Genomic DNA, 72089 nt, shown 5'->3' on the forward strand with positions numbered 1-72089 from the left:
CAATAGTTAAATATTACACAGAAATAAAAATGTTTGTTTAAAAAACCTCTTGTTTACAAGTTCGTTTTAATATGAACTCAGTCCTTGAGGTCAGCTGATCTGAGCCAGCTCAGCCGGAGCCATTTCAGCAGATCCTGAGGTACAGGGGGGTTTTTCGATTCCTTGGGTTTTGATTTCGCGACCCGGAAGCACCCGGCAACCCTTGCCAGAGCGGCTGATGTGGCATGGGTGTTACCATGGTGATGGCGATCACACCCCCGCCCCTTGCCTTGAAAAAGCCTCAGAGAGGGCAGCAACGCGTCACTGTGAACCAGGTGCTGCGAGGGGCAAACAGCTTATGAAGCGGGTGAGTACCACCCACACTGTGCTGCAGCATCGGGTGAGGTAGCTTGTGCAACAGGGCACAGAGATTGTCACTCCTTGATTGTTAGACATTCTCACCTATTGCCAGTGTCCCAGACCACTGCCAACCACAGTCTCCTCCAGAAAGAGAGCTTATCACAAAAAGACTGTGGCAACTCAGACAGAAGTCCTGCCCTGAACTGTGGCTTTCAGATCTTCGGCTGCAGGGAGTGCCAGAGTCTGCTGCTGCCAGGGGAGGGAGGCCAGCACTCCACCTGTGTGAGGTGTGAGCAGGTGCAAGATCTGCTCAGCATGGTCGTGAAACTTAAGGAGATCGAGACACTGAGGTCCATCAGGGAGTGTGAAAAGGAGATCAACTGGTAGAGTAACTCCCTGGCATGCTATTCAGAAAGGTCCCAGCGAGATACCCCCCCAAAAGGTGATGGACATCTCACCCTGTCAGGCAGAGGGGGAAGACCCGAGACAGCCCCTGCCCTGTCACTGTCGGGCAGAGGTAGGGGACCAAAAGATGACGATGGTTGGAAGCGAGTTCCAGTTCAGCGTCATGGGCAACTCCCCTCCCTACCTGCTTTACTTCCGCAGGTGCCCCTCTGTAACAAGTTTGAAGCTCTGGAGCTTGAAGAAGAGGTAGGTGAGGATGTGGTGTAAGGTCCGCCTACAAGGTCACATAGAAAGAGGCAGTTGACTCCACACCTCAAGACCGCCTCAGATAAGAAAGAAAAAAGGGTAATTGTAGTAGACGATTCCCTTCTGAGAGGGACAGAGGGCCCAATATGCAGAGTTGACCCTCATCATAGGGCAGTTTATAGTCTACCCGGAGCCCGGATCAGGGATATCACCAGGGCACTCCCCAAACTGGTGCACCCGACAGACTACTACCCGCTGCTGGCCTTCCAGACAGATGGGGAGGAAGCTGCATCCCGTAGTCTGAAGGGAATGGAGAAAGATTTCAGGGCATTGGGACGGATGGTGAAAGAGTCTGGGACACAAGTGATTTTCTTTTCCCTCCTTCCTTTTTCGGGTGATGATGTGGAATGGAATAGAAAAATTCAGTCCATAAACGATTGGCTACAAGGCTGATGCTACAGGCAGGGCTTTGGATTCTTTGATAACGGCTGGTTTTATAAGACACCAGTCGGAACAGTGATACATGGGAAAGGTTTATCTCGCAGGGGCAAAAGGATGCTGGGACAGGAATTAGCAGGGCTCATTTGGAGAGCTTTAAACTACATTCAAAGGTGGATGAGGTTGTAGCTGGGCTTGCACCAGTGGGCCAGCACTCTAGAGTTGATGAAGACCAGGAGGCCTCCCATCCCCCTAGGGTGAAATCGGTGTGCTCAGCTCGCTCCCTGAAATGCCTGTACACCAACGTGCACAGCATGGGGAATAAGCAGGAGGAGTTAGAAACCTGTGTTCGGTCGGGAGATTATGATCTGGTGGCAATTACAGAGACATGGTGGGACAGCTCACATGACTGGAATCTGGTCATGGATGGCTGTCCTTTTCAGGAAAGACAGGCCAGCCAGGCATGGTGGTGGAGTTGCTCTTTACGTGAGCGAGTGTCACGGTCCATTCTATGATGGACTCATGATGGTTCTTTTACCTCAATCTCAGAGCAAAAAATTAAGGCAGCTAAAATGCCAAGGGGTTATAATTCAATTAAGCAGTGTTACTTTATTAATTTGCCCGTAAAGCAGCACGTGATAGAGAGTAAGAAAAAAAAAAAAGGGAAAAGAAACAGGGAAAAGTAAAAGTAAAGATGAGAAATGAGGTTGCGTTTATCACCAGCCCAGTTCCAGAAGTGTCCCTCTGGTCTCCGGTCCCGTGGAGTCCTGTCAGTCCTCCATCATGGTTCGGGATCCTCTGGTGGGAAGATCTTCAACGGTGTCCATTCAGGAGTCATCTCTTATGCTTCTTTACCCCCTCTTGCTCCCATTGTTTGAGGCCAGTCTCTGCCTTGATTTCACAATCCAGGCTCATACTGAGCAGGCTCGAAAGATTCACGCTTTCTTTTGCCAACCCTTACGTGTCCAGCATTCAGGGGTCTTTTTCTGGTCCATTGGGTGACCTCAGGACCCTTGGCGAGCTTCTGGGCATGCTCCTTTTCATTGGCCATTGTTTGAGGGAGCAGGTGAGGGACATGTGTAACTGAGGCTGCAGGTGAGAACACATCTTCTGGACGGCAGCTATTGTCCCTGGGTTGAAGAGACCCTCATAACAATAGCTTTCAGGAGGCTGGGGCTGGTTTGGCTTGAAGCAGCAGGCAAAGTCCACACAGCAGCCATTGTTAGTTACAGCCCCCCACCCCAAATCGGAGAAACAGTGCAACACAATGCTTGTCCTCAGGCTTCTCTCCAAGTCATTGTCCATGTGTTCTTTCTTTCAGGTCTTCAGTTCTCTAAGTTCTTGATGGCGATGTTCAGGCAAATACTGCTACATCTTCAGACCGACTCTCACAGAGAGCAACTACAGTATACTGAGTACTGTCCAGGGGCTGATGAGGAGCAAGTTGAGAGTCTATGGGTGAGAATGAAGGGGCAGAATGGCAGGGGTGATACTGTTGTGGGTGTCTATGACAGGCCACCAGATCAGGGTGAGAAAGTTGATGAGGCCTCTATAGGCAGCTGAGAGCAGCCTCACAATCACAGGCCCTGGTTGTGGTGGGGGATTTTAACTATCCTGATGTTTGCTGGAAGGACTACTCAGTCAGCCAGCCACAGTCCAGGAGGTTCTTCCAGTGCCTTGACGATAATTTCCTGATGCCAATGGTGGATGAGCCAACTAGAAGAGGAGCGCTGCTGGATCTCATCCTCACTAACAAGGAGGGGCTGGTTGAAGCGGTAAAGGTTGAGGGCTGCCTTGGTTGCAGCGACCATGAGATGGTGGAGTTCAGGATCTTGTGCGGCAGGAACAGAGTACCAAGCAGAGTCACAACCCTGGACTTGAGTAGGGCCAACTTTGGCCTTTAGAAGCAATTGCTGGGGGAAATCCCATGGGCAAGGCTCCATGAAGGTCAAGAGGCCCAAGATAGTTGGTTAGCATTCAAGGACTGCTTCTTCCAAGCTCTAGATCAGAGCATCCCAGCACGTAGGAAGTCAAGGAAGGGAGCCAGGAGACCTGCGTGGTTAAACAGGGAGCTGCTGGGTAAGCTCAAGTGGAAGAGGAGAGTTTATGGATCATGGAAGCAGGGGCTGGCCACTTGGGGAGAATATAAGGCTGTTGTCAGAGAATGTAGGGAGGCAACTAGGAAAGCTAAGGCCTCCTCAGAATTAAACCTGGCGAGAAGGGTCAAGGACAACAGGAAGAGCTTTTTCCAATACGTGGCAGATAAAACTAACACCAGAGGCAATGTAGGCCCACTGATGAACAAGGTGGGTGCCTTGGTGACAGAAGATACAGAGAAGGCAGAGTTACTGAATGCCTTCTTTGTCTACACTTACGGAGACTGTTCTGAGGATCCCTGTACCCCTGAGGCCACAGAGGAAGGCAGGACAATGGAGGAGTCTGCCTTGCTTGTTGAGGACTGGGTTAGGGAGCAATTAGGCAATCTGGACATCCATAAATCCATGGGTCTGGATGGGATGCACCCACAGGTGCTGAGGGAGCAGGCTGAAGTCATTGGTAGACCACTCTCCATCATCTTTGCTAAGTCGTGGGAAATGGGAGAGGTACCTGAGGACTGGAGGAAAGTAAATGTCACTCCAGTCTTCCAAAAGGGCAAGAAGGAGCACCCGGGTAACTATAGACCCGTCAGCCTCACCTCCATCCCAGGGAAATGATGGAACGACTTCTCCTTGGTGCCATCTCAAGGCATATCAGGGATAAGAGGGTCATTAGGGGCAGTCAACATGGCTTCACCAAGGGGAAGTTGTAAATGGGTTTCTGTTAGATGGAGATTTGTAGTTGAACCAGCTAGGCTCAAAGGAATTTCAAGGCCAACTCAGAAAGCTGAAAACAGGACCTGCTGTGGGAGAGAAGCAGCTCTACAATAACAAGGCCTCAACGTGACGTAAATCAATGGACCTATCAGCAGTGAGACTCCAGCGCATGGACAGCTCGTGAACATAGATGGTATCCAATTTGTGAATGCATGATTGGACCATGGATGCATGATCAGAGAATAGTTCCATATATAAGGACGCTTGTTTGGCACACCACAATTACAGGCGTGATTAGTTTCTGAAATCCCGAGGCAGTCAGCAGACCGTGTATATCAAGCTATGATAGAGGTGCCTGAAACCAACAAAGCAGCCAAATCATTTACAACTATTAATCAGGGTCCCAATGAGAATTACGTGCAATTTATTGACCATCTTCAAGAGGCCATCAATAAGCAGGTTGAAAACTTAGAAGCTAAGGAAGCACTGGTGTTGAAATTAGCAGTAGAGAATGCTAATGTTTGCTATCAACATGTTATCTGCGAGTTTTACAGTACATATTACGTGCTTCTGTGTATTGCCTCTCTGAAAATCAAGCAGCTTGTCAGGAATGTGAGTTAATTGTTTTACGAGTTGTTTTTAAGCGCACCGTAAAACCTTCTCCCCACTTTTTCCACTCACACTGTAAGCAGCCCTGTGCTTCCCCCCCTCCCTCCCTCTTCTCAAGGATTTTACTTATGAGATGGGGTCAGGAATGACTGTTTTCGATCGTGTTCCTAAGTAATTGGTATTGGGAGGTGTTTTAGAACATCGGAAAGCACTTGGAAATAGGAGGAAAGATGATCTTGTTAAATACTGAAATTAGTGTTGGCTGCTGTATAAGTTAAATGATTGGGAAAAGTGTCCGGAGGATACAACCTTGAAGTATAACACCTTGTTGCAATTAATGTTGTTTTTAAGGTGAGAAGAACAGGACAAAAATAAATCTCTACAAGAGATCATTAAATCATTTCAGACAGTTTTACAGGCGGAACGGTTTGAACTTCAACAAGCTGAGAGAGTTAACCGATAACACACAGGTCAGAAAACTTGTTGAAGTCTGCAAGGTGCTTTCCTTATTAACCTGTTTTCTTTGTGAGTATCTGTTTAGGTATGTTACAGTTTTGGTAGGTCTTTGTTATATGGCACAGTAAGTTCACGGGCTGTTAAATCATGAGAATCCGTTGACTAAAAATGTGCGTTTTGTGATAATACAGAAGACCACGAGTAATTTAGTTCTTTACTGCATGAATGTGATGTGATGGTAAAATTTTTGTGTCTAGTAGCTGTTAATTTTCTTTCTAGCATGCTAGCTTTATTCCAATATCCAGACTTGTGCAACACTGTGATAGGCTGTGTCTCATCTCGATGTGCTGGATTTGGCTCTTTTGTATGCACACCAGATAAAGAATCCTGGTTTGGGGATAACAGTTGTAGCGCACCAGATGAGACACTAATAAAAGCCTTGCCCAGTCCAGCTTGCTGCAGCGATGGGGGGGCAGGTGCCGATCGATCTCCAGCGCACACTGACCTGTTTTGTCAGGGACATCCAGCGGTATCTCCACCTGGCTGAGTAGTAGACCGTTCAAAGGTGCAATGCAAAAATTGAGATATTGTCTTAAATTAGTGTAACTGTGATCCATCTGCATATTTGAACTTGGTGTTTGGTTTTTTATCTCAGCTCAGTATTTTAGTTTGCAGACATATATATATGGTACCAAAAGAATTGGTACCAAAAGAATTGGTACCAAAAGAATTTTATTTGGGGAGATAATTACAAAATGGGAACTGGTTCCACTACTAAAATGCAACCTTGCTCCCCCTTAGGATGCATCCTTACACCTTAGAGTAATTGCTCATATTGTTATCTAATAATTTTGAGACCAGAAAATAATTTAAGTTGTTAAACTTTGATTCGCATTGAATTTATGTGTTTGTTGGAGGTATGGGGACTAAAACTAAATGCTATGATAGATGTGAATTAGGAAGTCTCCCACAGCATCCTTGCTGCTAAACTGAGGGAGTGCGGTCTGGATGATCGGGTAGTGAGGTGAACTGGGAACTGGCTGAAGGAAAGAAGCCAGAGAGTTGTGGTCAGTGGGGCAGAGTCTAGTTGGGGCCTGTATTTAGTGGAGCCTCAAGGATCAGTATTGGGGCTGATATTATTCAATATATTCATCAATGTTTTGGATGAGGGAATAGAGTGACTGTCAGCAAGTTTGCTGATGACACCAAGCTGGGAGGAGTGGGTGACACTGGAAGCTGTGCTGCCATCCAGTGAGACCTGGACAGATTGGAGAGTTGGGCGGGGAGAAATTTAATGAAATATAATGAGGGCATATGTAGAGTCTTGCATCTGGGTAGGAACAACCCCAGGTTCCAGTATAAGTTGGGAAATGACCTGTTGGAAAGCAGTGTAGGCGAAAGGGACCTGGGGGTCCTGGTGGACAGCAGGATGACCATCTTGTGGCCAAGAAGGACAGTGGCATCCTGGGGTTTATTAGAAGGGGTGTGGTGAGTAGGTCCAGAGAGGTTCTCCTTCCCATCTACTCTACCCTGGCGATACCACGTCTGGAATATTGTGTCCAGTTCTGGGCCCCTCAGTTCCAGAAAGACAGGGAACTGCTGGAGAGAGTCCAGGGCAGAGCCACAAATATGATGAAGGGAGTGGAGTATCTCCCATATGAGGAAAGGCTGAGGGAGCTGGGAGTCTTTAGTTTGGAGAAGAGGGGACTGTAAGAGTCGGTCCAAAGAACAGTATTTGCCTGAACAGCGCCATCAGGGACTTGAATTGGACAATGACTTTGAGAGAGGCCTGAGGAGAAGAATTGTGTTGCACAGGTCTCTCTGACCTGGAGGCTACCGGTAAAAATAGCTGCTATGTGGACTTCACCTGCTGCCTCATCTAAACTTGCCTCCACCTCCTAAAAGGAATTGTGTTATACGGGTCTCTCTGACCTGGGGACAATAGCTGCTGTGCAGAAGATGGATTTTCACCTGCTGCTTCAGCCAAACTTGCCCCCACCTTCTCCCTGTTACAAATGCCAACAAAGAAGAGCATGCACAGAGGCTCGCCGAGGGTCTTGAGGTCACCTAACGGACCAGAAAGAGATCCCTGAACACGAGGTGACGCAGTCGCAGACGGGTTCTGGGAAGCGAAACGGGGAGTCTTCGGGCCTGCGCAGTTAAGCCTGGACTGCAAAACAAAGGTGGAGATTGGCCTCAACCCATGGGAGTGAGGGGGGGTGAAGAAGCATAAAAGATGACTCCCGACTGGACATCGTTAAGATCTTCCCACCAAAGGATCCTGGATCATGATGGAGGACCGGCAGGACTCTTCTTATGGGACCTGAGACAATAGGGACGCCTTTGGGACTCGTTTGGGGGTAGCCAACCCTCTTTCCCCTTTTTCTTTTTTTTCTTTCCCTTTTTCTCTACTTTCTCTATCGTGTGCCGCTTTACAGGCAAAATAATAAAGTAACATTCTTTGATTGAATTATAACCCTTGACATTTTGGTTGCCTTAATTTTGCACTTCAAGATCAAGGTAAACAAACCATCACAAGTCCATCACCGAATGGACTGTGACAGAGACTGAGGGGTGACCTCGTTAATGTTTATAAATATGTAAAGGGTGAGTGTCATGAGGATGAAGCCAGGCTCTTCTCGGTGACAACCAATGATAGGACAAGGGGTAATGGGATCAAGCTGGAACACAAGAGGTTCCACTTAAATATGAGAAGAAACTTCTTCTCAGTGAGGGTAACAGATACTGGACCAGGCTGCCCAGGGAAGTTGCGGAGTCTCCTTCTCTGGAGACATTCAAAACCCACCTGGACGCCTTCCTGTGCAACATCATCTAGGTGTTCCTGCTCTGGCGGGGAGATTAGACCAGATGATCTTTTGAGGTCCCTTCCAGTCCCTGACATTCTGTGATTCTGTATGATTCTGTGAATATGTTAGACTTTGATGGCTGAGGAAGAGCCAGGAGAACCCACTGTGTTGACAATCCTCATATTAAGAAATTCCATATAAAGTTGTATACAGAATAACTACAACGTAATTATCACAGACAAGTTGTTTGGTTCTTTTGATTCAGTTAAACAGCGATTATACTAAACCATATATTAACTATCTTAATGGCTTCTCAAAAAACTTAACACTATGGCATAAAAATTTCTGTACATCTCAATATAAATTCATAATAGCCTCTCCTTACTATATCTTCGGTGACAGTACAAAAAGCTTTTATGATTCTGGAAACATGTTAATGCCTTACTTGTCTAAGTCTCCCTATGTAAAATTTCTTGTGACACGAAATACTTTTGGATAAACATGTGCCACAGTATTGCAACATTGGATGCTGATCTGCTAATTAAACCTCTTCAGGATTAATGGACAGGAGAATATTTGTTTCTCAACTTCACATATTGCACAAGAGCACCTAATCTCAAAAATACAAAAAAAAACCCACATCAAGGAAGAATGTGTGGACTTCTGTGTAATATCTCTTCAGAATGCAAGCATTTGTGTCTGACAACAACAACAAATAACTCAAGTTTGGGAAACATCCCCGTGTTGTTGTCACGGAGGCACCCTGAAGGTCCAAAACAAACTTTTATTCTGGTCAAAAAGATGCAGCAAATTAACTGGTAAAGAATGGGGTTTTAGCACTCCAATAACATAAATAGAGGTTCGAATATCAGTTGAGGAAATTATTGAGGTGCAGCAAATAATAATAATGGAGATCCACAGTGTGCATACACGTGGCTCACCAAAAACAATACCAGAGCCAACCCTGACTTTAGGAAACAAATACACGTGCTCATATTTGGGCACGGAATATGCCAATTTTGCCTGAGGAGAAACAATACCTGCAAATCCTGCAAGGAAATATTAAGTAGTTTATCACTCACCCACATGATTTGGTGAGGCAGTCCCAGTCCTGGGAGATTACCTTAGGCAGCGATCCTGCCTAAGGGGAGGGCTCTCGACAACAGCATTTGGCCCGCACTCCAAGAGGATACGCCAAGCACACCCCTCAGCGGGGTCCCATTTATATAGCCGAGTCAGATCTGACTGTGGGCATTCCAGAAGCTTCTCTGCACCCCCACTCTGGCTGTGGGGTACCCTAAAACTTCTCAGCTCCTTGGCGCCTCTACACCCCCTCCTCCTCTCTCTTAACGACCCTGACCAACAGGCTCTGGGGTCATACAAAAGAAGTTTTTAACCCCATTGCAGGAGAGTGGGGGGGGGAATGTGTTGAGGGAGAGGGGGATGTGCCTGCACCTTCCATATTGAAGGAAGGCGGGGGGGGAAGAGGGGGGTGAGCAACTGCCACACTTGTCAACACCGTTTTCATCACAAATCAAAAGCATAGCCCTATACAATAAGGTCTCCACGGAGTCTTTTCTTCTCCAGGCAGAACAACCACAACTCTCAGCCTGTCCTCATAGGAGAGGTGTTCCATCCCTCTGATCATTTTTGTGGCCTCCTCTGGACCCTCTCCAACAAGTCCATGTCTTTCTTGCGCTGGAGGCCCCAGAGCTGGACGCCGTACTCTCTCACAAGAGTAGAGTAGAGGGGGTAAATTACCACCCTTGACCTGCTGGTCACACTTTTTGTACAGCCCAGGATATGATTGGCTTTCTGGGCTGAAATTGCACATTCATAAAATCACAGAATCACTTCAGTTGGAAGAGACCCTCAGGATCGAGTCCAACCATAAACTAACTCTAGCACTAAACCATGTCCATAACAACCTCATCTAAAAGCCTTTTAAACACCTCCAGGGATGGTGATTCAACCACTTCTGTGGGCAGCCTGTTCCAATGCCTGACAACCCTTTCTGGGAAGAAATTTTTCCTAATATCCGATCTAAACCTCCCCTGGCGTAACTTGAGGCCATTTTCTCTTGTCCTATCACTTGCTATTTGGGAGAAGAGACCAACACCCTCCATGCTACAACCTCCTTTCAGGTAGTTGTAGACAGAAATAAGGTCTCCCCTCAGCCTCCTTTTCTTAAGGCTAAACAGCCCCAGTTCCCTCAACTGCTCCTCATAAGACTTGTGCTCCAGCCCCTCACCAGCTTTGTCGCCCTACTCTGAACTCTCTCTAGTACCTCAGTGTCTTTCTTATGATGAAGGGCCCAAAAATGAACACAGTGTTCAAGGTGGGGCCTCACCAGTTCCGAGTACAGTGGCACAATCACTTCTCTAGTCCTGCTGGCCACACTATTTCTGATACAAGCCAGGCCACCTGGGCACACTGCTGGCTCATATTCAGCCAGCTGTCCATCAACACCCCTAGATCCCTTTCTGCCAGGCAGTTTTCCTTCCAATGTTCCCTGAGCCTGTAGTGCTTCCTGGGGTTGTTGTGACCCAAGTACAGGACCCGGCACTTGGCCTTGTTAAACCTCATACAATTGGCCTCAGCCCAACTATCCAGATGGTCCAGATCCCACTGTATGGTTTTCCTACCCTCCAGCAGCTCAACAATCCCACCCAATTTGGTGTTGTCTGAAAACTTACTAAGGGTGCACTCGATCCCTGTAGTGACAGAGCCCCCCCTGGGGGGATGGGGTTGTCGCCAGCCTGGCTGAGAGGTGAAGCCAGAGACAAAAGAGACAAAAGGAACCCTATAAGAAGGTAACAACCAATGAGCAATCACCGACACGTGCGTGCAGACCGCGTGGACAGTGCATGCAGCCTATCACGTTACTGTGTATCTCGTGCCGTAACCAATCACATTGTTGCAAGGCGCGTGGACAAGGCAGCTTTTGGTATAAAGCTATCCCGGTCGGACAATAAAGTTGAACTCTGTGAACATCATATTGGTGTGTCAGGTTCCGTCTCTCGCATGGAAAGCAACAGATCCCCTCATCCAGATCACTGATAAAGAGATTAAACAGAACTGGCCACAATTCTGAGCCCTGGGGAACACCACTCGTCAAATTTTTCATCCACCAGTACCCACAAGTCCTCCACAGGGCTGCTCTCAATCCCTTCATCCCCCAGCCTGTACTGATACTGGAGATTGCCCTGACCCACATGCAGGACCTTGCACTTGGCTTTCTTGAACCTCATGGACCCATTCCTCAAACCTGTCAAGGGCTGTATCAAAAGGAGCATGGCCAGTAGGTCAAGATAGGTGATTCTGTCCCTCCACTCTGCTCTGGTGAGACCCCACGTGGAATACTGACTCCAGCTCTGGAGCCCTCAGTACAGGAAAGACATGGACCTGTTGGAGACGTTCCAGAGGAGACCCACAAAAATTATCCGAATGGTGGAACACCTCTCCTATGAGAAAAGACTGAGAGAATTGGGGTTGTTCAGCCTGAAGAAGAGAAGATTCCGGGGAGACCTTATTGTGGCCTGTACTGGTTTTGTTAAAAACAAGACAAGTTTCTCTTGTAGTGAATTTTCCTTTCAGCTAAAGTCTTCTTAGCAACTGCACTTCTCTAAAGTAGGATACATGTTTTGGTAGACATAGCAATGGAATGCAAGGTCGCTGATAAGGATGCCTGTCCCATAAGTGAGAGGGGCAAGGAGGAGCAAACTGAACAGGTGACTAAAACTGACCAACTAAGTATTCCATCCCATTCATGTGATACTTCATATAAAAGTGGGAGATCATGAGGATCTCATCCCTTTTTCTCTCTTGGACTATGGCCGACATTAAGAGAGGACCTTGCGAGTCATCCCTGTCAACTGAGGCCTAGTGACAGACTGAATCCAGTTCCGGTTTGTTGCAGAGTCCAGCCCAGGACTTCTGGGTGTCTGCTTTGCTGCTGCTGGAGCAGTTCTGAGTTGCTGGGATTTTCAAGATTGGTTTTGTATATTTTGTATTATTTTCTCTATTTTATTAGTAGCATTAGTAAAACATTTTTAACTTTTTTTCCAACAACTGTCTCTCTCTCTTTGTCTTTCTTTGCCCTCCTATCGCCTGTACTTAGTGGGGAGGGGGGGCAGAGGGGGGCTGGGGGGGAGAGAGGGTTAACAAAGCATCTGCCACAGTTTATTGTCATCCTGCAATCAAACCCTGACACGACCTTTCAGTACTTAAAGAGGGCCTATACGAAAGATGAGGACAGATGTTTTTAGCAGGGCCTGTTACGATAGGACAGTGGCTAATGGTTTCAAATGAAAGGAAGGGACATTCAGGCTAGACATGAGGAAGAAATTTTTTACAATGAGGGTGGCAAAATACTGGAACAGGTTGCCTACAGAAGTTGTAGATGCCCCATCCCTGGAAACATTCAAGGCCAGGCTGTACAGGGCTCTGAGCAACCGGGTCTAGTTGAAGATGTCCCTGCTCATTGTAGGGAGGTTGGACTAAATGATCTTTGGAGGCCACTTCCAACACAAACTTTTCTATGATTCTCTCATTCTATTATCCTCGTGGTCCCTCTAACCTGTTATTCTATTCTATTCTATTCTATTCTATTCTATTCTATTCTATTCTATTCTATTCTATTCTGATTCTATTTTCTTTCCAAACACAACATAACAAGAAAATTCAGAGAAGACTCGGCAATCTCCTACTCACTCACCAATAGCATATAGCAACCACTAAACATCACCCAATGATCAAGCAAGCTAAAATATACACCTAGCAGCCACGGTCAAGAGGTGCTAAAAAGCAGGGATGTACGCTTCAACTTGCCTGACTGAATGGCCTGTGGATATTGAAATTATATTAGGAGAAAGGATCATTGAAACTGGCCAGGTTCATGTGCTTTTAGTTAATAACTTCTTCTGTTCTCGCTGTCCAAGACAATACTGAGTTAAATTGACCACTGGTCTTGCCCAGTAGGCCATTTCTTATTCTCTTAAGATAGCTAGCTTATAAATAAACAATTACACTGAAATTCCAGTTTTGAAGTTGGTTGTTTCAACAAACAGTCTCAATATGATAACTCTCACCATTGTAATCATTTATGCAATCATCCCACTACAACATACTTTAAGATATAAATAAATGCTCAGGAAATTGACTGTAAGGATCATTTATACCTACACCTTCATAACTATATGGGTGTCACATCATCAACTCATAACAAAAGACAACAGTTTCTTTTACCTAAATGCTTATACAGCTATGACATACTGATTTATGACCTTATTCCATCAGTTGCACTGGCATAACTTCAGTTTTACCTACTGTAAAAGTTACACTCGTTATCTAGGCTTTTCATGTCCTGGCTGGCCACGGCCAGTTGCCCGACATCCATCCAGCTGCTCTCTCACTCTCTCTCTTCAACAGGACAGAGGGACAAAATAAGATAAAAAATCTCATGGGTCAAGATAAAGAAATGGAGATCACTTAGCAATTACCATCATGGGCAAAACAGACTTGACTTGAGGGAAATAAATTTAATTTATTGCCAATTAAAATAGCTCTGGATAGTGAAAAACCATGACAAATTAAAGCAACACCTCCTCACTCCTAACTCCTCTACCTCAGAGGAGATGGGGAATGGGGGGGTTGGTCTGCGCATAAGTTCCTCTCTGCCACTCCTTCTTCCTCATGCTATTCTCCTGCTACAGCATGGGTCCTCTCCCCTGTGGCTACAATCCTTAAGGATAAACCTGCTCTGGCCTGGGTCCTCCATCTTAAGGCCAGCACTCTTCAATGTATTCATAAATGACTTAGGCGCAGGACTTGAGGGAATACTAAGTAAGTTCGCCAATGACACAAAACTGGGAGGAGTTGTTGACACTCTCAAGGACAGAGAGGCCCTGCAGAGGGATCTGGACAAATTGGAGAAGTGGGCAATCACCAACCACATGAATTTCAACAAGGGCAAATGCCAGATTTTGCACCTGGGACACGGCAACCCTGGCTGTACATGCAGACTGAGGAACAAGAGGCTGGAGAGCAGCTCCGCGGAGAAGGATCTGGGGGTTCTGGTCGATGGCAAGTTGAACATGAACCAGCAGTGTCCCTGGCAGCCAAGAGAGCAACCATGTCCTGGGATGCATCAAGCACAGCATTGCCAGCCAGTCGAGGGAGGTGATTGTCCCGCTCTACTCTGCGCTGGTGCGACCTCACCTGGAGCACTGGGTGCACTTCTGGGCGCCACAGTATAAAAAGGACATAAAGCTACTGGAGAGTGTCCAGAAGAGGCTACAAAGTTGGTGAAGAGTTTAGATGGGAAGCCGTATGAGGGGAGACCTCATTGCGGTCTACAGCTTCCTCAGAAGGGGAGGAGGAAGGGCAGGCACTGATCTCTTCTCTCCGGCGACCAACGATAGGACCTGAGGGAATGGCAGGAAGATGTGCCAAGGGAGGTTTAGGTTGGATATTAGGAAAAGGTTCTTCACCCAGAGGTTGGTGGAGCACTGGAACAGGCTCCCCAGAGAGGTAATCATGGCCCCAAGCCTGGCAGTATTCAAGAAGCAATTGGACAATGCCCTCAAACACATGGTGTGAATGTTGGGGTTGTCCTATGCAGGGACAGGAGTTGGACTCAATGATCCTTGTGGGTCCCTTCCAACTCGGGACATTCTATCATTTGATGATTCTATGACCACACTGATCAGGTGCAGGGCATGGCCAGACAAGTGTACTGTCCCTTTTTATTCCCTTATCCCTCTATTTCCCACACTTATCCCCCCTCAGATCACCTAGATCCCTCTCTTTCCCTGGCTTTGGTTCCTCCCCTAAAGAACCCATAAGTCCTGTGCAGTCCCAAAATGATCTTCCCCTGCCATCTCATAATGTGTCCCATACCCTTAGGCAGCAATCCCTGCTCAGTCAGAAGGTGCTCTAATGTTGACTCATCTTGATGGGTGTCAACCCTGAAAACTGGGGCTGAGAGTCATCTGGGAAAGTTGTGGACAGGTGTGGCGGATGCACTCGACCCTCTCCCAGCCAAACCAGCAGCAGTTTGGTCCAGGCTCCAGAGGAGGTAAAGGCCTGAGCCGCAGCCAGGCCAAGAACTCCTTCCAGGAGACCCACGGGGAAGCAAAAGAGCACACTGAACGCCGGTGGCTTGTGGGCGCAGAGAGTCTTGTGCAGACTTTTCCTACTGTATGCGATTTGACTACGAGTCAACTACTTCATTCTATAAACACGACAGCCTGGATGAGCCCACTGTGAGCTCTCCCTGCTACATAAGTGAGCTGTATGGCAATGGCTTTACTACTCACAGGTCAGTGGATGAGCCCAATTCAAGTTCAATGTTGATCATTTAGCTTAAGTAGATGCACACCAAATGTAATGGATTATTTAGAGATATAAGGTTATATGATTTTTAGTGTACTCTTTGATTCATGTTACTTGGTAGACTAGAATTGCTAAAATTTTAAGCTGTAAGGTCCTGCTTGTATTTACCAAAAGCAACTGCAGACTACACTAAACGCCTGCAAGATAAAGTCCAGCTTGCATTTTGCTGGAAAAAATGGAACTGACAGGGAAAACAATGATCCAAGGTTAACACGGAGACATTACAGATATCTGCAAAGCGGGGCCTATTTTGCACTTTGCTGAGAAGAAAGGATTTATCCAGACAAAACAGTACCTGCAAGGATATGGACCAAAACCAATGTCAACAACTGAACAAAACAGAGGCCCGCGTGGAGTCAGGTAAAAAGGGTCCAATGGGGAGCAAAGGACCTGGTGGTGAAATTTTGCTGTTGGACTGGATCTTGGTGTGAATGGTCTGTAAAGATATAAAAGTTTGTAGTTTTCTATGCGTGGGCAGACCTCTGCACAGGTACCCAGCTTGAGCCAGCCCTTCTGCTTTTCTACTCCATTACATTTTTTATTTTCTGAGAATCCTGTCTCCTGAAAGTCTGCTCTGCATATGGTCATAAGGCCTTGCCTGAAAGTTTGCTGCTGGAGTTCTAAAATACAGACTCCGGAGCAAATGGTTATCAGGGAAAGAGGTATCCTGACAGTTTGCACCGCGGCGGACATAAGCCTCACCTGAAAGTTTGTCTCCGGAGCTCCAAGACACAGACCCATAGAGCGAATGGTTATCAGGGAGGGAAGACGCCTGGAAAGTTTGCTTCGCGAATGGGTACAGGCACCTGGAGAGAAGGTCAGCAGCATTTGGCTTGGCATATTTCCCCCATGCAGTAAATAATAGAGTGAACCTACCACCGAACTCTTTTAAGTCGCACTTCTCTTTAAGAAATCTAGACATTGTTCTGCAGCAAGCAGAACCCTAAATTACATCCCCGCGACAACAGTGTGTCCCTTCCTCTGAGTCCTTCATTTGGGTTCTTGCCTGCCATTGTGCCCCTGTGCTCTTCTGTGCTTGTGGAGATGTGCTTTTGATAGGCTCATGGCTCCTGGGATGGGCCTGGAAGGACCCAAGGCAGGGTACTATTTGGGGTCCCCCACCTGCCTTTGTGGGGGTGCCAATGACCTTTACCACATTCCATTTCTGGTTTTTGTCTCGTCCTTAACTTGGGGTTTTGTTTGTGTCCCATGTATCACAGGGCTTGTCCAGATATTCCCGTACACTCTCTTTGTGCTGTATGAACAGCTCTATGAACATCATTATGGTGTCATTGAAGTAGCTTGTAGTTCACTGGTGGTGTGCATACCAGAGTTGAGATCCATTGATGAAATGCTTCTTAAAGTCTAACTTTTTCTAAGAGCCTGCTGTGCATGAAGTTTAATGTTCCTTACATAGTGAGGCAGAAGTGCATCATGGCTTCTGATTTCAAATCTCATTTCCAAATTCTCTCTTTGTATTAGATTTAATGAATGCAGAGAATCTAAACAGTGAACACCAGGTGAGTGTCTTAGTTCAATTTTGTCTTCTTTTTCAAAATATCTGCACCCAGCACTGCTGGAAAGACAAAGCTGAGTTCTTTTGACAAATCTATCCCTAGTTATGGATGCTAAGTGTTTAGCTGTTGCCTTTATACGTTTTCTTTCAGATTTCTAGCTAGATTTCCTGGGGGTTTTTGAAACTTTTTATTTCTACAACAGAATAATTGTTGGCAGATGATATTAGAAATGGTTGTCATATTCTGTCACTCCTATTTTGCCTCTGTACTCTTAGCATTTGTAGTTCTAGCTATACAGAGAACAACTTTCTCTCCTTTTGTCATATTAAGATTAACGTGTTCTAGCCATTTTCTTTTCTTGTAACTGAATAGAGCACATTGTCATGGGTCTATAATTTTTCAGTGCAAGTTTGTGATTCCTGATCATTATGGATTTCTTCTAGGTTTTTATTTAAGATAGCCTGGTGGAGTAGGGAAAACAAGAAACAAGGAGATAAAAATTTACCAAGTGTTCAAAATCACAGAATCACAGAATGCTAGGGATTGGAAGTGACCTCAAAAGATCATCTAGTCCAATCCCCCTGCCGGAGCAGGAACACCTAGATGAGGCTACACAGGAACGTGTCTAGGCGTGATACAGGGAATTAACAACTAACCAATTAACACTTAAAGAACTAACACTTAAAGACTTAAAGAGCTAACAGAGAGCTAACCCTTTAACCCACATCACTATTGTCCAGCCTTGCTTAGTTTTGTGTAACTTATTGTACGAGAAACAGGAGTTCGCTGACGCCTTGCAAAGATAATAATCCTTGGGTACATCCTTGGGTGAACTAGAGAACAGAAACTTGGGCACAGGACAGGAGATTTGCCAGTTTTAACCAAATCAGCAGTCTGAGTCCCAACCAACTCATCACACTGGACCAAAGGTGACCGTGTACAGAGAAGAGGACCCGGGTTGCAGCTGCAAACCAGGAGGAGCCAGAGGTGGAGGGTATGGAAATGGTCTCCTGAACTCATTGTAATAAGAACCGCCTTCTCGGGGACAGGTTATGAATATGTATAGGCGTTCCTAAAACTTTCATGAATATGGAACACTTTACTGCATTTAACCAAGCTGATAGCTACTGGAAATTTACACACGTATTAGGTGAAATGATTCCCCGTGTGTCCGGCGCCGTGTAAATACATACCTTCTTTACAATCTCAAGGGTTGTAAGGTCATTTCAGCACCTCATTTTGGCGAGCCAGCCAGGAGGAAGTTCTGCTTGGCTACATGAGCAGCTGGGAACGGACGGCTTTGGCACGCCCCGAAGTTTTGTCGGAAAACCTGCGCTCCCAGCTGGTCATTTGTGGGAGCAGACAAAAGACCTCCGGCAAAAGCAGCGGATAAGGTATGTTGTAATAAAATTGCATTTAATTGCATTTGGCGGGGAGCCAGTAAGACGTGGAGGGACGCCCCATGCGTGGCCAGAGTTTCCGCAGTGGTAAAGGTACCTGGGAAGTGAGGGCTGCTGTCCTGAGAGTCGGCCGCTGGCGATCTTGGGAGTAGGTTGAGCAACCCCGAGATTTCTGCGTCTCGAGTTTGGGAGCCAGGATGGACCTTTGCTAATGATGATTTTAGCTAGGTGAAAGGTAATGCAGAAATCTCTCTTTTTGCAGCTGCTGGAAAAGGTAATAGTCAGTGAAATAGGAATAATAGTTGATCTGTAACTGCGTGTTATCTTTTATAAGTGCCCGGGCATTCCATGCATTCCATTCTAAATCGTAAAGTAAATCGTAAGTCGTAAAACCAACCAGCCGTGTGTGTGAGCTGCGTGAGTGTGTGCTAATTACAGTAATTACTGTTTATGGTGGTACGCTTTAGCCTGTGATCTGTATAAAGCAGAAGATGAGCTTAAAACACCTTGATTTAAGTCACGTGGCATGAGTTAAATTACAGTGTGTGCGATGTAAGAGAGTATATGCAAAGAAATATGGTTTTCGCCCACCAAAATCAGGAACATAATAACAAAATGGGAACCGGTTCCGTTAAAATACTAAAATACCATCTTGCTCTTCTTAGGATGAATCCTTACACATTGGAGTAACTTAGTGGGGAAACCTGATAAAAGAAAGTTTGAAACAATATTGTATTCACTTGTGGTTTGAATGTGGGGTTATAGCAATTAGTGGCAATTAATGTTGTTCTGCAGAACTTGGGAAAACAGGATGAAGTACAGTACTGTAAGTTAATTTGTTCTTATTGTTATTTAATAATTTTGAGACCAGGAAAGGATTTAAGTTGTTAAACTCTGATCCGTATGGAATTTATGTGCTAGTCAGAGATATGGAAAAAGAACAAACTAAATGTTATGATGGATGTGAGCTTGGGAGATTGTATTTAAAAGTGGTTTGTAAGTGGCTAGAATATGAACTGAATTGGATCTAGGAAAATAGAAATAATGGACTTATGTTTAATATGCTGTTTTTCTGACATCTGCAAAAGGTAAATGGGACTGAGGAATGTAACTATTGCTGAGCTAATTGGAATTGCATATAAAGTTTATTATGACTGGAATTAAATGGAAAACCAAAAAAGTGAAATATCCCAGGCCTGTGCTGTAACATAAATTTCAGGTCTGTGCCAAGCTGCAAGATAAACTCAACCTCCTCCGTCCGTGTGGCCTTGCCTGTGTCTAAACTGCAGCAAGGAGAGAAAGAAGGAAAAAAATAGAAAAACCGCTGCTTCAAGCGGAGGGGGGGGGGAGGGCAAGCTGTATGCCTCTCAGGGTAGCCTGACACCCGAAATGGTGCAAGCTCCCCTAGAGAAGTTATAGAAACTGAGAGCAACAGAAAGTAGTAATTTGGAAATGTTGTTAGATGAAGCTTGGAGAGTATTCAGTAACAGGGAAAAGGAAGATTGTTAAAAGGATAAGGGAAAGGATAGGAAAGTAGGGAACTAAAGAGGTTGGAAGGCTTTGAAAGCCTTTAGAGAGAGAGATCAATGTATACTGGGAAAATGAATGTCGGGGAAGGTACAGAGGAAGTAGGCAGAGAGAGAAACGGACAGTAGCAAGTTTTGAAAAAGACTGACGGGAACCTGGAATGAACAGAAAGAAGTGGAATTTTTGGTAGATTGCCAATAAGTAACATAGTAGGTAAAGGGAGTCACTGGCTAAAGTGAAAGGGCATATTTTTGTGAACCTTTGAAGTACAAATTGGCTAAACAAGTAGGTATTGATAAATTTCTATATATGCCCAATTCCCCAAAACCTTTTTGGGGAGAAATTTTTTGGAACAAATGGATGCAGTAATCAGATTTGGAAAAGGAGAAATTACTCTGGAGGTAAATGATCGGCAATATATGAAAATAATGGGCTTGCATTTAGCAACTGTTCCCACAGAAGGCAAGATTAATGAAGTGTACAAATATGTATAAGTATATATTTTATTTATTTATATATAGTATATACATATATACTGCTTTATATGTGTGTACATACATTATATATTTATATATATATATATATATATATATATATATATATAAAAAACATTTATGAAGCTGTAGAAATTAATTTCTTATAGCCATGAAAACATAGGTATAAAATGGCAAAAACATTCTTCAGTAAGAGCTAATTGAATGATTAAAGTTTAAATGTGAATAGAAAGTAATTAGACAAAAGTAGAAGTCTGGGTCAGTTCTCTCACTTTACCAGGCTGCAGAACAAGCCAACCCTGACATGTCTGGGGTGGACAGGGGAACTTCCAGAGGGCAGAGAGGTGCCAAAAGGTTGGAGATGCACAGACAAGATGGAACATATTAGAGGACTATGGACCCCTCCAAGGAGGCCCAGAAAAGGGGCCCCCAGTGCAAATCCTGTCACATGCAAAGAAGAGACCAATCCTGTCAGCTGGACTGAGAGTTTCCTGCATCAAGGCCCAGCCCAGCAGGATGACCATGCCATAATACTGGAGCAGACTTAAGGCTTTGCACGGTGCTGCAAGACACAAGCAACACTGTCTACAAAAATGGAAAACCAGAACAAAATGCCAGCTTCAGAAGAACATGTGTGTGAGGACAATAAGGAAAAAACTCCCAAAAGAGACCACGTGAACCAGAAAAACTGGCCAATGGGCCTGTGAACAGCAAACTGGATTTCAAGATCAGTGTCACACAGAGGGGGCAGGTGGTGGTGGGGGAGCTCCCTTTGCCAGTGGTTCTGAGGGATCTTACAGATCCTGTAGGACCATTCTGGGGTGCAGGCTGGTGCTAAATGTTTCCTTGTCCTTGGGCTGATGACCTTATAGATTGTTTCAAAAAGCTCTGAGTGAGGGGAGAAATCAGGAGCATGTTGTGACTTGTCTGTGTACCTGTCTGGGTCTGCAGTGACCAAAGAAAGGGGAACAGACATACAAGTGTGCATGAACCAATGCAGGCACATCACAAGAAGCAAACAGAGGCCATGAATTCAATTGCAAAGAGCAATTTGGGGGATCTCTGAAGTAGCACCTAAGCTCCCAGGCAGAGGTGACACAAGCAGGGACGCAGGTGCTGCAGCAGTTCGGCCCTGGTAGAAGATTACTGGGCCTGCTGAGCTCGCCTGTATTTCAAGGCTCCAAGCAGGCGCAGCCTTGCGCTCTTTCTCACAACAAAGCAGGAATCTCAGGCGCAATGATAAGGTGCCTTAGAGTTTCTCACAGGCCTATGTTATCTAACACAGAGGTTCTACTTGTCAAGCATACAAGGTCAGTAAAACAATTAGTGTGATGTATGTGCTTTTTTCTACACCCCAGCTGCAGTTGCTTCAGTGTATTTACAATTAGCCTCCTCACCATTCTTGCACAATTCCCATACAAAGTGACCATGGTGTTCAAAGGAAAAAAAAAAGGAAAAAGACTGGAGAAGTCTAAATCGCAACCAAGTCCCCTCATATTCCGTTAGTAAAGTTTATCTGCATTTGAGTTAAATTCACTGTCCAGTGTGTGGCGGATGCACTCGACACACCACCCCCCCACCCCCCCCCCCCAGCCAAACCAGGAGCAGTTTGGTCCAGGGTCCAGAGGAGGTAAAGGCCTGAGCCGTAGCCAGACCAAGAACTCCTTTTGGGAAACCCACAAGGAAGCAGAATGACGCACTGAACACCGGTAGCTTGTGGGCACAGAGAGTCTCGTGCATACCTTTCCCACTGAATGAAATTTGACTACGAGTCAACCACTTTATTCCATAAATCTGACAGCCTGAGTGAGCCTACTTTGAACTCTCTCGGCTAAATAAGCTGTCTGTATGGCAATGGTTTTATTACTCACAGGTCAGTGGATGAGCCCAGTTTAAGTTTCATATCAATCATTTAGCTGAAGTAAATGCATACTGAATATAATGAATCATCTAGAAGTATAAAGTTGTGCGATTTTTAATATACTCTCTGCTTCCTGTTACTTAGTAAGCTGGAGTTGCTGAAATCTTAAGCTGTAAAGTTCTGCTCATATTTACCAAAAGCAACTATGAACTACACTGAACACTTGCAAGATAAGGCCTGTTTTGCACTTCGATGAGAAGAAAAGGATTTATTCAGACAAAACAGCACCTACAAGGTTATGGACTATAAACAACATCTACAGCTGAACAAAGCAAAAGCACATATGATATCACTGAAAAGGATCCAATGAGAAGCAAGAAGACCCCAAAGTGAAATATTGCTATTGGACTGAATCATGGTATGAATGGTCTGTAGAGATATAAAAGTCTATGGTTTTCTATGCTCGGGTGGAACCTCTGCACAGGTACCCAACTTGAGCCAGCCCTCGTACTATTCTACTCCTTTTTTTTTTTTCTGAGAATTTTGTTTCCTGAAAGTCTGCTCTGCACATGGTTATCAGACCAGAGCAAACGACTATCAGGGAGGGAACGCCTGAAAGTTTGCTTTCACGAACGGGTACAGGCCTCGCCTGAATGTCTGCCTTCGGAGCTCTAAAATACAGACTCTGGAGCGAGCGGTTATCAGGGAGAGAAAAATCCTGAAAGTTTGCACTGCGATGGATGCAGGCCTTGCCTGAAAGTCTGCCTCCAGAGCTCCAAGACACAGACCCCCAAGCGAACGGTTATCAGGGAGGGAAGACGCCTGATAGTTTGCTTTGTGAATGGGTACAGGCACCTGGAGAGGTAAGCAACATTTGGCTTGACATATTTCCCCCATGCAGTAAATAATAGAGTGAACCTGCCACCGAACTATTTTAAGTCGCGCTTCTCTTTGAGAAACCTAAACATTGTTCTGCAGTAAGCAGAACCCTAAATTACTCCTCCGCGACACAGTGTTTGATTTTATACATGAATGAAGTAGCAAAATGTAGACATTTCTATGCTGCCGCTTCTCTTAAAAGATATTTACTATGCTCCTGGGGAGATAGGAAGCTTGGGGGTGGGGGGTTGTACAAATCCCCTTTTCGAAGCTGCTAAAAGGTGAATTGCTGATCTGAACAGAAGCCAAGTGGCAACCCAGTTTGCAAGCCAGGATGCTTACAAGGTGATTGTGGCAGAGGTGGATACACAATGGCAGGCAGGCTTGGTGGATATGAGACAGTTTTCCAAACACAATGATGGTGTAAAGTACATCTGAACGATGATAGATAAATTATCCAAACATGCCTGGGCCATTGGTCTAAAAGGAAAAAAGGGGCCCTGAATTGGCCCGGGCTTTTTAAAGCAATTTTTGCATGGAGCACAAGCCTCAGAAATTACAGATCCACCTGGGAAAAGACTTTTTAAACCAGTGTTTAAACAAGCTGTTAAAGCAGCATAATATTTGCCATTTTGTTACTAATAGTGAAGTAAAAGCCTCCATCATACAGCGTTTTAACAGGATGCTCAAAACCGAGAAAAGAGAGATATTGCAGCACACAACAATTTCACTAACTTGATGTGTTCTCAGAGTTTATAAAGAGGTACAACTACAGCTTCCAGACAACTATTAGAGCAAGGCCTGTGGATGTGAACTTGTAAGAAATTATTATCTTGCCAATATAATAGGTTCAGGCAAGATCTCTCAGCAAAGCATATTTTATTAACAGTTTTGCAAGACCAGGTGATCTACCTAAGGTAGGCACACCGAACAGGGCAAAAGCTCTGGAAGCGAGGTCAGGCTTTGCATGAAGATTACAGAGCCATGGTTCACACTTGCAGGGAGAAGACAGGAAAGGCCAAAGCTCAACTGGAGTGGAAACTGGCCAGTGTTGTGTCAGACAACAAGAAAGGCTTTTTTAAGTATTGTCACGGAGGCACCCCAAAAGTCAATTTAGGCAGGCAACAAGCTCCAAACAGACTTTATTCTAGCCAGAACAGTTTAGCCGAGAAACCAACTAGAAACAGGATTTATTCAAATTATTTAGCATGCCAACACCATTATAAAACACAGGTTTGAATACCAGTTGAGGAAAATATTATTATTGTACGACTACAGAAGAATAATGAGGATCCACAACACGCATTTGCTCACCAAAAAAAAAAAAAAAAAAAACCAGAACAAGAGGCCTCTTTCACTCATGGGTACCCAGCAGAAAATAATCACTTGCTTAGGGTGGGTGAGGGCTCACTCAAGGATATATCCAGAAGGAAAATCACTCACCAAAGAAAAGGCAAGTGTAGCAGTTGCACATTCCCCTGAGATCTGGAGCCTTCAATGGGGCAGTTGATGGCTCTTTAGCACCTTTTGTGCCACACTGTTCCTGTCCCCATGTACACACCCAGGGTGATACCAAGGTGCTGACAGCCACATCTTCCCCCAGGCAGGGTGACTTCACCTCCACCCAGTTTGGAGGGCAGGAGGGGTGGGACCCTCAGTCAATTGACAGGGTCCTTAACAAAGGAGGTGCCCAGAGTAGCTGCAAAGCTCCTGGACTATGTTGTAATGCTCACAGACAGATCTGACCAGGCTATAAAACAGGGTCCCTGCCAAAGACCCCCTTTAAGTGGTCTTCTTGGAGCAGCGGGTCTGTGAACTGGAGCCCTCCCCTTAGACTGGGACGCTGTCTAAGGAGACTTCCCGGGATTGAGAGCACCTCGCCTCCTCGTTTGGGTGAGTGGTTATTTACTAGATATATCCTTGCCTAACCCAAGTAATTGTGAGTCCTTGCCTAACCAGGCGAGTGATTGTTTCTTGTGGGTACCCTGGAGTGAGAGTGTAATAAGTGATGGTCAAAATTGTTATTGTTGAACAAATCGCGTAGGATTCAATTATATTATGCATATTGTTGTAAGCAGTAACTGCACTTGTGCAAGTTTGATTATGTTTTGTAGAACCTTGTAGTAGTAGTTAAGCCAACGCCTGGATGGTGCAACAGATAACAGAGCGCCCGGATGGTGCAACAGATAACAGAACTCCAGAGGCAGAAGCACCCAGCGACACCCAGCAACATCTTCCACCAATCCGGAGCTGGTAGACGCGCGTGGACAGCCCGTGGACACTGTTGACTAGCCAACCAGGAGCTAACTCGTCAGGGTGTCCCAGCGCGTGAACGAGTGTATAACATATATAAGCACATACGGAAAGTTGAGTGTGTGCCGTTGGCGGAACTGAGCTTCCCCCGGTCACCCAGCGCTGTTTTGCCTGATTACCGCTTGCTTTAATTTGTCAACTTTAATAAAGATGATCGATTGGCTCAAAAACACGACTTTATTTATAACAAATTTTGGTGCCGTGACTCGGATTAAGGATTTCTGGGAGGGACTCCTAAACTTCAGGGAGGCGCCCCGTCCCGTTTTCAGATGGCCCTGGAGTGGACGAAGGATCGCCCTGAAACCTTAACCTCCGAACCCTAAATTTAGGTAATTAGGCAAAAGAATTGAACCCCGTAAAACTTTGTGCATGAAGAACCGGACGAAGACCCCAGGGACGGTAAGTATAGAAAGCGATTCCATTCGGTTGGGGTGGGTTTCCTGGAGTGTGCTTGAACGAGATGCCCCCCCCTTTTGGGGAGGAAGCAAAGCGAGTGTGGACCCTGCCGTAAGGCAGGGCGGGACTCTCTAGTAGTGCGGTTCTCATTGCCCGCGAGGGCGTGAGCCACGAACGAGGGGGGTGTGTGTGTGTGTGTGAAAGAAGGCACTCCAGAAGATGGGACAGAAGAAGAGCAAGCCTTCTGATCCCATGGGGAAGGGACCCAAGGAGAGGTTACCAGATATTCCCCGAGATTCCCCATTGGGCCTTATGCTCAAGAATGGGGAAGGTGCGTCTTGCACGCGAAACAAAAGTAAGGAGAAGATGGTTTATTATTGCATGCATGTCTGGGGAAATCAGCAGATTAGACCAGATCATTTATTTTGGCCAATTTTTGGGTCGTGTGAGAATTGGATTTGTCAGGCCCTAAATCTTTATGTAAATGATAAGGAGCCCTTTAATCCTGAGGAGAGCGAGTATGCGCGTTGTTGGCTACCTTCTGCTACTCGCGCTGGGATTTTCGCCTTAGGTGAAAAGAAATCTGGCCGCAAAAAGAGGGTCCCTGAGGAACCTCCACCCCCTCCCCCTCCCTATGATCCCCCGCCAGTAGCAAATCCAAGACCCCCCTCTCCCCCTATGCCTTCGGCTCCTGAGGAGGATTCCGATTCTTCGGGGTCAGTTAGAGGGACCCAAAGACTCACGAGGAGTCAAGCTAGACAGCAAACAACATCAGGAACAGGACAACAAGCATCATCAGAAACAGGGCTATATCCATTACGAGAAATAGCGATGGGAGGTCCACAACCCGGGGTGGGATTTGTGTCAGTGCCTCTAAACTCGGGGGATGTAAGAGAATTTAAGAAGGAAATGGGGAGTTTGTTAGAGGATCCCTTAGGAGTTTCGGAAAGGATAGACCAGTTTCTAGGACCTAACCTATATACCTGGGATGAACTGCAAGCTATTTTAGGGATACTATTTACCGCGGAAGAGCGGGAGATGATTCGGAGGGCTGGGATGAGAGTCTGGGACCAACAACACCAACAAGGGCCGGGCGCTGACATTAAGTGGCCCCAGCAGCGCCCTAATTGGGATAATCAAAACCCGGAACACAGGGGCCATATGGGAGATCTCCGCACTATAATCGTACAAGGGATTAAGGAATCGGTCCCTCGAGGGCAGAACATAAATAAAGCCTTTAATGAACAACAAAAGAAAGATGAGACTCCCACAGAATGGTTAGAAAGATTAAGAAAGAGCTTGCAGCTTTACTCCGGGATAGACCCTACGACACCGGTCGGGCAAGTTCTTTTAAAAACTCAGTTTGTGGCGAAGTCATGGCCGGATATTAGAAAGAAGTTAGAAAAGTTGGAAGATTGGCAAGAGAAAGGGTTGGACGAGTTGCTAAGGGAAGCGCAGAAGGTTTATGTGAGAAGGGAGGAAGAGACCCAGAGGAGACAAGCTAAAATTCTGGTAGCGGCAGTTCGAGAAGGACAGAGAACGGCTCCACAGAAGGGAGGGCCACCACGCATAGGTGGGAATGGGCCACCTCAGGGAAGCCAAGTCGGACCGAAGGATTTGAGAGAAATAGAATGTTTTTACTGCCAGAGGAAGGGGCATATGCGTAGGAATTGTAGGAAACGTATACAGGATGAAAAGATGTATCACGCGGAGTAGGGGTGTCAGGGGCTCTATCTGCTGGGGACTTCTAAAACAACAGAGCCCTTGATAAAATGGAAGTTAGGTCCCCAGCGTCAGGAAATAGAATTCCTGGTGGATTCGGGGGCAGAAAGATCTACTGTCCAAACTGTGCCCCGGGGATGCACCCCCTCCTCGGAGAAAATACAAGTAATAGGAGCAAAAGGAGAACCCTTTTTTGTACCCGTAATTAAAGGAGTAGAAATAGAATCCCCATCCCGAATAGGGGTAGGGTCCTTTTTATTAGTATCTGAAGCCGAATATAACCTATTAGGAAGGGATTTAATCGTCGAATTGGGAATTAGTTTGGAGGTAAAAGATCGAGAATTGAAAGTAAAACTGTACGCTTTAACAACCGAAGACGAAGCTAAGATCAATCCTGAAGTATGGTACACTCCCGAGTCGGTTGGAAAATTAGATATTCCACCGATTACAGTGACAATAACGGATCCGGAAGTACCGATACGTGTTAAACAATACCCTATATCACAGGATGGGAGACGCGGGCTGCAACCTGTAATTGATCGATTATTACAACAGGGACTGCTAGAACCATGCATGTCGCCCCATAATACCCCCATATTACCCGTGAAGAAATCAGATGGGTCCTATCGTTTAGTGCAAGACCTCCGTGAAGTAAATAAAAGGACGGTAACTAGATTTCCAGTAGTGGCCAACCCTTACAACCTAATGAGCCAGTTGTCCCCAGAATTGTCCTGGTATAGTGTAATTGACCTAAAGGATGCCTTCTGGGCCTGTCCTTTGAGGGAAGAGTGTCGTGACTATTTTGCCTTTGAGTGGGAGAACCCTGATACCCATCGGAAACAACAACTTAGATGGACGGTTCTTCCACAGGGGTTTACTGAATCACCAAACCTCTTTGGACAGGCCCTGGAACAAGTCCTGGAAGATTTCGAACTGGAACCTGGAGTAGTTTTGGTACAATATGTAGATGACCTATTAATAGCTGGAAAAAGCCAAGATAGTGTGCGAAGCACCAGCATTAAGTTATTAAATTTCTTGAGCCTAAAGGGTTTAAAGGTATCAAAATCTAAACTGCAATTTACTGAGGAAGAAGTAAAATATCTAGGGCACTGGCTGAGTAAAGGGACTAAGAGACTAGATCCAGAGCGAGTAAACGCTATTTTGTCCCTCCAGCCTCCCAAGAATAAAAGGCAAGTGCGACAACTTTCAGGTCTTTTCAGCTACTGTAGACAGTGGATTGAAAATTACAGCAACAAGGTTAAGTTCTTATATCAGAAGCTAGTGGGGGAAGGTCTGATGAAATGGAGTACAGAGGATGACGAGCAATTAGAAAACTTAAAAACTGATTTAGTAAATGCCCCAGTACTGAGTCTGGTGGATACCCGGAGGCCTTTCTATCTATTTGTTAACACGGAGGGTGGAACGGCCTTTGGGGTCCTAACGCAAGAATGGGCAGGTAAAAAGAAACCCGTGGGGTATTATTCCAAGTTATTAGATCCAGTCAGTCGTGGTTGGCCTACCTGTTTACAGGCCATAGTTGCTACTGCCCTCCTAGTCGAAGAAGCTGGGAAAATAACTATGGGAGGAGAATTAAAGGTATACACCCCCTCATAATATACGAGGGGTATTACAGCAGAAAGCTGACAAATGGATCGCCAGGTTACTGAAATATGAAGGAATCCTATTGCACTCTCCCAAGTTAGAGCTTGAAACCACTAATTTGCAGAATCCAGCCCAATTTTTGTACGGGGAACCGAGCGAATCTCCTTCCCATGATTGTATCAGGGTAACAGAATATCAAACCAAGATAAGGGAGGATTTAGAGGAAGAGGAGTTGTTATGTGGAGAAAAATTGTTTGTAGATGGATCATCTCGGGTAGTGGACGGGAAAAGGAAGTCAGGATACGCTATAATAGACGGGAACAGTTGGACAATTAAAGAATCAGGTCCCCTTAACATAAGTTGGTCGGTACAAGTCTGCAAACTATTCGCAGTATTGAGGGCATTACAGTTGTTAAAAGATAAGAGAGGAACAATATTTATGGATTCTAAATATGCATTTGGGGTAGTTCACACGTTCGGAAAAATTTGGGAAGAGAGGGGCCTAATGAATTCTCAAGGTAAAGGATTAATACATGAGACCTTAATAAAGCAAACTTTGGAGGCATTAAGAGGGCCCAAACAAATTGCGGTAGTTTATGTAAAGGGCCATCGAAAGGGAACCTCCACGCAAATAAGAGGGAACAATTTAGCAGACGAGGAAGCTAAGAAAGCTGCGTTACTGGTAATAAAAGCAGTCGAACAAGATCCTGTACAAACTAAGTATGCTATGAGATTTACAAATCAGGAAAAAGGAAAATTGGAGCAAATGGGAGTAGTTGAACGAGAAGGAAAGTGGTGGCTACCTGACGAGAGGGAAATGCTCCCGAAAGGAGTAGCTTGGCGAGTTTTGAGAGAGTTTCATAGGCAAACCCATTGGGGAGTACAGGCTCTGGTAGATCAATTCGCTAATAAATATATGGCCCTGGGAGTGTATGATCTAGCAAAAAGAATCGTTGGAGAATGTTTAACATGTCAAAAGATAAATAAACAGCGCCTTAGGGAAAGAGTCCCTGGGGGGAGGCAACTAGCCAAGAAGCCATTCGAAAGGATTCAGGTAGACTTTACGGAGTTACCGAAGGTAGGCAGATATAAGTATCTCCTAATTTGGGTAGATCACCTAACTCACTTTGTTGAAGCCTTTCCAGTAGCTCGGGCCACTGCAAGGACGGTAGTAAAAATATTATTAGAGCATATCATACCTAGATATGGGATCATGTCAGTTATCGATTCGGACAGAGGGCCCCATTTTACTTCCAAAATAATTAGAGAAACGTTAGAAGCTCTGGGAACCAAATGGGAGTATCACACTCCTTGGCACCCCCAGAGTTCAGGGAAAGTTGAAAGGATGAACGGAGAAATTAAAAAGCACCTAACCAAATTAATGATAGAGACCAAAATGAGCTGGGTGAAGTGCCTCCCCTTAGCCCTCTTGAACATAAGGACACAACCGAGGGCTGATACAGGACTTTCCTCCTTTGAAATGTTATATGGAGCGCCCTATGATTTGGAGAAACCAATAGAACACCCTAAAGTGGAAGAAAAGATGTTACAAGAATACCTTATAGAGCTCATGAAAAGGAGGCAAGAACTGTTAAAGTGAGGCCTGGTGGTTCAAAGACCACCTTTAGATATAGCAATACATAGTATTAAACCAGGAGATCAAGTACTCATAAAAACATGGAAGGAATCATCGTTAACCCCTCTCTGGGAGGGACCTTTCCTTGTTTTACTCACCACAGATACCGCAGTCCGCACCGCGGAAAGAGGTTGGACACACGCTAGTCGAGTAAAGGGTCCTATCCTGCACACAGACTGGGAAGTCGCCGGGAAACCGGATGAGTTGAAGCTGACCTTCAAGAGGAAACAGGCACGTGACGCATAGCCCTGGATACCAGGCTTTTTATGGACAATTGTAAGGAATTACAGAAGTCGCACATCGCATGTCCTGTATGTAAGCAATGCAATCCGTGGGTATGTCGCGTGTGTAACGGGTGCGGGATACAGCAGTGGAAAAAGTTTCCTTATGTTGAACGATGGTGTAATGAGTGTTGGGGAGAAACCTTAGATACCGTTAGGATATTAATAATCACTGGACGAGAACGTAGCACGGATCCTAGGTACGAATACTGTAGAAGAGATTGGTACAAAACGGTTGCACAATTAGAGGAAGAACTTATAGTTAGGGATATAGAGTGTAGTAAAACTATTCAGGTACCCTCTGGACTGTAAGTCCAGACATTTGGGAAATAACCAAGAGGAAGTGTAAGAAGCGTTTTGGTAAGAAAAGATACAGGAAGTGTTCCAAACCCTGTGAGGATTCGGGACAGTGGCCAAAACCTTGTATTTGAAAATAGCCCTATTGGGTTGAGTATTGGAAAGTGGGTTGTGGCAGAACAAGGAGAGAATTCAGGAGGCAGTCCCCTGAAGACTACAACTGCTGCCGAGAAGATAACTTACCCGGCTACTCTGAAGCAACAGAATAGGCCCAGGGTAAGGCAGAGGGGTATCCTTGTGGGGATTGGCAAGTGCCTCCGAAAACTTCTAAAATAAAGCAGCTCCGTTAAGCAGAACAACCCTCAACAAAATGAACCTCCACTGGCTGATTTTACTGGTTTTACTTATCAAACCCTAAACTATACTCAACCCAACCTAACCACTGGTTGCTGGTTGTGTTATAATGTTAATCCACCCTTTTATGAAGCTATAGGGGATAATCGTCTGTATACCATAAGCAAGGAGTCTGCACCTATTCAGTGTCTTTGGGAAAAGCAGAAAAGAGGGATAACTATGCAACATGTAACTGGGATAGGGACTTGTATAAGTAAAGTACCAAATTCCAAGAGGTCACTTTGTGGGAATATCATACCAAGCCTTAATGAAACCACAGGATATATTATTCCCCCGAATGGAACAAAATGGATATGTTCCAGGATGGGACTTACTCCATGTGTGTCTTTAAAGGTGTTTAACAGTTCCCGAGAGTATTGCATGTCAGTTACCATTATTCCAAGGATATTATATCATCAAGAAGATGTGATGTATGATATTTGGGATACAGGGCTCCATCGTACCAAGCGAGAACCCATTACGGCTATTACTATAGCCACGTTGCTAGGGTTAGGGGTAGCCGGAGCAGGAACAGGGATAGCTTCACTTGTTCAACAAAATCAAGGATTCAATTCCTTGAAGACTGCGATAGATGAGGACCTAGAGAGAACTGAAAACTCCATAACCGCCTTAGAGATCTCTAACCTCACTATCTGAAGTGGTGTTACAAAACAGGAGAGGGATGGATCTCCTTTTCTTACAGCAAGGGGGACTATGCGCAGCCTTGAAGGAAGAGTGTTGTTTTTATGCAGATCACACAGGGGTAGTCCGAGACTCGATGGCAAAATTAAGGGAGAGACTGGAACAGAGAAAAAGGGAAAGAGAAGCTGCAAAAGGGTGGTACGAGTCTTGGTTTACTCAGTCCCCGTGGCTAACTACATTGCTATCCACAGTAGCTGGACCCTTGATAATATTATTACTTACCCTAACCTTCGGACCCTGTATCCTAAATCGAATTATTGGACTAGTTAAAAGCCGTGTAGAGCAGGTGCACCTTATGCTGCTACAGAAACATGGAACTGATGAAGAAGCTGAAATGACCTTACTAGCCCGAGAAGCGGTAACTCGATTTGATCAACAAATAAATGAGTAAAAAGGAAAGGGGGGAATTGTAATAAGTGATGGTCAAAATTGTTATTGTTGAACAAATCGAGTAGGATTCAATTATATTATGCATATTGTTGTAAGCAGTAACTGCGCTTGTGCAAGTTTGATTATGTTTTGTAGAACCTTGTAGTAGTAGTTAAGCCAACGCCCGGATGGTGCAACAGATAACAGAACTCCAGAGGCAGAAACACCCAGCGACACCCAGCAACATCTTCCACCAATCCGGAGCTGGTAGACGCGCGTGGACAGCGCGTGGACACTGTCGACTAGCCAACCAGGAGCTAACTTGTCAGGGTGTCCCAGCGCGTGAACGAGTGTATAACATATATAAGCACATACGAAAAGTTGAGTGTGTGCCGTTGGCGGAACTGAGCTTCCCCCGGTCACCCAGCGCTGTTTTGCCTGATTACCGCTTGCTTTAATTTGTCAACTTTAATAAAGTTGATTGATCGGCTCAAAAACACGACTTTATTTATAACAAGAGGACTCTGTTTTTGTTTCTTGTGAGTGAATGCATGCATGTTGTGGATCCTCATTATTCTTATCCTGTCGTACCCCAATTATCTCCTCAACTGATATCTGAACCTGTATTTTATGTTGTCAGAGTGCTATAAAATTGTATAAACCCTGATTCTAGTTGGTTTATTGGCTGCACCTTTCCAGCTAGAATAAAGTCTTAGAAGTTGTTGCCCACCTAAAATTGACTTTTGGGGTGCCTCTGTGACAGCGAGGGCACTTAGTCCCAGGAAGTCTCCTTAGACAGCATCCCAATCTAAGGGGAGAGCTCTGTTCACAGACCTGATGCTCTGAGGAGACCACTCAAAGGGGGTCTTCAGCAGGGCCCCCATTTTATAGTCTGGTCGGTTCTGGCTGTGGTCATTAAGAACATGGTCGAGAAGCTTCTCAGCTTCTCTGGGCACCTCCTTTTGTTGAGAAACCTGTCTATTGATCAGGGGTCACCTCTACTGCCCCAGTTGGGGGGGGTGAATGTGACTGGAGTCACTGTGCCCTGGGGTGGGGCACGTGATTGCCAGCACCTTGGCACCAAACTGTGTGCGTGAGGACAGGCACAGTGGGGCACAAAAGGTGCTAAAGAGCCATCAACTGCCCTATTGAAAGGTCTGGATCTCATTGGGGGGGGGTGTGCAACTGCCACACAATCCACCCAGTGACCACAGTAATGGTTACTTTGGAGTACTGGTGCAGTGACCTCATACCTCCAAAGTTAAAAGGAGGCACAGTGTCAGGGGGTTTTAATGCCCACTGTGGATCATCATACCTTAAGTGTCATTTTGCTGTTACACATTATGATTATCAGTCAATCAACAATAGAATCATGCAAATTACAACAATTACAATTATCAAAGATTGGAGGAGGCTGGTTAGCCATCTCAGTAAGGGAAAGCCAAATGTATTGAAAGTTTTTTAACCAGTTAGCCCACTTCCTCAGCTGAGCTGCGAGGATGCTGTGGGAGATAGTATCAAATGCTTTACTGAAATCAAGATAGACACATCCACTGCTTTGCCATCATCTATCCTCCTGGTTATGTCTTCATAAAAGGCTATGAGGTTGGTTAAGCATGACTTCCCCTTGGTGAAGCCATGTTGACTGCCCCTAATGACCCTCTTATCCTTGATATGCCTTGAGACGGCACCAAGGATAAGTTGTTTCATCACCTTTCCAGGGACAGAGGTGAGGCTGACTGGTCTGTAGTTACCTGGGTCCTCCTTCTTGCCCTTTTTGAAGACTGGAGTGACATTTGCTTTCCTCCAGTCCTCGGGCACCTCCCCCGTTTCCCAAGACTTGGCAAAGACGATGGAGAGCGGTCCAGCAATGACCTCAGCCAGCTCCCTCAGCACCCGCGGATGCATCCCATCTGGACCTGAAAGCAGCAATATTCTGAACAGTGAAAAGCATGCTGGTTATGCTATAGCCATGAAGTGATGGAATCTGGACCTGTGCCTAAAAGTACTTCAGCAGAGAAGGCAGAAATAATTGCCCTTATTCGTGCTCTGGAACTAGCTCGAGGTAAAATGGTTAACATCTATACTGACTCCAAGTATGCTTTTGGGGTCGTACATGTGCACGGAACAATTTGGAAAAAAAAAGGACTCTTGAACTCTCAAGGCAAATATATCAAACATGCAAAAGAAATATTCCTAAGAAGGTGGCAATTAGGCATATCAAGACACACCAGAGGGTGAGCCCGGAATTGGAAAAAGGAAATGAGCTGGTGGACAGAGAGGCAAAACTAGCAGCTAAGCAAAAGGTAAAAGTAGAAAGTGCCCTAGTCCCTGACGGGCAGGTTACTTTAGAAGGTAAGCCAGAATATACTAAGGAAGACTGGAAACTTATTATAGATCTAGAGGGATCATATAATTAGGAAGGGTGAGCTCACACCCCACAGGGAAAACCTATTGTTACCTCCTATTTAGTTTGGCCTTTAGTAAGGGAAGAGCACAGAAAGAGACATTGGGGAGCAGAAGCACTATATAAACATTTGATCAAAAATAGTAGCTAGAAATGTGTATGCTACTGTAAGACAGGTGACACAGCAGCAATGCGATCTTTGCCTCCAGACTAATCTTAAGAATATACCTAAGCCAGAAATGGGTCTAATTGGGAAAGGAAATGGACCTGGGCAATAATGGCAAATTGATTTTTCAGAACTCCCAAGAAAAGGGGGGTGCTGATATTTGTTGGTACTAACTGATACCTTTTCAGGTTGGCCAGAAGCACTCCCTACCAGAACAGCAAAAGCTCGGGAGGTAACTAAAACATTAGTACAAGAAATAATACAGAGGTTTGGAGCTCCAGCTGTTATATCCTCTAATAGAGGGCCACATTTTATTTCAAAAGTTGTACAGCAAATCAGTCAGCACTTGGGAATAGACTGGCAACTACAAACCCCTTATTGTTCTCAATCCAGTGGCCAGGTTAAAAAAAAAAAAAAAAAAAAAAAAAAAATCATCTAATTAAACAACAAATTGTAAAATTGGGGCAGGAGGCAAATTTGGCTTGGCCTCAATCTTTGCCTTTGGCCCTCTTGCGTATCTGAACAAGGCCAAGGGCAAAGGAAGGGTTGAGTCCTTTTGAAATCCTGTATGGGAGACCCTATAGTGTACAGAAGGGAATGTCTGCACAAGTAGGGGATGAAATTATGATTTCTTATATGGTGGCATTGGGTAAACAACTTAATAAAATTGGGAAGCGTGTTTGGGACTCGGAGTAGTGGTTCGGATGAGCCAGTACATAACATCCAATTGGGAGATTATGTGTATGTGAAGTCTCTTGCAGAAAAGGACTTTGGAACCACAATAGGAAGATCCATTTCAAGTCCTCCTGACATCTTTCACTGCTATCAAGAGAAGGGCCTGGCTCCATCCTCGTGACACTCACCTTTTATATATTTATAAACATTAATGAGGTCACCCCTCAGTCTCCTCTTCTCCAAACTAAAGAGACCCAGCTCCCTCAGCCTTTCCTCATATAGGGGATGCTCCACTCCCTTCAGCATCTTTGTTGCCCTGCGCTGGACTCTCTTCAGCAGTTCCCTGTCCTTTTTGAACTGAGGGGCCAAATGACTGTATGGTGTGGCTGGGGAAGGAAAGGGATGCACATGGTTTTCCAATCTCATTACCTTACAAATGTGGCAGGAGCAAGGAGCTGTTATCACACTGTCATGCTAAGCTATCACACTGTCATGCTAAGCTCAGTGAACCTTATATCTTGCAGGGTCCTTGCAGATGTGCTAGTGCTGGCTGCTTTGTGAAGTGGCAACATTTTGCTCATCAGCTTTACTTGCCTTGCTTCTATGCAATATAGAAGCTGGGCGTGTGAACCAACACAGGCTTGTTGCAAGAAGCAACCAGACGCCACAAATGCAATTGCAAAGAGCAAATTTATTTTAGTTACCTTGCTACTGGGGGATCTCTGAAGCAGCACCTGAGCTTCTGGGCAGAGGTGACACAGGTGGAGACGCAAGCGCTGCAGAATTCAGCCCTAGTAGAAGATCACCGGGCCTACTGCATTCACCTGTATTTCAAGGCTTCAAGCAGGCACAGCCTTGCGCTCTTTCTCACAACAAAGCAGGAATCTTGGGAATAATGATAAGGTGCCTTAGAGTTTCTCACAGACCTATGTTATCTGACACAGAGGTTCTACTTGTCAAGCACACAAAGTCAGTAAAACAATTAGTGTAATGGATGTGCTTTCTCTACACCCTAGCTGCAGTCACTTGAGCATATTTACAATTAGCCTCCTCGCCATTCTTGCGCAGTTCCCATACACTGGGTGTTGTTGCCACTGAACTTGTAGAGAGGATAAAGAAAGTTTTGTTGAAATTACAGCTTTTTACAAGAACACAGTGAAAAAAAATATTTTACAAAAATAAAGTGCATGTGCTAAGCAAATTGAAAAGTGGCGTTGTAACGTTCTGTCCCACATTGCTAGCTTTACTAACTTGTGTGCCATGTTAGTTCTATACTCTTTCAAAATGTTTATAAGTTGCTAAATAGATGCCATGACCTAGCTTGAAGAATTCATATGCATTCGCTGTCTTTAATGAGTACAAGCACATGTATTAGGAGCGCTGCAGCAGTCCCATATGTACTTGTCACCTGTAGCAGTGACTCCTTGAGCACTGGTGTTTTTTAATTTTGACATTGTCATGTGACAGTGCAGGAAAGGAGGTTTGCCATACATCAGTTATATTGGTTTTTGTGGTTTTTTGGAGGCTTCTGCTTTTAGAAGTCAAGTATTGATTTCTTGGCTTATTTTAAGAACTACACTAACGAGAGTATTCAAGATTACAATGACTTTTTTTTTTTTTTTTTTTTAATTAACTTAACTTAAAATCAGTTCCAAGGTGTTGGAATGAAGAAGTGTGAAAAAAAGAGTTTGTCCTATAACTGAATATGAGAAATAGTTGCTTTTGTAGCAGTTATCAAGACTAACTGTATACAAAGTAGAAAAGATTAAATTCATAGGATGACTCTTGTCATTTACGCATTTATTGTAAAGCAGGGACTTCACTAGTTTATTTTTGCATTTGCAATTCCACTGGACACATTCCTTCTGCTAAGATCTAATAGCACATACTCTACCAAGATGTAGCAGACATAGTCACGGCCTAAGAGGGTTACCCAACCCATGGATGCGTAAAGATCGTGACCATGGAAAGCAAGTATATATGTATATATATATATCACAAGAGTAAAGCAAATGCATATATTAGAAGTTATTACAGAATTCCAACTAGTGAAGCAAGTATATACTTGTGAACCTTTACCCATGTGCGTGCCTATAAATATGTTACATGAGGTGTTACCAGTATGACACTCACCAAACCACTCCCAGGAGTGGACTACTTGATGACAGAAAAGTCTCACTTCAAAGATGATCTGTGTCATGGAGTCCACAGTCAGCCAGGCATTCTCAGTGAGGGTCCAGTCTGTCCTGGACACCTTGTGCAGGGAAGCTCTTGCAAGGAAGCTCTGGCTGAGAAGCTCATTTTGGGTAGGTAGGGAGCTACTTTTTATACCTCATTAGGATAGATACATAAGTGGGAGTAGGACATTAGATCCTGGAACAGCTGTTGCTGTTGGGCACCACCGCAAAGAGCCTATCTCCATCTTCTTTGCACCCTTCCTTCAGGTATTTATATACATTAATGAGATCCCCCCTGAGCCTTCTCTTCTCTAGTCTAAACAGTCCCAGCTCTCTCAGCCTTGCCTCATAGGAGAGAAGCTCCAGTCCTTTAATCATCTTTGTGGTCCTTTGCTGGACTGCCTCCAGTAGCTCTATATCTATCTTGAACTGGGGAACCCAGAATTAGACACAGAACTCTAGGTGTGGCCTCGCTGCGGCGATTAGAGACGACGCGTACTGGGATGCAGACAGAAATTCACGCAGAAACAGAGGTCTTGTTCATGAAGGAGTGCAGAGCTTGGCCTAGCAGAGAACTGACTTAGGCCTAGGCTAGCTTCTTTATTCACCATTTACCATTTTATAGGATTTACAGATACAAGCATGGACTAAGATGTTTACACAAGGTGTTTTTCCACTAATTGTTATTAAGAACACACTAAACTCATGTGATGTTTGTCTCACTTGTTTTTCCACTCATTCACAGACCAGGCCCAAGGACATTCACACATCCCATGCACTTGGGGGCAGTTATCCGGCCCGAGATACCATTCTCATGAGTCTGGGCTATAACTTTTTACAATTATGAGAAAGATACTTCAAAGTAATGTCCAAGGCCTTTTATATATTATTATGTTAGTATTATGTCTTCGACCATCCGGATGGTCATGTTAGTATTGATCTTCCTTTATCGTCCAGGTGGCCGGAACTGCACATCTTGCTTTCCCACATTTTACTTTCCAACACTCGCCAGTGCTCAGTAGAGGGGAAGGATCACCTCCCTCGACCTGCTGGCAACACTCCTAATGCAGTCCAGGATACCATTCACAGTCTTTGCCACAAGAGCAAAGCACAAAGCACATCTTGCCCTTTTTGAAGACTGGAGTGACATTTGCTTTCCTCCAGTCCTCGGGCACCTCTCCAGTTTCCCATGACTTAGCAAAGATGATGGAGAGTGGTCTAGCAATGACTTCAGCCAGCTCCCTCAGCACCTGTAGGTGTATTCCATCAGGACTCATGGATTAATGGATGTCCAGATTGCTTAATTGCTTCCTATCACAGTATCACAGTATGTTTGGGATTGGAAGGGTCCTCAAAAGATCATCTAGTCCAATCCCCCTGCTGGAGCAGGAACACCCAGGTGAGGTCGCACAGGAACATGTCCAGGCGGGTTTTGAATGTCTCCAGCAAAGGAGACTCCACAACCCCCCTGGGCAGCCTGTTCCAGTGCTCTGTCACCCTCACTGAGAAGAAGTTTCTTCTCAAATTTAAGTGGAACCTCTTGTGTTCCAGCTTGATCCCATTACCCCTTGTCCTATCATTGTTTGCCACCGAGAAGAGCCTGGCTCCATCCTCGTGGCACTCACCCTTTATATATTTGTAAACATTAATAAGATCACCCCTCAGTCTCCTCTTCTCCAAACTAAAGAGATCCAGCTCCCTCAGCCTTTCTTCATAAGGGAGGTGCTCCACTCCCTTAATCATCTTTGTTGCCCTACACTGGACCCTCTCCAGCAGTTCCCTGTCCTTCTGGAACTGAGGGGCCCAGAACTGGACACAATATTCTAGATGGGGTCTCACCAGGGCAGAGTAGAGGGGAAGGAGGACCTCTCTCGATCTACTAATGACCCCCCTTGTAATACACCCCAGGATGCCATTGGCCTTCCTGGCCACAAGGGCACAGTGCTGGCTCATGGTCATCCTGTTGTCCACCAGGACCCCCAGGTCCCTTTCCCCTACACTGCTCTCTAATATGTAATTTCCCAACCTGTACTGGAACCTGGGGTTGTTCCTGCCCAGATGCAGGACTCTACACTTTCCCTTGTTAAATTTCATCAGGTTATTCCCCGCCCAGCTCTCCAGCCTGTCCAGGTCTCGCTGGATGGTAGCACAGCCTTCTGGCGTGTCAGCCACTCCTCCCAGCTTAGTGTCATCAGCAAACTTGCTGATAGTACACTCAATTCCCTCGTCCAAATCGTTAATGAACATATTGAATAATATTGGCCCCAGTACTGACCCCTGAGGCACTCCGCTAGATACTGGCCTCCAACTAGACTCCGCACCATTGACTACCACTCTCTGGCTTCTCTCCTTAAGCCAGTTTGCAACCCACCTCACTACTCTGTTGTCTATACCACACCTCCTCAACTTAGCAACTAGGATGCTGTGGGGGACTGTGTCAAAGGCTTTACTGAAGTCAAGGCAGACCACATCCACCGCTCTGCCATCATCCATCCACCTTGTTACATTCTCATAAAAGGCTATGAGGTTGGTCAAGCATGACTTACCCTTGGTAAAGCCATGCTGACTGCCCCTAATAACCCTTTTGGAAGACTGGAGTGACATTTGCTTTCCTCCAATCCTCGGGCACCTCTCCCGTTTCCCAAGACTTGGCAAAGACGATGGAGAGCGGTCCAGCAATGACCCCAGCCAGCTCCCTCAGCACCTGCGGGTGCATCCCATCTGGACCCATGGATTTATGGATGTCCAGACTATTTAATTGCTCCCTAACCCAGTCCTCATCGACTAAAGCAAACTCCTCCATTGACCTGGCTTCATCTGGGGTCTCAGGGGTACAGGGCTCCCCAGGACAGCCTCCGGCAGAGTAGACAGAGACAAAGAAGGCATTCAGTAATTCCGCCTTCTCTGTATCTTCTGCCACTAGGGCACCCACCCTATTCATCAGTGGGCCTACATTGCCTCTGGTATTAGTTTTATCCGCTATGTATTTGAAAAAGTTCTTTTTGCTGTCCTTGACCCCTCTCGCCAGCTGTAATTCTAAGGAGGCCTTGGCTATCCTAGCTGCCTTCCTACATCCTCTAACAGCAGCCTTATATTCTTCCCAAGTGGCCAGCCCCTGCTTCCATGACCTATAAACTCACCTCTTCTGCTTGAGCATACCCAACCGATCCCTATTCAACCACGCAGGCCTCCTGGCTCCCTTCCTTGACTCCCTACGTGTGGGGATGCTCTGATTCTGAGCGTGGAAGAAGCAATCTCTGAATGCAGTCCAGCTATCTTGGGCCCCTTTTCCTTCAAGCAGCCTTGCCCATGGGATTTCCCCCAGCAATTGCTTGAAAAGGCCTAAGTTAGCCCTGCTAAAGTCCAGGGTTGCAATTCTACTCGCTATTCTGTTCCTGCCACACAAGATGCTGAACTCCACCATGTCGTGGTCACTGCAGCTAAGGCAGCCCTCAACCTTTACTGCTTCGACCAGACCCTCCTTGTTAGTGAGGATGAGATCCAGCAGTGCACCTCTCCCAGTCGGCTCCTCCACCATCTGCATGAGGAAGTTCTCATCAAGGCACTGGAGGAACCTCCTGGACTGTGGCTGGCTGGCTGAATGGTCCTTCCAGCAGACATCAGGGAAGTTAAAATCCCCCACCACAACCAGGGCCTGTGACTGTGAGGCCACTCTCAGCTGCCCATAGAAGGCCTCATCAACTTCCTCAGCCTGATCTGGTGGCCTGTAATAGATACCTACAACAGTGTCACCCCTGCCAGCCTGCCCCTTGATCCTGACCCATACACTCTCAACTCACTCCTCATCCGCTCTTGGGCAGAATTTAGTACATTGTAGTTGCTCTCTCACATAGAGAGCAACTCCACCACCACACCCCATCAACCAAGACAAACTCCTCCATTGTCCTGACTTCCTCTGGGGCCCCAGGGATACGGGGCTCCTCAGAACAGCTTCCGGCAGAGTAGACAAAGAAGGCATTCAGTAACTCTGCCTTCTCTATATCTTCTGTCACCAGGGCACCCACCTCGTTCATCAGTGAGCCTACGTTGCCTCTGGTATTAGTTTTATCTGCTATGTATTTGAAGAAGCTCTTTCTGTTTTCCTTGACCCCTCTCGCCAGATTTAATTCTCAGGAGGCCTTAGCTTTCCTAGTTGCCTCCCTACATCCTCTGACAACAGCCTTATATTCTTCCCAAGTGGCCAGCCCCTCCTTCCATGATCTATAAACGCTCCTTTTCCACTTGAGCTTGCCTAGCAGTACCCTGTTTGACCAAGCAGGTCTCCTGGATCCCTTCCTTGACATCTTACGTGTCGGGATGCTCTGATCTTGAGCTTGGAAGAAGTAGTCCTTGAATGCTAACCAACTATCCTGCCACAGGAGATCCTGAACTCCACCATCTCGTGGTCACTGCAGCTAAGGCAGCCCTCAACCTTTACCGCTTCAACCAGACCCTCCTTGTTAGTGAGGATGAGATCCAGCAGCGCTCCTCTTCTAGTTGGCTCATCCACCATTGGCATCAGGAAGTTATCGTCAAGGCACTGGAGGAACCTCCTGGACTGTGGCTGGCTGGCTGAGTAGTCCTTCCAGCAAACATCAGGGTAGTTAAAATCCCCCACCACAACCAGGGCCTGTGATTGCGAGGCTGCTCTCAGCTGCCTGTAGAGACCTTGTCAACTTCCTCACCCTGATCTGGTGGCCTGTCATAGACACCCACAACAGTATCACTCCTGCCAGCCTGCCCCTTCATTCTCACCCAGAGACTCTCACCTCGCTCCTCATGCGCCCTCAATACATTGTAGTTGCTCTCTCACATAAAGAGCAACTCCACCACCACGCCCGGCTGGCCTGTCTTTCCTGAAAAGGACGCAGCCATCCATGACCACATTCCAGTCACGTGTGCTGCCCCACCATGTCTCTGTAATTGCCACCAGATCATAATCTCCTGCCCTAACACAGGTTTCTAACTCCTCCTGCTTATTCCCCATGCTGTGCGCATTGGTGTACAGGCATTTCAGGGAGCGAGGTGAGCACACTGATTTCAACCTAGGGTTATTGTTGTTGACAATGAGGGCAGCTTGTGTCAACCGTGTGTCCCAAGTCCTTTGCGAGATGTCATGATGCTTTTTAATCAGGCCATTGGTCTGTTCCATGTTCCCGTTGTCTTGGGGGTAATATGGTGTATGAAACACCCACTTAGTACCTCTCCCTTGAGCCCAATCTTGAACCACTGTGGCTGTAAAATGTGTGCCATTATCACTTTGAATATTCTCAGGGATGGGTAGAACACTAAGTCACTCACACAACACTCGCACTGTTTGGTCCCCAGCGTCAGTACAGACAGCTGTAGCCATTGATAGTCCTGATACCAGCTGTACTCCCGCCAGGATGTATTTCTTTCCATGAGAGGGTTTTAATGGCCCGACATAGTCAACTTGCCATGTACTCCAGAGGGCCTTGCCCTGTCTGATATGCTGGGCCAGGGTTTGATTTGGGTGGTCAGCTTTAAGTCTTATTCAGCACTGTGGACAGGCTGTGAGGACTGCTTCACATGTTCCCATGGACACTGGCCATTCCCAAAACCGGCATTCGTAATAGAGATCCACTTTTCCAGAGTGGCCTCTCTTAATGTGTAGCCACTCAGCTAACCGTGTCCACTCCTCCAGTACACCATCAACCACTATGATTTGAGCTAGATGGTCAGCCTGTTGGTTCCATTTGGTGGCTGGAGTCGCATCTTTCCATGTCCTTTCACCCAACCCACTCTCAAGGGTCGTGACTCGCCTGTCTCAAATAGCCTCTGCCAATCTTCAGCTCTCCAGACTCTGCTGCAACCCACTTCCCACCATTTGGATTCCCATTGGCATATCCACTCAGTTGCACCATTATAAGTTGCATAAGAATCCATGTAAAATGTGGAGGCTCCTCCTTCTGCTGCTAATAAGAGAGCACATAACTCCCTTACCGGAGCACTACCTTCCCCCTCCTCTGTCATCGTTTTTCTGGTAGCAATTTCCAGTGCTGCTGCCTTATACTGCCACTTTGACACCACCTGTCGCGGTTGAGACAGACAAATGACATAGACAAAGTTCCTTTTATGTACAAACAGCAGTCTTCATTTATTGCCACAAACGCTTTTTTATATAGTCTTTACCAGCTCAAGTGTCTTTTTGCCATTGGTTACAGGATGCAATAGTAACATATCATTGGCTAATTTTGCTATCGTCAGTGTTACTCTTACTCCCTTCTTTCTCATGGGTACACCTTAATATCTTCAAGGCTCATCTCTGTTCCCATACCCTCTGCCAGGGAATCCACGGACCCGCTGTAGTCCCCCACACCCACCCGATGGGCTGATGCATCAGTAAACCAAATCACTTGTGTGTCTGAATCCTCAGTTAACTTGGGTGCCTCCTTAATTGGGGAAGGCTTATAAGGTAGGTTTAGCAGGACTGGATCAGGGTTCACAGGTTGTTGGAGTTTGGAAACTTTGACAGAGCCCTCTTTCAACGGTAGTAACTGACTACTGACTAACTCCCTCCAAGTAGGCATACCACTTCCGTACTGTTGCCTTCTGCACCGCCCCCACGGTGGGGGAGGGGGGGGGCGACCCTTTAAGGATTGAGTTTAGTAGAGGGAGAGGGCCTTGTATAATAATGTCCTGTGACGTACGCAATCTCTCTACCTCCTTAACTGCTCAGGTGAGTGAGAGAAGTCCCTTCTCCCACTCCGAGTATCGTTGCTCACTTTCCTTGAATGTTGTGGAAGAAAATAACAAGGGTGTGGCTCTGGCCCTTTTGGTTCTCCTTTGGAATATGCTGCAATAAGAACCATGCTCTGCAAACCCCCATTCCACCCTTAATGGGTCTTGTGGATGCAGTGGGTCCAATTTCTGTTAGGTTTTAAGTTCATCTTTGCCACTGTTTAATTGCAGGGCGAGAATAAACCGTGGCAGATGCTTTCTGTTAACCCCCTCCCCTTCGCCCCCCCCTCAGACCCCCTCTTTCCACTAAGGAAAGGCAATAGGAGGGCAAAGAGAGAGAGGACTTGCAAGTTGGAAAAGTTAAAAATGTTTTACTAATGCTACCAATAAAATAGAGAAAATAATACAAAAAATACAAAACCAATCTTGAAATTCCCGGCACAGCTCAGCACCGGCTCTGCACTGCTCCAGCAGCTGCAAAGAAGGCACCTGGAAGCCCTGGGTTGGACTCTGCAGCAGACCAGAACTGGATTCAAGGATGCAGGGTCTGTCACTAGGCCTCAGGTCACAGGGACAGCAAGACAGGGTCCTCCCCAGATGCCGGCCATAGTCAAAGAGAACGAGACCCTTGTGATCTACCACCTTTATATGATTTATGACATGGATGGCATGGGATGGAATACTTAGTTGGTCAGTTTTAGTCACCTGTTCAGTTCACCCTTCCTTGCTTACGGGACGTGCATTCTTATCAACGACCTTGCATACCATTGCCATGTCTATCAAAACATGTATCGAACTTCAGAAAAGTGCAGTTACTAAGAAGAATTTAGCTGAAAGAAAAATTCACTAAAATAGAAACTGGTCTTGTTTTTAACAAAACCAGGACAATCTTTTAGAACATTAAGGGCCTCTGTATGCTGCAACATCCAATCCCATTGCCTGTTTTTCCAAAGCAGGTCATATAGAGGGTGGGCAATCACTGAAAATCCTGGTATATATTTTCTCCGGTACCCTAATGTGCCCAATAGGTGTTGCAACTCCGCTTTGCTGTTCAGGGTCTGCCCCTTCTCTGTAGCTGATAGGGCATCATCGGGTACTGCAATAGCTCCCACTGTCCATCAAGCCCCTAGGCATTTAACTTCCTGCCCGGGACCTTGGTGCTTGGAAGGTGAAATATCCAATCCAGTTTTTGTCAATAAATTCCAGATAGTCTCTGCTACTTGTCCAACCTGTTCCTTATTGTGTCTGCCCACTAAGATATCGTCTATATATTGATATATGTGAATGCCCGAGGGCACTTTCACAGTGTTGAGGAGTGCAGCTCGGGTGTTGTGGGCAATAGTAGAAGAGTGCTTGAACCCTTGAGGAAGCCAATTAGAAGTGTATTGTCTCCCTTCTCAGGTAAAAGCAAATTGGGGTTTGTCCTTCTCCCTTAAGGGAATAATGAAAAACATATCTTTGACATCTAATGCGGCCATCCATGAATGGGCTGCTGCTTGTATTGCAGTCACCACCAAAGTTATGTTTGAGATGGCAGCTGTGAGGGGTGGGGTGTTACTCTTCGGTTTTCAATAATTAATATTTGAGCACCACCACCCATCGGGCTTGTGAACTGGCCAAACCAGAGAACTATAGGGTCAATGAGTGCAGCTGATTATCTGTTTTTTTTCAAGATCGTTAATGACCTCTGTAATGCCTCGTTTTGCTGCACTTGGCAGGGGTTACTGTGGAGTGCAGGTTGTTTTGGATAGTGGCAATGTGGGAGCAAACTGCAAGGTCCTAATGCGAGCAGCTTCCTTAAGCTGCAGCAGCGCGGGAGTAGGTTCTGAAGTCCTAAGGCTAGAAGCTTCTTTAGGCTGTAGCAGCAATGGAGGGGCAAATTGCAATGTCCTAATTCAAGCAGCTTCCACCCCCATGGCTCCCAAAACTCCACTGCTTAACCCACTAAAATATCAAATCCTAATATATTCCCCATATAAGGGCTCACAGCCACTTCCACAGCCATCAGCCATTTTTCCCCAGGCAGCCAAAAACTGAGTTCAAGATAAAGGACAACTTTTTGCCACACCCTTTACTCCTACTATATTGATGGCTTTCCTTGATGGTTTGATCCCGAGCTCGTCGGCTTGCTGCTTGTTTAAAACACTGATTTGGATTCCTGTGTCAATTAAGAATTCTAAACTTATCCACTTTGAACCGATGGGGATGTGTATGCAGGGTTCCTTAGCAGTGGACCATTGGCAGGAAAGTACTAAGCTGGTTGGGCGGTCCAGGTCTCAATCTGCAGCTTCTAGTTTTTTAACTCCTCGTGAGGGTACGAAAGGGTTAAGGTTCTGTCTCTCGTCAATGTGGGGGGAAGTAATTTCAGCCTTTCAGTACTTAAGGACTTCAGAGCCTTGGGACAGATGGTAAGGGAATCAGGAGCACAGGTTATTTTCTCCTCTCTCCTTCCAGTTGCAGGCAGTGACATTAGAAGAAACAGACAGACAGTCTATTAATACATGACTCCATGGCTGGTGTTACTGCCACAATTTTGGGTTCTTTGATAACGGGATGGCCTATATGGCATCAGGTTTGCTGGCATCGGATGGGGTTCATCTTTCTCAAAGGGGGAAGAGGGTCTTCACACATGAGCTAGCGGGGCTCATTGACAGAGCTTTAAACTAGACATGATGGGGGAGGGGGGTGATGTCAGGTTTGCCCATGACAAGCTGTGGGACGGAATGCCAATGATAGAGGGGATGGGTACTAGCGAGGGCCAGTGGCCCTGAGATGTGTTGGCCTTGCTGGAGCAAACCTGAAGTCTTATGGAGATGAGCCAGGGGCTCCTGAGGTAATAGAGGCCAACAGTGAAATACTTCAGAGGAATTAAGGGGTGTTCCTCTAAGAAGGTGATGTGGCCAAGAGCTGAAGTGCCACAACACCAATGCGCACAGCACGGGCAACAAACAGGAGGAGTTGGAACCTACCGTGTGAGCCAACGCAGGTAGGTCGCAGGAACAACCACAGATGTAACACAAAGAGCAAATTTATTTTTGTTACCTCTCTAACTGTGGAATCTCTGAAACAGCACTTAAGCTCACGGGCAGAGATCACGCAAGTGGAGACACAGGCACTGCTGAATTCAGCCCTTGGTGAAGATCAATGAGCCTGCTTGTTTTGGCTTGTATATAGGGATTCACGCAGGCGCAGTTTTCCACGCTGCTTTAATCTTTGCCTAAAGCAATCTCAAGGATGTATGATAAGATGTCTTTTCGACTTTTTTGACAGACCTGTTATCTAAACACAGCGGTTCTACTTGTGAAGATCATCAAGTCCAACCATTAATCTAGCACTGTCAAGTGAACCTCTAAACCATGTCCCTAAAACCTCATCTATGTGTCTTTTAAACGCCTCCAAGGATGGTGACTCAACCACTTCCCTGGGCAGCCTGTTCCAGTGCCTGACAACCCTTTTTGTGAAGAAATTTTTCCTAATATCCAATCTAAACCTCCCCTTGTGCAACTTGAGGCCATCACCTTTCCTTGGTGGTCTGCATGGGGAAAGATAAGAGAAACCGTGACACCATTCCATGAAAACTCTGAGATAGCTACATGGTAAAACTCATTTTCCTTAGAAATACTGGGTCCAGTCCTGTTCAACATCTTTGTTAATGATCAGGATGATGGGGCAGAGTGTACCCTCAGCAAGTTTGCTGATGATATAAAACTGGAAGGAGTGGCTGATATGCCAGAGGGTTGTGTTGTCATCCAGAGGGACCTGGACAGGCTGGAGAAATGGGCTGACAGGAACCTCAACAAGTTCAACAAGGGGAAGTGCAAGGTCCCACACTTGGGGACGAACAACTCCATGCACCAGTATATGCTGGGAGCCACCCAGCTGGAAAGCAGCTTGTCAGAAGAGCACCTGGGGGTCCTGGTGGACACCAATTTGAACATGAGCCAGCAGCGTGCTCTTGTGGTAGGTTGAAATCAGTGTGCTCACCTCGCTCCCTGAAATGCCTGTACACCAATGCGCACAGTATGGGGAATAAGCAGGAGGAGTTAGAAACCTGTGTTAGGGCAGGAGATTATGATCTGGTGGTGTGGGAAACTGCAGCGGGTCTGTGGAATCCTTGACAGAAAATATGAGAGTAGAGATCAGCCTTGAGATATTAAGATTTACCCTTGAGGAAGATGGGAGTAAAGGAGTATCCGGAGAGAGGAGAGATGTACCCGTGAGAGAGAAGGGGATAGAAGAATAACATGGATGATAGCAAGTTTAACCAATGAGATGTTAGTGCTGTAACTTGTAACCAATAGTGAAAAGACACATGAACTGGCAGAATTGTATAAAAATGCACTTGTAGCAATAAATGGCATCTATTACTTTCATCTTGAAAGAATTTGGTCCATGTCGCTTGTCCGTCTCAACCGCGACATGGTGGCAATTACAGAGACATGGTGGGGCAGCACACGTGACTGGAATGTGGTCATGGATGGCTGCGTCCTTTTCAGGAAAGACAGGCCAGCCGAGCGTGGTGGTGGAGTTGCTCTTTATGTGAGAGAGCAACTACAATGTATTGAGGGCGCATGAGGAGCGAGGTGAGAGTCTCTGGGTGAGAATGAAGGGGCAGGCTGGCAGGAGTGATACTGTTGTGGGTGTCTATGACAGGCCACCAGATCAGGGTGAGGAAGTTGACAAGGTCTCTACAGGCAGCTGAGAGCAGCCTCGCAATCACAGGCCCTGGTTGTGGTGGGGGATTTTAACTACCCTGATGTTTGCTGGAAGGACTACTCAGCCAGCCAGCCACAGTCCAGGAGGTTCCTCCAGTGCCTTGACGATAACTTCCTGATGCCAATGGTGGATGAGCCAACTAGAAGAGGAGCGCTGCTGGATCTCATCCTCACTAACAAGGAGGGTCTGGTTGAAGCGGTAAAGGTTGAGGGCTGCCTTAGCTGCAGTGACCACGAGATGGTGGAGTTCAGGATCTCCTGTGGCAGGATAGTTGGTTAGCATTCAAGGACTACTTCTTCCAAGCTCAAGATCAGAGCATCCCGACACGTAAGATGTCAAGGAAGGGATCCAGGAGACCTGCTTGGTCAAACAGGGTACTGCTAGGCAAGCTCAAGTGGAAAAGGAGCGTTTATAGATCATGGAAGGAGGGGCTGGCCACTTGGGAAGAATATAAGGCTGTTGTCAGAGGATGTAGGGAGGCAACTAGGAAAGCTAAGGCCTCCTGAGAATTAAATCTGGCGAGAGGGGTCAAGGAAAACAGAAAGAGCTTCTTCAAATACATAGCAGATAAAACTAATACCAGAGGCAACGTAGGCTCACTGATGAACGAGGTGGGTGCCCTGGTGACAGAAGATATAGAGAAGGCAGAGTTACTGAATGCCTTCTTTGTCTACTCTGCCGGAAGCTGTCCTGAGGAGCCCCGTATCCCTGGGGCCCCAGAGGAAGTCAGGACAATGGAGGAGTTTGTCTTGGTTGATGGGGTGTGGTGGTGGAGTTGCTCTCTATGTGAGAGAGCAACTACAATGTACTAAATTCTGCCCAAGAGCGGATGAGGAGTGAGTTGAGAGTGTATGGGTCAGGATCAAGGGGCAGGCTGGCAGGGGTGACACTGTTGTAGGTATCTATTACAGGCCACCAGATCAGGCTGAGGAAGTTGATGAGGCCTTCTATGGGCAGCTGAGAGTGGCCTCACAGTCACAGGCCCTGGTTGTGGTGGGGGATTTTAACTTCCCTGATGTCTGCTGGAAGGACCATTCAGCCAGCCAGCCACAGTCCAGGAGGTTCCTCCAGTGCCTTGATGAGAACTTCCTCATGCAGATGGTGGAGGAGCCGACTGGGAGAGGTGCACTGCTGGATCTCATCCTCACTAACAAGGAGGGTCTGGTCGAAGCAGTAAAGGTTGAGGGCTGCCTTAGCTGCAGTGACCACGACATGGTGGAGTTCAGCATCTTGTGTGGCAGGAACAGAATAGCGAGTAGAATTGCAACCCTGGACTTTAGCAGGGCTAACTTAGGCCTTTTCAAGCAATTGCTGGGGGAAATCCCATGGGCAAGGCTGCTTGAAGGAAAAGGGGCCCAAGATAGCTGGACTGCATTCAGAGATTGCTTCTTCCACGCTCAGAATCAGAGCATCCCCACACGTAGGGAGTCAAGGAAGGGAGCCAGGAGGCCTGCGTGGTTGAATAGGGATCGGTTGGGTATGCTCAAGCAGAAGAGGTGAGTTTATAGGTCATGGAAGCAGGGGCTGGCCACTTGGGAAGAATATAAGGCTGCTGTTAGAGGATGTAGGAAGGCAGCTAGGATAGCCAAGGCCTCCTTAGAATTACAGCTGGCGAGAGGGGTCAAGGACAGCAAAAAGAACTTTTTCAAATACATAGCGGATAAAACTAATACCAGAGGCAATGTAGGCCCACTGATGAATAGGGTGGGTGCCCTAGTGGCAGAAGATACAGAGAAGGCGGAATTACTGAATGCCTTCTTTGTCTCTGTCTACTCTGCCGGAGGCTGTCCTGGGGAGCCCTGTACCCCTGAGACCCCAGATGAAGCCAGGTCAATGGAGGAGTTTGCTTTAGTCGATGAGGACTGGGTTAGGGAGCAATTAAATAGTCTGGACATCCATAAATCCATGGGTCCAGATGGGATGCACCCGCAGGTGCTGAGGGAGCTGGCTGGGGTCATTGCTGGACCGCTCTCCATCGTCTTTGCCAAGTCTTGGGAAACGGGAGAGGTGCCCGAGGATTGGAGGAAAGCAAATGTCACTCCAGTCTTCCAAAAGGGTTATTAGGGGCAGTCAGCATGGCTTTACCAAGGGTAAGTCATGCTTGACCAACCTCATAGCCTTTTATGAGAATGTAACAAGGTGGATGGATGATGGCAGAGCGGTGGATGTGGTCTGCCTTGACTTCAGTAAAGCCTTTGACACAGTCCCCCACAGCATCCTAGTTGCTAAGTTGAGGAGGTGTGGTATAGACAACAGAGTAGTGAGGTGGGTTGCAAACTGGCTTAAGGAGAGAAGCCAGAGAGTGGTAGTCAATGGTGCGGAGTCTAGTTGGAGGCCAGTATCTAGCGGAGTGCCTCAGGGGTCAGTACTGGGGCCAATATTATTCAATATGTTCATTAACGATTTGGACGAGGGAATTGAGTGTACTATCAGCAAGTTTGCTGATGACACTAAGCTGGGAGGAGTGGCTGACACGCCAGAAGGCTGTGCTACCATCCAGCGAGACCTGGACAGGCTGGAGAGCTGGGCGGGGAATAACCTGATGAAATTTAACAAGGGAAAGTGTAGAGTCCTGCATCTGGGCAGGAACAACCCCAGGTTCCAGTACAGGTTGGGAAATTACATATTAGAGAGCAGTGTAGGGGAAAGGGACCTGGGGGTCCTGGTGGACAACAGGATGACCATGAGCCAGCACTGTGCCCTTGTGGCCAGGAAGGCCAATGGCATCCTGGGGTGTATTACAAGGGGGGTCATTAGTAGATCGAGAGAGGTCCTCCTTCCCCTCTACTCTGCCCTGGTGAGACCCCATCTAGAATATTGTGTCCAGTTCTGGGCCCCTCAGTTCCAGAAGGACAGGGAACTGCTGGAGAGGGTCCAGTGTAGGGCAACAAAGATGATTAAGGGAGTGGAGCACCTCCCTTATGAAGAAAGGCTGAGGGAGCTGGATCTCTTTAGTTTGGAGAAGAGGAGACTGAGGGGTGATCTTATTAATGTTTACAAATATATAAAGGGTGAGTGCCACGAGGATGGAGCCAGGCTCTTCTCGGTGGCAAACAATGATAGGACAAGGGGTAATGGGATCAAGCTGGAACACAAGAGGTTCCACTTAAATTTGAGAAGAAACTTCTTCTCAGTGAGGGTGACAGAGCACTGGAACAGGCTGCCCAGGGGGGTTGTGGAGTCTCCTTTGCTGGAGACATTCAAAACCCGCCTGGACATGTTCCTGTGCGACCTCACCTGGGTGTTCCTGCTCCAGCAGGGGGATTGGACTAGATGATCTTTTGAGGACCCTTCCAATCCCAAACATACTGTGATACTGTGATAGGAAGCAATTAAGCAATCTGGACATCCATTAATCCATGAGTCCTGATGGAATACACCTACAGGTGCTGAGGGAGCTGGCTGAAGTCATTGCTAGACCACTCTCCATCATCTTTGCTAAGTCATGGGAAACTGGAGAGGTGCCCGAGGACTGGAGGAAAGCAAATGTCACTCCAGTCTTCAAAAAGGGCAAGATGTGCTTTGTGCTTTGCTCTTGTGGCAAAGACTGTGAATGGTATCCTGGACTGCATTAGGAGTGTTGCCAGCAGGTCGAGGGAGGTGATCCTTCCCCTCTACTGAGCACTGGCGAGTGTTGGAAAGTAAAATGTGGGAAAGCAAGATGTGCAGTTCCGGCCACCTGGACGATAAAGGAAGATCAATACTAACATGACCATCCGGATGGTCGAAGACATAATACTAACATAATAATATATAAAAGGCCTTGGACATTACTTTGAAGTATCTTTCTCATAATTGTAAAAAGTTATAGCCCAGACTCATGAGAATGGTATCTCGGGCCGGATAACTGCCCCCAAGTGCATGGGATGTGTGAATGTCCTTGGGCCTGGTCTGTGAATGAGTGGAAAAACAAGTGAGACAAACATCACATGAGTTTAGTGTGTTCTTAATAACAATTAGTGGAAAAACACCTTGTGTAAACATCTTAGTCCATGCTTGTATCTGTAAATCCTATAAAATGGTAAATGGTGAATAAAGAAGCTAGCCTAGGCCTAAGTCAGTTCTCTGCTAGGCCAAGCTCTGCACTCCTTCATGAACAAGACCTCTGTTTCTGCGTGAATTTCTGTCTGCATCCCAGTACGCGTCGTCTCTAATCGCCGCAGCGAGGCCACACCTAGAGTTCTGTGTCTAATTCTGGGTTCCCCAGTTCAAGATAGATATAGAGCTACTGGAGGCAGTCCAGCAAAGGACCACAAAGATGATTAAAGGACTGGAGCTTCTCTCCTATGAGGCAAGGCTGAGAGAGCTGGGACTGTTTAGACTAGAGAAGAGAAGGCTCAGGGGGGATCTCATTAATGTATATAAATACCTGAAGGAAGGGTGCAAAGAAGATGGAGATAGGCTCTTTGCGGTGGTGCCCAACAGCAACAGCTGTTCCAGGATCTAATGTCCTACTCCCACTTATGTATCTATCCTAATGAGGTATAAAAAGTAGCTCCCTACCTACCCAAAATGAGCTTCTCAGCCAGAGCTTCCTTGCAAGAGCTTCCCTGCACAAGGTGTCCAGGACAGACTGGACCCTCACTGAGAATGCCTGGCTGACTGTGGACTCCATGACACAGATCATCTTTGAAGTGAGACTTTTCTGTCATCAAGTAGTCCACTCCTGGGAGTGGTTTGGTGAGTGTCATACTGGTAACACCTCATGTAACATATTTATAGGCACGCACATGGGTAAAGGTTCACAAGTATATACTTGCTTCACTAGTTGGAATTCTGTAATAACTTCTAATATATGCATTTGCTTTACTCTTGTGATATATATATATACATATATACTTGCTTTCCATGGTCACGATCTTTACGCATCCATGGGTTGGGTAACCCTCTTAGGCCGTGACTATGTCTGCTACATCTTGGTAGAGTATGTGCTATTAGATCTTAGCAGAAGGAATGTGTCCAGTGGAATTGCAAATGCAAAAATAAACTAGTGAAGTCCCTGCTTTACAATAAATGCGTAAATGACAAGAGTCATCCTATGAATTTAATCTTTTCTACTTTGTATACAGTTAGTCTTGATAACTGCTACAAAAGCAACTATTTCTCATATTCAGTTATAGGACAAACTCTTTTTTTCACACTTCTTCATTCCAACACCTTGGAACTGATTTTAAGTTAAGTTAATTAAAAAAAAAAAAAAAAAAAAGTCATTGTAATCTTGAATACTCTCGTTAGTGTAGTTCTTAAAATAAGCCAAGAAATCAATACTTGACTTCTAAAAGCAGAAGCCTCCAAAAAACCACAAAAACCAATATAACTGATGTATGGCAAACCTCCTTTCCTGCACTGTCACATGACAATGTCAAAATTAAAAAACACCAGTGCTCAAGGAGTCACTGCTACAGGTGACAAGTACATATGGGACTGCTGCAGCGCTCCTAATACATGTGCTTGTACTCATTAAAGACAGCGAATGCATATGAATTCTTCAAGCTAGGTCATGGCATCTATTTAGCAACTTATAAACATTTTGAAAGAGTATAGAACTAACATGGCACACAAGTTAGTAAAGCTAGCAATGTGGGACAGAACGTTACAACGCCACTTTTCAATTTGCTTAGCACATGCACTTTATTTTTGTAAAATATTTTTTTTCACTGTGTTCTTGTAAAAAGCTGTAATTTCAACAAAACTTTCTTTATCCTCTCTACAAGTTCAGTGGCAACAACACCCAGTGTATGGGAACTGCGCAAGAATGGCGAGGAGGCTAATTGTAAATATGCTCAAGTGACTGCAGCTAGGGTGTAGAGAAAGCACATCCATTACACTAATTGTTTTACTGACTTTGTGTGCTTGACAAGTAGAACCTCTGTGTCAGATAACATAGGTCTGTGAGAAACTCTAAGGCACCTTATCATTATTCCCAAGATTCCTGCTTTGTTGTGAGAAAGAGCGCAAGGCTGTGCCTGCTTGAAGCCTTGAAATACAGGTGAATGCAGTAGGCCCGGTGATCTTCTACTAGGGCTGAATTCTGCAGCGCTTGCGTCTCCACCTGTGTCACCTCTGCCCAGAAGCTCAGATGCTGCTTCAGAGATCCCCCAGTAGCAAGGTAACTAAAATAAATTTGCTCTTTGCAATTGCATTTGTGGCGTCTGGTTGCTTCTTGCAACAAGCCTGTGTTGGTTCACACGCCCAGCTTCTATATTGCATAGAAGCAAGGCAAGTAAAGCTGATGAGCAAAATGTTGCCACTTCACAAAGCAGCCAGCACTAGCACATCTGCAAGGACCCTGCAAGATATAAGGTTCACTGAGCTTAGCATGACAGTGTGATAGCTTAGCATGACAGTGTGATAACAGCTCCTTGCTCCTGCCACATTTGTAAGGTAATGAGATTGGAAAACCATGTGCATCCCTTTCCTTCCCCAGCCACACCATACAGTCATTTGGCCCCTCAGTTCAAAAAGGACAGGGAACTGCTGAAGAGAGTCCAGCGCAGGGCAACAAAGATGCTGAAGGGAGTGGAGCATCCCCTATATGAGGAAAGGCTGAGGGAGCTGGGTCTCTTTAGTTTGGAGAAGAGGAGACTGAGGGGTGACCTCATTAATGTTTATAAATATATAAAAGGTGAGTGTCACGAGGATGGAGCCAGGCCCTTCTCTTGATAGCAGTGAAAGATGTCAGGAGGACTTGAAATGGATCTTCCTATTGTGGTTCCAAAGTCCTTTTCTGCAAGAGACTTCACATACACATAATCTCCCAATTGGATGTTATGTACTGGCTCATCCGAACCACTACTCCGAGTCCCAAACACGCTTCCCAATTTTATTAAGTTGTTTACCCAATGCCACCATATAAGAAATCATAATTTCATCCCCTACTTGTGCAGACATTCCCTTCTGTACACTATAGGGTCTCCCATACAGGATTTCAAAAGGACTCAACCCTTCCTTTGCCCTTGGCCTTGTTCAGATACGCAAGAGGGCCAAAGGCAAAGATTGAGGCCAAGCCAAATTTGCCTCCTGCCCCAATTTTACAATTTGTTGTTTAATTAGATGATTTTTTTTTTTTTTTTTTTTTTTTTTTTAACCTGGCCACTGGATTGAGAACAATAAGGGGTTTGTAGTTGCCAGTCTATTCCCAAGTGCTGACTGATTTGCTGTACAACTTTTGAAATAAAATGTGGCCCTCTATTAGAGGATATAACAGCTGGAGCTCCAAACCTCTGTATTATTTCTTGTACTAATGTTTTAGTTACCTCCCGAGCTTTTGCTGTTCTGGTAGGGAGTGCTTCTGGCCAACCTGAAAAGGTATCAGTTAGTACCAACAAATATCAGCACCCCCCTTTTCTTGGGAGTTCTGAAAAATCAATTTGCCATTATTGCCCAGGTCCATTTCCTTTCCCAATTAGACCCATTTCTGGCTTAGGTATATTCTTAAGATTAGTCTGGAGGCAAAGATCGCATTGCTGCTGTGTCACCTGTCTTACAGTAGCATACACATTTCTAGCTACTATTTTTGATCAAATGTTTATATAGTGCTTCTGCTCCCCAATGTCTCTTTCTGTGCTCTTCCCTTACTAAAGGCCAAACTAAATAGGAGGTAACAATAGGTTTTCCCTGTGGGGTGTGAGCTCACCCTTCCTAATTATATGATCCCTCTAGATCTATAATAAGTTTCCAGTCTTCCTTAGTATATTCTGGCTTACCTTCTAAAGTAACCTGCCCGTCAGGGACTAGGGCACTTTCTACTTTTACCTTTTGCTTAGCTGCTAGTTTTGCCTCTCTGTCCACCAGCTCATTTCCTTTTTCCAATTCCGGGCTCACCCTCTGGTGTGTCTTGATATGCCTAATTGCCACCTTCTTAGGAATATTTCTTTTGCATGTTTGATATATTTGCCTTGAGAGTTCAAGAGTCCTTTTTTTTTCCAAATTGTTCCGTGCACATGTACGACCCCAAAAGCATACTTGGAGTCAGTATAGATGTTAACCATTTTACCTCGAGCTAGTTCCAGAGCACGAATAAGGGCAATTATTTCTGCCTTCTCTGCTGAAGTACTTTTAGGCACAGGTCCAGATTCCATCACTTCATGGCTATAGCATAACCAGCATGCTTTTCACTGTTCAGAATATTGCTGCTTTCAGGTCCAGATGGGATGCATCCGCGGGTGCTGAGGGAGCTGGCTGAGGTCATTGCTGGACCGCTCTCCATCGTCTTTGCCAAGTCTTGGGAAACGGGGGAGGTGCCCGAGGACTGGAGGAAAGCAAATGTCACTCCAGTCTTCAAAAAGGGCAAGAAGGAGGACCCAGGTAACTACAGACCAGTCAGCCTCACCTCTGTCCCTGGAAAGGTGATGAAACAACTTATCCTTGGTGCCGTCTCAAGGCATATCAAGGATAAGAGGGTCATTAGGGGCAGTCAACATGGCTTCACCAAGGGGAAGTCATGCTTAACCAACCTCATAGCCTTTTATGAAGACATAACCAGGAGGATAGATGATGGCAAAGCAGTGGATGTGTCTATCTTGATTTCAGTAAAGCATTTGATACTATCTCCCACAGCATCCTCGCAGCTCAGCTGAGGAAGTGGGCTAACTGGTTAAAAAACTTTCAATACATTTGGCTTTCCCTTACTGAGATGGCTAACCAGCCTCCTCCAATCTTTGATAATTGTAATTGTTGTAATTTGCATGATTCTATTGTTGATTGACTGATAATCATAATGTGTAACAGCAAAATGACACTTAAGGTATGATGATCCACAGTGGGCATTAAAACCCCCTGACACTGTGCCTCCTTTTAACTTTGGAGGTATGAGGTCACTGCACCAGTACTCCAAAGTAACCATTACTGTGGTCACTGGGTGGATTGTGTGGCAGTTGCACACCCCCCCCCAATGAGATCCAGACCTTTCAATAGGGCAGTTGATGGCTCTTTAGCACCTTTTGTGCCCCACTGTGCCTGTCCTCACGCACACAGTTTGGTGCCAAGGTGCTGGCAATCACGTGCCCCACCCCAGGGCACAGTGACTCCAGTCACATTCACCCCCCCCAACTGGGGCAGTAGAGGTGACCCCTGATCAATAGACAGGTTTCTCAACAAAAGGAGGTGCCCAGAGAAGCTGAGAAGCTTCTCGACCATGTTCTTAATGACCACAGCCAGAACCGACCAGACTATAAAATGGGGGCCCTGCTGAAGACCCCCTTTGAGTGGTCTCCTCAGAGCATCAGGTCTGTGAACAGAGCTCTCCCCTTAGATTGGGATGCTGTCTAAGGAGACTTCCTGGGACTAAGTGCCCTCGCTGTCACAGAGGCACCCCAAAAGTCAATTTTAGGTGGGCAACAACTTCTAAGACTTTATTCTAGCTGGAAAGGTGCAGCCAATAAACCAACTAGAATCAGGGTTTATACAATTTTATAGCACTCTGACAACATAAAATACAGGTTCAGATATCAGTTGAGGAGATAATTGGGGTACGACAGGATAAGAATAATGAGGATCCACAACATGCATGCATTCACTCACAAGAAACAAAAACAGAGTCCTCTTGTTATAAATAAAGTCGTGTTTTTGAGCCGATCAATCAACTTTATTAAAGTTGACAAATTAAAGCAAGCGGTAATCAGGCAAAACAGCGCTGGGTGACCGGGGGAAGCTCAGTTCCGCCAACGGCACACACTCAACTTTTCGTATGTGCTTATATATGTTATACACTCGTTCACGCGCTGGGACACCCTGACAAGTTAGCTCCTGGTTGGCTAGTCGACAGTGTCCACGCGCTGTCCACGCGCGTCTACCAGCTCCGGATTGGTGGAAGATGTTGCTGGGTGTCGCTGGGTGTTTCTGCCTCTGGAGTTCTGTTATCTGTTGCACCATCCGGGCGTTGGCTTAACTACTACTACAAGGTTCTACAAAACATAATCAAACTTGCACAAGCGCAGTTACTGCTTACAACAATATGCATAATATAATTGAATCCTACTCGATTTGTTCAACAATAACAATTTTGACCATCACTTATTACAATTCCCCCCTTTCCTTTTTACTCATTTATTTGTTGATCAAATCGAGTTACCGCTTCTCGGGCTAGTAAGGTCATTTCAGCTTCTTCATCAGTTCCATGTTTCTGTAGCAGCATAAGGTGCACCTGCTCTACACGGCTTTTAACTAGTCCAATAATTCGATTTAGGATACAGGGTCCGAAGGTTAGGGTAAGTAATAATATTATCAAGGGTCCAGCTACTGTGGATAGCAATGTAGTTAGCCACGGGGACTGAGTAAACCAAGACTCGTACCACCCTTTTGCAGCTTCTCTTTCCCTTTTTCTCTGTTCCAGTCTCTCCCTTAATTTTGCCATCGAGTCTCGGACTACCCCTGTGTGATCTGCATAAAAACAACACTCTTCCTTCAAGGCTGCGCATAGTCCCCCTTGCTGTAAGAAAAGGAGATCCATCCCTCTCCTGTTTTGTAACACCACTTCAGATAGTGAGGTTAGAGATCTCTAAGGCGGTTATGGAGTTTTCAGTTCTCTCTAGGTCCTCATCTATCGCAGTCTTCAAGGAATTGAATCCTTGATTTTGTTGAACAAGTGAAGCTATCCCTGTTCCTGCTCCGGCTACCCCTAACCCTAGCAACGTGGCTATAGTAATAGCCGTAATGGGTTCTCGCTTGGTACGATGGAGCCCTGTATCCCAAATATCATACATCACATCTTCTTGATGATATAATATCCTTGGAATAATGGTAACTGACATGCAATACTCTCGGGAACTGTTAAACACCTTTAAAGACACACATGGAGTAAGTCCCATCCTGGAACATATCCATTTTGTTCCATTCGGGGGAATAATATATCCTGTGGTTTCATTAAGGCTTGGTATGATATTCCCACAAAGTGACCTCTTGGAATTTGGTACTTTACTTATACAAGTCCCTATCCCAGTTACATGTTGCATAGTTATCCCTCTTTTCTGCTTTTCCCAAAGACACTGAATAGGTGCAGACTCCTTGCTTATGGTATACAGACGATTATCCCCTATAGCTTCATAAAAGGGTGGATTAACATTATAACACAACCAGCAACCAGTGGTTAGGTTGGGTTGAGTATAGTTTAGGGTTTGATAAGTAAAACCAGTAAAATCAGCCAGTGGAGGTTCATTTTGTTGAGGGTTGTTCTGCTTAACGGAGCTGCTTTATTTTAGAAGTTTTCGGAGGCACTTGCCAATCCCCACAAGGATACCCCTCTGCCTTACCCTGGGCCTATTCTGTTGCTTCAGAGTAGCCGGGTAAGTTATCTTCTCGGCAGCAGTTGTAGTCTTCAGGGGACTGCCTCCTGAATTCTCTCCTTGTTCTGCCACAACCCACTTTCCAATACTCAACCCAATAGGGCTATTTTCAAATACAAGGTTTTGGCCACTGTCCCGAATCCTCACAGGGTTTGGAACACTTCCTGTATCTTTTCTTACCAAAACGCTTCTTACACTTCCTCTTGGTTATTTCCCAAATGTCTGGACTTACAGTCCAGAGGGTACCTGAATAGTTTTACTACACTCTATATCCCTAACTATAAGTTCTTCCTCTAATTGTGCAACCGTTTTGTACCAATCTCTTCTACAGTATTCGTACCTAGGATCCGTGCTACGTTCTCGTCCAGTGATTATTAATATCCTAACGGTATCTAAGGTTTCTCCCCAACACTCATTACACCATCGTTCAACATAAGGAAACTTTTTCCACTGCTGTATCCCGCACCCGTTACACACGCGACATACCCACGGATTGCATTGCTTACATACAGGACATGCGATGTGCGACTTCTGTAATTCCTTACAATTGTCCATAAAAAGCCTGGTATCCAGGGCTATGCGTCACGTGCCTGTTTCCTCTTGAAGGTCAGCTTCAACTCATCCGGTTTCCCGGCGACTTCCCAGTCTGTGTGCAGGATAGGACCCTTTACTCGACTAGCGTGTGTCCAACCTCTTTCCGCGGTGCGGACTGCGGTATCTGTGGTGAGTAAAACAAGGAAAGGTCCCTCCCAGAGAGGGGTTAACGATGATTCCTTCCATGTTTTTATGAGTACTTGATCTCCTGGTTTAATACTATGTATTGCTATATCTAAAGGTGGTCTTTGAACCACCAGGCCTCACTTTAACAGTTCTTGCCTCCTTTTCATGAGCTCTATAAGGTATTCTTGTAACATCTTTTCTTCCACTTTAGGGTGTTCTATTGGTTTCTCCAAATCATAGGGCGCTCCATATAACATTTCAAAGGAGGAAAGTCCTGTATCAGCCCTCGGTTGTGTCCTTATGTTCAAGAGGGCTAAGGGGAGGCACTTCACCCAGCTCATTTTGGTCTCTATCATTAATTTGGTTAGGTGCTTTTTAATTTCTCCGTTCATCCTTTCAACTTTCCCTGAACTCTGGGGGTGCCAAGGAGTGTGATACTCCCATTTGGTTCCCAGAGCTTCTAACGTTTCTCTAATTATTTTGGAAGTAAAATGGGGCCCTCTGTCCGAATCGATAACTGACATGATCCCATATCTAGGTATGATATGCTCTAATAATATTTTTACTACCGTCCTTGCAGTGGCCCGAGCTACTGGAAAGGCTTCAACAAAGTGAGTTAGGTGATCTACCCAAATTAGGAGATACTTATATCTGCCTACCTTCGGTAACTCCGTAAAGTCTACCTGAATCCTTTCGAATGGCTTCTTGGCTAGTTGCCTCCCCCCAGGGACTCTTTCCCTAAGGCGCTGTTTATTTATCTTTTGACATGTTAAACATTCTCCAACGATTCTTTTTGCTAGATCATACACTCCCAGGGTCATATATTTATTAGCGAATTGATCTACCAGAGCCTGTACTCCCCAATGGGTTTGCCTATGAAACTCTCTCAAAACTCGCCAAGCTACTCCTTTCGGGAGCATTTCCCTCTCGTCAGGTAGCCACCACTTTCCTTCTCGTTCAACTACTCCCATTTGCTCCAATTTTCCTTTTTCCTGATTTGTAAATCTCATAGCATACTTAGTTTGTACAGGATCTTGTTCGACTGCTTTTATTACCAGTAACGCAGCTTTCTTAGCTTCCTCGTCTGCTAAATTGTTCCCTCTTATTTGCGTGGAGGTTCCCTTTCGATGGCCCTTTACATAAACTACCGCAATTTGTTTGGGCCCTCTTAATGCCTCCAAAGTTTGCTTTATTAAGGTCTCATGTATTAATCCTTTACCTTGAGAATTCATTAGGCCCCTCTCTTCCCAAATTTTTCCGAACGTGTGAACTACCCCAAATGCATATTTAGAATCCATAAATATTGTTCCTCTCTTATCTTTTAACAACTGTAATGCCCTCAATACTGCGAATAGTTTGCAGACTTGTACCGACCAACTTATGTTAAGGGGACCTGATTCTTTAATTGTCCAACTGTTCCCGTCTATTATAGCGTATCCTGACTTCCTTTTCCCGTCCACTACCCGAGATGATCCATCTACAAACAATTTTTCTCCACATAACAACTCCTCTTCCTCTAAATCCTCCCTTATCTTGGTTTGATATTCTGTTACCCTGATACAATCATGGGAAGGAGATTCGCTCGGTTCCCCGTACAAAAATTGGGCTGGATTCTGCAAATTAGTGGTTTCAAGCTCTAACTTGGGAGAGTGCAATAGGATTCCTTCATATTTCAGTAACCTGGCGATCCATTTGTCAGCTTTCTGCTGTAATACCCCTCGTATATTATGAGGGGGTGTATACCTTTAATTCTCCTCCCATAGTTATTTTCCCAGCTTCTTCGACTAGGAGGGCAGTAGCAACTATGGCCTGTAAACAGGTAGGCCAACCACGACTGACTGGATCTAATAACTTGGAATAATACCCCACGGGTTTCTTTTTACCTGCCCATTCTTGCGTTAGGACCCCAAAGGCCGTTCCACCCTCCGTGTTAACAAATAGATAGAAAGGCCTCCGGGTATCCACCAGACTCAGTACTGGGGCATTTACTAAATCAGTTTTTAAGTTTTCTAATTGCTCGTCATCCTCTGTACTCCATTTCATCAGACCTTCCCCCACTAGCTTCTGATATAAGAACTTAACCTTGTTGCTGTAATTTTCAATCCACTGTCTACAGTAGCTGAAAAGACCTGAAAGTTGTCGCACTTGCCTTTTATTCTTGGGAGGCTGGAGGGACAAAATAGCGTTTACTCGCTCTGGATCTAGTCTCTTAGTCCCTTTACTCAGCCAGTGCCCTAGATATTTTACTTCTTCCTCAGTAAATTGCAGTTTAGATTTTGATACCTTTAAACCCTTTAGGCTCAAGAAATTTAATAACTTAATGCTGGTGCTTCGCACACTATCTTGGCTTTTTCCAGCTATTAATAGGTCATCTACATATTGTACCAAAACTACTCCAGGTTCCAGTTCGAAATCTTCCAGGACTTGTTCCAGGGCCTGTCCAAAGAGGTTTGGTGATTCAGTAAACCCCTGTGGAAGAACCGTCCATCTAAGTTGTTGTTTCCGATGGGTATCAGGGTTCTCCCACTCAAAGGCAAAATAGTCACGACACTCTTCCCTCAAAGGACAGGCCCAGAAGGCATCCTTTAGGTCAATTACACTATACCAGGACAATTCTGGGGACAACTGGCTCATTAGGTTGTAAGGGTTGGCCACTACTGGAAATCTAGTTACCGTCCTTTTATTTACTTCACGGAGGTCTTGCACTAAACGATAGGACCCATCTGATTTCTTCACGGGTAATATGGGGGTATTATGGGGCGACATGCATGGTTCTAGCAGTCCCTGTTGTAATAATCGATCAATTACAGGTTGCAGCCCGCGTCTCCCATCCTGTGATATAGGGTATTGTTTAACACGTATCGGTACTTCCGGATCCGTTATTGTCACTGTAATCGGTGGAATATCTAATTTTCCAACCGACTCGGGAGTGTACCATACTTCAGGATTGATCTTAGCTTCGTCTTCGGTTGTTAAAGCGTACAGTTTTACTTTCAATTCTCGATCTTTTACCTCCAAACTAATTCCCAATTCGACGATTAAATCCCTTCCTAATAGGTTATATTCGGCTTCAGATACTAATAAAAAGGACCCTACCCCTATTCGGGATGGGGATTCTATTTCTACTCCTTTAATTACGGGTACAAAAAAGGGTTCTCCTTTTGCTCCTATTACTTGTATTTTCTCCGAGGAGGGGGTGCATCCCCGGGGCACAGTTTGGACAGTAGATCTTTCTGCCCCCGAATCCACCAGGAATTCTATTTCCTGACGCTGGGGACCTAACTTCCATTTTATCAAGGGCTCTGTTGTTTTAGAAGTCCCCAGCAGATAGAGCCCCTGACACCCCTACTCCGCGTGATACATCTTTTCATCCTGTATACGTTTCCTACAATTCCTACGCATATGCCCCTTCCTCTGGCAGTAAAAACATTCTATTTCTCTCAAATCCTTCGGTCCGACTTGGCTTCCCTGAGGTGGCCCATTCCCACCTATGCGTGGTGGCCCTCCCTTCTGTGGAGCCGTTCTCTGTCCTTCTCGAACTGCCGCTACCAGAATTTTAGCTTGTCTCCTCTGGGTCTCTTCCTCCCTTCTCACATAAACCTTCTGCGCTTCCCTTAGCAACTCGTCCAACCCTTTCTCTTGCCAATCTTCCAACTTTTCTAACTTCTTTCTAATATCCGGCCATGACTTCGCCACAAACTGAGTTTTTAAAAGAACTTGCCCGACCGGTGTCGTAGGGTCTATCCCGGAGTAAAGCTGCAAGCTCTTTCTTAATCTTTCTAACCATTCTGTGGGAGTCTCATCTTTCTTTTGTTGTTCATTAAAGGCTTTATTTATGTTCTGCCCTCGAGGGACCGATTCCTTAATCCCTTGTACGATTATAGTGCGGAGATCTCCCATATGGCCCCTGTGTTCCGGGTTTTGATTATCCCAATTAGGGCGCTGCTGGGGCCACTTAATGTCAGCGCCCGGCCCTTGTTGGTGTTGTTGGTCCCAGACTCTCATCCCAGCCCTCCGAATCATCTCCCGCTCTTCCGCGGTAAATAGTATCCCTAAAATAGCTTGCAGTTCATCCCAGGTATATAGGTTAGGTCCTAGAAACTGGTCTATCCTTTCCGAAACTCCTAAGGGATCCTCTAACAAACTCCCCATTTCCTTCTTAAATTCTCTTACATCCCCCGAGTTTAGAGGCACTGACACAAATCCCACCCCGGGTTGTGGACCTCCCATCGCTATTTCTCGTAATGGATATAGCCCTGTTTCTGATGATGCTTGTTGTCCTGTTCCTGATGTTGTTTGCTGTCTAGCTTGACTCCTCGTGAGTCTTTGGGTCCCTCTAACTGACCCCGAAGAATCGGAATCCTCCTCAGGAGCCGAAGGCATAGGGGGAGAGGGGGGTCTTGGATTTGCTACTGGCGGGGGATCATAGGGAGGGGGAGGGGGTGGAGGTTCCTCAGGGACCCTCTTTTTGCGGCCAGATTTCTTTTCACCTAAGGCGAAAATCCCAGCGCGAGTAGCAGAAGGTAGCCAACAACGCGCATACTCGCTCTCCTCAGGATTAAAGGGCTCCTTATCATTTACATAAAGATTTAGGGCCTGACAAATCCAATTCTCACACGACCCAAAAATTGGCCAAAATAAATGATCTGGTCTAATCTGCTGATTTCCCCAGACATGCATGCAATAATAAACCATCTTCTCCTTACTTTTGTTTCGCGTGCAAGACGCACCTTCCCCATTCTTGAGCATAAGGCCCAATGGGGAATCTCGGGGAATATCTGGTAACCTCTCCTTGGGTCCCTTCCCCATGGGATCAGAAGGCTTGCTCTTCTTCTGTCCCATCTTCTGGAGTGCCTTCTTTCACACACACACACACACCCCCCTCGTTCGTGGCTCACGCCCTCGCGGGCAATGAGAACCGCACTACTAGAGAGTCCCGCCCTGCCTTACGGCAGGGTCCACACTCGCTTTGCTTCCTCCCCAAAAGGGGGGGGCATCTCGTTCAAGCACACTCCAGGAAACCCACCCCAACCGAATGGAATCGCTTTCTATACTTACCGTCCCTGGGGTCTTCGTCCGGTTCTTCATGCACAAAGTTTTACGGGGTTCAATTCTTTTGCCTAATTACCTAAATTTAGGGTTCGGAGGTTAAGGTTTCAGGGCGATCCTTCGTCCACTCCAGGGCCATCTGAAAACGGGACGGGGCGCCTCCCTGAAGTTTAGGAGTCCCTCCCAGAAATCCTTAATCCGAGTCACGGCACCAAAATTTGTTATAAATAAAGTCGTGTTTTTGAGCCAATCGATCATCTTTATTAAAGTTGACAAATTAAAGCAAGCGGTAATCAGGCAAAACAGCGCTGGGTGACCGGGGGAAGCTCAGTTCCGCCAACGGCACACACTCAACTTTCCGTATGTGCTTATATATGTTATACACTCGTTCACGCGCTGGGACACCCTGACGAGTTAGCTCCTGGTTGGCTAGTCAACAGTGTCCACGGGCTGTCCACGCGCGTCTACCAGCTCCGGATTGGTGGAAGATGTTGCTGGGTGTCGCTGGGTGCTTCTGCCTCTGGAGTTCTGTTATCTGTTGCACCATCCGGGCGCTCTGTTATCTGTTGCACCATCCAGGCGTTGGCTTAACTACTACTACAAGGTTCTACAAAACATAATCAAACTTGCACAAGTGCAGTTACTGCTTACAACAATATGCATAATATAATTGAATCCTACGCGATTTGTTCAACAATAACAATTTTGACCATCACTTATTACACTCTCACTCCAGGGTACCCACAAGAAACAATCACTCGCCTGGTTAGGCAAGGACTCACAATTACTTGGGTTAGGCAAGGATATATCTAGTAAATAACCACTCACCCAAACGAGGAGGCGAGGTGCTCTCAATCCCGGGAAGTCTCCTTAGACAGCGTCCCAGTCTAAGGGGAGGGCTCCAGTTCACAGACCCGCTGCTCCAAGAAGACCACTTAAAGGGGGTCTTTGGCAGGGACCCTGTTTTATAGCCTGGTCAGATCTGTCTGTGAGCATTACAACATAGTCCAGGAGCTTTGCAGCTACTCTGGGCACCTCCTTTGTTAAGGACCCTGTCAATTGACTGAGGGTCCCACCCCTCCTGCCCTCCAAACTGGGTGGAGGTGAAGTCACCCTGCCTGGGGGAAGATGTGGCTGTCAGCACCTTGGTATCACCCTGGGTGTGTACATGGGGACAGGAACAGTGTGGCACAAAAGGTGCTAAAGAGCCATCAACTGCCCCATTGAAGGCTCCAGATCTCAGGGGAATGTGCAACTGCTACACTTGCCTTTTCTTTGGTGAGTGATTTTCCTTCTGGATATATCCTTGAGTGAGCCCTCACCCACCCTAAGCAAGTGATTATTTTCTGCTGGGTACCCATGAGTGAAAGAGGCCTCTTGTTCTGGTTTTTTTTTTTTTTTTTTTTGGTGAGCAAATGCGTGTTGTGGATCCTCATTATTCTTCTGTAGTCGTACAATAATAATATTTTCCTCAACTGGTATTCAAACCTGTGTTTTATAATGGTGTTGGCATGCTAAATAATTTGAATAAATCCTGTTTCTAGTTGGTTTCTCGGCTAAACTGTTCTGGCTAGAATAAAGTCTGTTTGGAGCTTGTTGCCTGCCTAAATTGACTTTTGGGGTGCCTCCGTGACAATACTTAAAAAAGCCTTTCTTGTTGTCTGACACAACACTGGCCAGTTTCCACTCCAGTTGAGCTTTGGCCTTTCCTGTCTTCTCCCTGCAAGTGTGAACCATGGCTCTGTAATCTTCATGCAAAGCCTGACCTCGCTTCCAGAGCTTTTGCCCTGTTCGGTGTGCCTACCTTAGGTAGATCACCTGGTCTTGCAAAACTGTTAATAAAATATGCTTTGCTGAGAGATCTTGCCTGAACCTATTATATTGGCAAGATAATAATTTCTTACAAGTTCACATCCACAGGCCTTGCTCTAATAGTTGTCTGGAAGCTGTAGTTGTACCTCTTTATAAACTCTGAGAACACATCAAGTTAGTGAAATTGTTGTGTGCTGCAATATCTCTCTTTTCTCGGTTTTGAGCATCCTGTTAAAACGCTGTATGATGGAGGCTTTTACTTCACTATTAGTAACAAAATGGCAAATATTATGCTGCTTTAACAGCTTGTTTAAACACTGGTTTAAAAAGTCTTTTCCCAGGTGGATCTGTAATTTCTGAGGCTTGTGCTCCATGCAAAAATTGCTTTAAAAAGCCCGGGCCAATTCAGGGCCCCTTTTTTCCTTTTAGACCAATGGCCCAGGCATGTTTGGATAATTTATCTATCATCGTTCAGATGTACTTTACACCATCATTGTGTTTGGAAAACTGTCTCATATCCACCAAGCCTGCCTGCCATTGTGTATCCACCTCTGCCACAATCACCTTGTAAGCATCCTGGCTTGCAAACTGGGTTGCCACTTGGCTTCTGTTCAGATCAGCAATTCACCTTTTAGCAGCTTCGAAAAGGGGATTTGTACAACCCCCCACCCCCAAGCTTCCTATCTCCCCAGGAGCATAGTAAATATCTTTTAAGAGAAGCGGCAGCATAGAAATGTCTACATTTTGCTACTTCATTCATGTATAAAATCAAACACTGTGTCGCGGAGGAGTAATTTAGGGTTCTGCTTACTGCAGAACAATGTTTAGGTTTCTCAAAGAGAAGCGCGACTTAAAATAGTTCGGTGGCAGGTTCACTCTATTATTTACTGCATGGGGGAAATATGTCAAGCCAAATGTTGCTTACCTCTCCAGGTGCCTGTACCCATTCACAAAGCAAACTATCAGGCGTCTTCCCTCCCTGATAACCGTTCGCTTGGGGGTCTGTGTCTTGGAGCTCTGGAGGCAGACTTTCAGGCAAGGCCTGCATCCATCGCAGTGCAAACTTTCAGGATTTTTCTCTCCCTGATAACCGCTCGCTCCAGAGTCTGTATTTTAGAGCTCCGAAGGCAGACATTCAGGCGAGGCCTGTACCCGTTCGTGAAAGCAAACTTTCAGGCGTTCCCTCCCTGATAGTCGTTTGCTCTGGTCTGATAACCATGTGCAGAGCAGACTTTCAGGAAACAAAATTCTCAGAAAAAAAAAAAAGGAGTAGAATAGTACGAGGGCTGGCTCAAGTTGGGTACCTGTGCAGAGGTTCCACCCGAGCATAGAAAACCATAGACTTTTATATCTCTACAGACCATTCATACCATGATTCAGTCCAATAGCAATATTTCACTTTGGGGTCTTCTTGCTTCTCATTGGATCCTTTTCAGTGATATCATATGTGCTTTTGCTTTGTTCAGCTGTAGATGTTGTTTATAGTCCATAACCTTGTAGGTGCTGTTTTGTCTGAATAAATCCTTTTCTTCTCATCGAAGTGCAAAACAGGCCTTATCTTGCAAGTGTTCAGTGTAGTTCATAGTTGCTTTTGGTAAATATGAGCAGAACTTTACAGCTTAAGATTTCAGCAACTCCAGCTTACTAAGTAACAGGAAGCAGAGAGTATATTAAAAATCGCACAACTTTATACTTCTAGATGATTCATTATATTCAGTATGCATTTACTTCAGCTAAATGATTGATATGAAACTTAAACTGGGCTCATCCACTGACCTGTGAGTAATAAAACCATTGCCATACAGACAGCTTATTTAGCCGAGAGAGTTCAAAGTAGGCTCACTCAGGCTGTCAGATTTATGGAATAAAGTGGTTGACTCGTAGTCAAATTTCATTCAGTGGGAAAGGTATGCACGAGACTCTCTGTGCCCACAAGCTACCGGTGTTCAGTGCGTCATTCTGCTTCCTTGTGGGTTTCCCAAAAGGAGTTCTTGGTCTGGCTACGGCTCAGGCCTTTACCTCCTCTGGACCCTGGACCAAACTGCTCCTGGTTTGGCTGGGGGGGGGGGGTGGGGGGGTGGTGTGTCGAGTGCATCCGCCACACACTGGACAGTGAATTTAACTCAAATGCAGATAAACTTTACTAACGGAATATGAGGGGACTTGGTTGCGATTTAGACTTCTCCAGTCTTTTTCCTTTTTTTTTTCCTTTGAACACCATGGTCACTTTGTATGGGAATTGTGCAAGAATGGTGAGGAGGCTAATTGTAAATACACTGAAGCAACTGCAGCTGGGGTGTAGAAAAAAGCACATACATCACACTAATTGTTTTACTGACCTTGTATGCTTGACAAGTAGAACCTCTGTGTTAGATAACATAGGCCTGTGAGAAACTCTAAGGCACCTTATCATTGCGCCTGAGATTCCTGCTTTGTTGTGAGAAAGAGCGCAAGGCTGCGCCTGCTTGGAGCCTTGAAATACAGGCGAGCTCAGCAGGCCCAGTAATCTTCTACCAGGGCCGAACTGCTGCAGCACCTGCGTCCCTGCTTGTGTCACCTCTGCCTGGGAGCTTAGGTGCTACTTCAGAGATCCCCCAAATTGCTCTTTGCAATTGAATTCATGGCCTCTGTTTGCTTCTTGTGATGTGCCTGCATTGGTTCATGCACACTTGTATGTCTGTTCCCCTTTCTTTGGTCACTGCAGACCCAGACAGGTACACAGACAAGTCACAACATGCTCCTGATTTCTCCCCTCACTCAGAGCTTTTTGAAACAATCTATAAGGTCATCAGCCCAAGGACAAGGAAACATTTAGCACCAGCCTGCACCCCAGAATGGTCCTACAGGATCTGTAAGATCCCTCAGAACCACTGGCAAAGGGAGCTCCCCCACCACCACCTGCCCCCTCTGTGTGACACTGATCTTGAAATCCAGTTTGCTGTTCACAGGCCCATTGGCCAGTTTTTCTGGTTCACGTGGTCTCTTTTGGGAGTTTTTTCCTTATTGTCCTCACACACATGTTCTTCTGAAGCTGGCATTTTGTTCTGGTTTTCCATTTTTGTAGACAGTGTTGCTTGTGTCTTGCAGCACCGTGCAAAGCCTTAAGTCTGCTCCAGTATTATGGCATGGTCATCCTGCTGGGCTGGGCCTTGATGCAGGAAACTCTCAGTCCAGCTGACAGGATTGGTCTCTTCTTTGCATGTGACAGGATTTGCACTGGGGGCCCCTTTTCTGGGCCTCCTTGGAGGGGTCCATAGTCCTCTAATATGTTCCATCTTGTCTGTGCATCTCCAACCTTTTGGCACCTCTCTGCCCTCTGGAAGTTCCCCTGTCCACCCCAGACATGTCAGGGTTGGCTTGTTCTGCAGCCTGGTAAAGTGAGAGAACTGACCCAGACTTCTACTTTTGTCTAATTACTTTCTATTCACATTTAAACTTTAATCATTCAATTAGCTCTTACTGAAGAATGTTTTTGCCATTTTATAC

General features: G+C 45.8%; 2 long non-coding RNA genes across 10 annotated transcripts in view; one reads left to right on the forward strand and one right to left on the reverse strand.

Annotated features, from left to right (window-relative positions):
* Positions 1–18210: 18210 nt before the first annotated feature.
* Positions 18211–33414, forward strand: LOC308051435. Of its 5 annotated transcripts, none has more exons than XR_013923490.1 (5): positions 18211–18419; positions 20727–23170; positions 24188–25079; positions 25301–25898; positions 30931–33414. It is a non-coding gene; the product is annotated as an uncharacterized lncRNA (long non-coding RNA). The 5 variants fall into 5 exon arrangements; XR_013923491.1 differs by having other exon boundaries at positions 24948–25079; XR_013923493.1 differs by having other exon boundaries at positions 18374–18419; positions 22452–23170; positions 24948–25079.
* A 25870-nt stretch (positions 33415–59284) lies between these two features.
* Positions 59285–72089, reverse strand: part of LOC308051372 — a 15204-nt gene continuing 2399 nt past the window's right edge. For 2 of the 5 annotated variants that reach the window (XR_013923470.1, XR_013923473.1), the window contains exons 2-5: positions 69529–71972; positions 67620–67751; positions 66801–67398; positions 59285–61768 (exon numbers count right to left, since the gene is read on the reverse strand). This is a non-coding gene — a long non-coding RNA (uncharacterized lncRNA). Of the gene's footprint in view, positions 61769–66800; positions 67399–67619; positions 68512–69528; positions 71973–72089 lie in introns of all 5 variants that reach the window. The other 3 variants (XR_013923471.1, XR_013923472.1, XR_013923469.1) reach the window with 3 other exon arrangements.

Source organism: Nesoenas mayeri (genome assembly GCF_963082525.1).
Source record: "Nesoenas mayeri genome assembly, chromosome: W".
Classification (NCBI taxonomy): Eukaryota; Metazoa; Chordata; class Aves; order Columbiformes; family Columbidae; genus Nesoenas; species Nesoenas mayeri.